This window comes from Stegostoma tigrinum, chromosome 18 (assembly GCF_030684315.1).
Source record: "Stegostoma tigrinum isolate sSteTig4 chromosome 18, sSteTig4.hap1, whole genome shotgun sequence".
Classification (NCBI taxonomy): Eukaryota; Metazoa; Chordata; class Chondrichthyes; order Orectolobiformes; family Stegostomatidae; genus Stegostoma; species Stegostoma tigrinum.
The window spans coordinates 31,592,207-31,664,295 of NC_081371.1; the positions used below are offsets into that span (position 1 = coordinate 31,592,207).

The following is a 72,089-nucleotide window of genomic DNA, read 5'->3' on the forward strand; positions in this document are numbered from 1 at the left end:
ACCTCCACTCCATTCAGAGGTGTAACCCTGTAACCCTGACCTTCCACTTTCCTGCTACTTCAATAAAATACCTTGGTCTCACATTAAAATTTCTGTTCTGGGCCCAGTGCAGTGTTTCAAGGAAGCATAATACAAGCTCAAGGAACAATGTCTCATTTTCCATTAGGCACTTCAAAGCCTTTAGGACTCAATATTAAATTCCACTCTTCAGAGCTTTCTGTTCTCCATTTTCCTTACATTCTCTCCCTCCACCCATCCCACACCTTGTCTTGTTCATGTCTTATTTACTTTGCTCGTAGTAGAGAGATCACATTCTCTCCCTTTCAAATGAATTAACATCCATTTAAAATTTCTTCTTCTCTTTCATCAGCATAAATAACCCCTTTGGTTTTTGCACTGGACCACCCCATCTCCTGCCCCCTTCGCCCCTCCTCAAACTCAATCCAGAATACTGAAAAAATTCCAACCCCTTTCAGTTCTGAAGAAGTGTCATAATGAACTTAAAACATTAACCTTGTTTCTCTCGCCACAGGGCTGTCAGATCAGTTAAGTTTCTCAAACATTTTCTGTGCTTATTTCAGATTTCCAGCATCCACTTTTGCCTTTATTTGAGTCTTCATAGTTTGTTAAAACTGTACAACCAATGCCACTGACAATGACACCAAAAATGATGACAGTCCTAAAAGAATAAGTGTCATAATAGAAGATTTTCTCTTGAATCTACCATGTAATAAAAGTCAGAAAGAGATGATCAACTCCATCACATACTTTGAGCGTATTAAAGATCCTCTAGACAGGATGACAGCCATGAGCAATATTATCATCAATGCAATTTTTCACCGAAAGAACATTCAAGAAATAAAACGCTTTCCAATGACACAGAATGACAAAAAGCAACGACAGATCATCCTTAAGCAAGTGAACACCTTCAAGTGAAGCAGAGTTTGTAAAGTCAGAGATTTGGTGGGGCACAGGGAGTTGGGAGCTTGTTGGGAAATAGAAAAGTGGTAAATGTGATACTGCAAAGAAGGTTCATAATTTGTTAATTTTAATTAAGACCTCGGATTCTAAACTGGAGGAGAAATTAATTTTAGTTTTCAGTTCTAAGTGTGTCTGACTGTTTTTAAAGCAGCAAAAAATTAATTTGGAAAGGTGGACTCAAAACAGCAATTATAGGTAGCCATGTGATTTTAGCAAAATGAATATGAAAATACCTGGGGAGATAAATGTTAAGTTTGGCAACTTGAGTTTTTGAGCTGTGAGAGAATGAGAAGATGCCAAAAACAGTTTCATGCAGGGTAAGAGGCCTAATAGGAGAAGTTTTGTTAGTGACAGTCACTAGGTAGTCAGGACCGCAGCTCCCAGTTTAGGAACTAAAGGTTAGAAGTTAGTGAGAAGAAAATGCCAGAAGCAGAAGGGTATCAGAGGTGTCGACATCCTACAAGGCTGTTGAAGACATGAGTGATGGGAACCTATGTTAAGTTATATCGAACTGAGTGAACAGTTTGCTTTATGTGTCTCAGGGAGTGACATCAACCAAAGAAAATAGCGTCGAGTGAATATGCAGAAATGTGCTGAAAGGAACCTGATTACAGTCAAGCCAGCTGCCCATGAAGCACAAACTGAGGTCTTTCTGAAAGGTATTACTGGGCTAAAAGGGGTGAAACTTTCTGTCTGATATCTGTAATGAGATTGTTCTAGTAGTTCTTTTCTAGTGCGATGTAGTTTGTGTCTTACTTTGCATAATAGCCTTTTTTTTGTTAAAATACATAGGCAGGCTCTTGTGAATATGTTCAATAATTGAACTTCATGTTAAAAAGAAAAGTTTTAAAAAGAAAAGCATGGTGGATTTCATTCTGGGCTCTGAACATTCCAATTGACAGTCTCTGGAAGGAGAATAGCCTGTTGCTGATTTGTTAGTCCTCAGCTACAGTGAGAGTGGGCAGGGCAGCAGACAACATTTCTATTGTTACCACTCAAGTTGCACAGCTGAAACAGTTTCCCTTAGACTTTGTATCTACATACATGTAGAATTTGTTGTGCCATTTAGTTAATCTCAAATTTTGCTGGGAAGCTTTGTCATCCAATATTGTCAGCTTATCAGCTCCATCAGTTTATACCTCAATGTAGTTGTCTTGCAATGTTGGACCACTTTATCCATCACCTGGTTATTCAGATCAAACAAGTCATAAACTGGACGACAACTTCCCCCCCTTTCTGCTTCATCTGACTGAAGTTATGGCTTTGGAATGTTGCATTTGATGTCACCACACAATGGTCCCATAAAGCTTTCGCTGCATGTCCATAATCTACTTTCTCTTGTAAGTCAGGAATGGTCTTGAAAGTCTTCCTCACTGAAGCACTCGCATTGAAGAACAATTGGCGCTTTGCCCTGCTTTCTGTGCCACTGATATCCAGTCCAAATACAAGCCTCAACTGTTAGCACATATCACACTTTCCATTTCTCACTGACAGTACTGACAGAACCAATCATATCAAATGGCTGAATACCGTCAATTTCAGACACAGCAATTCTAACAAATTTCATGATCCAACCCTGAATTTCTCTATATTTTCTCCTCATTGTTAATGTCACATCTGAGGCTGAAAAAACATACTTGACGTCACCCATTCAACAAACATTAACTGATTTTACTGGAAACTACTTCTTACTCCTCTTACATACATATCTTAAATTTCTGCTATGCCCAGTATAGTGTCTTTTTTAACTCAAGTACAATATAATATCTAATACTAAACATATCACTTTGACACTATCCGCATTCTACCCCAACTTTAGCACGGCCTGAAAATCCTACCCTGTGTCACATGAAAATCTACATGCGAGTTACCTGATAGCAAGCCACACATGTCAACTCTGCTCCTCAGTTTTATATCTTACCATAATACTGACACATGACAGGAAGGTTCAGGGTAGCTCACGTGTGAAGCAGCTACATTATTTGAGCATTCAAGTCAGGAAGTATTTTTTTTAAACTTTAAACAGCCATTAATCATTCAAGATTACAACATTAAACTGGAATTCTCACATTGACATAAGAAAATGATGTTGTTGCTCACAGGAAGACATTAGTCATCTGAACACTGGTGCAGGCGAGGAGATATCTGTTGCTAAACGAATATTACAGAAGACAATTTTCAAAAATAAGACAAAATAACAATTTGTTCCTTAATATATCAAATAATGTGTATTTATTGACTACATAAATAATGCTTTGATCTAGTGTTTCAAACTGGTGTGCAATAGAGACTCTCCCATTTAAAAAAGTAGTCATTTTTTTTGTTTCCCATTCAAAGCATCCTTTATCACTAATGCTAAGCATTCACAATAAGGGAAGTGAACTCCAAAAATCATAGGCCACAACCTAGTTTTACATTAATATGTGAGAGATGCTGCAACTAGCATGAATATCATGAAAGTTCTTCTTGATAACGTTTGTCTAGTTTTCATAGTAGTTATAATTCAAAAATATTTAACATGAAAGGTTCTCTGTTAAGCTTTCAACTTTTAACCTATTACTTCGCAACAATGTTGAAATATATGGTAAAATGCAGATTATGGCATGTCAGTGTGTGAAGGGTGAATACTGTCATTGTAATATCCAGAACTGTGTAAACTGTCACTATGTGGGTGGCACGGTGGCTCAGTGGTTAACTCTGCTGCCTCACAGCACCAGGGACCCAGGTTCAATTCCACCCCTTGGAAACTGCATGTGTGAAGTTTGCACAATCTCCCCGTGCCTGCATGGGTTTCCCCTAGGTGCTCTGGTTTCCCACAATCCAAAGATGTGCAGGGTAGGTGGATTTGCCATGCTAAATTGCCCATAGTGTTCAGGGATGCTTAGGTTAGGCGGGTTAGTCATGGGAAATTAGGGGATAGGTCTGGGTGGAGGGGCGGTGTGGACTTGTGAGGCCAAATGACCCGTTTCCACACTGTAGGGATTGCATAATAAATTAACAACATCACACTATCAGTATGATCTTACAGTAAGACTTCTCGCAATTTAGTCTTTATCAGCAGTCAACCTATTCTATCCTTCATGCTGGAGTTTGAACACTTGTGTAACAAAAGATTTTGCAAATACTTGTTGGCAGTATGTAACTTGAGTATTGCTGAAAAACAAATATTTTGTGGAAGCTTTTTGCTTGCACTTACCAGGATAATTCACAAGAATACAATTGCAAGGGGAAAACACCATTTACACAGCACGAGCATACAGTGCTGATTGATTGATCAGTGGAGTCTGATTGGTAGAAGTGTTGCCATGGAGAATGCACAAATTTAATGATGACTGATAATAAACTGCCAAATTTCATTCAAGTTTTAAACCAAGCAGCGATTCTGATTGGTCAATGAATTCTCCTGAGACTCAAAACAGGGCATGATTGTTTCTTATTTTGATGAATTGAAATTGGAGCAGAGTATATATATTTCTACTTGCTAATTTGTCAGTATTTTCCTCTCATATAATAAAAATACTGTCTCCTTTTCGTTGCTATTCCTGTGAATTGTCCTAGTGATCCCAAAATTAGAGGGCATAGGTTTAAGGTGAGATGGGAAAGATTTAAAAGGGACCTGAGGGGCAGCCCTTTCATGCAGAGTGTGGTGTCGGAATGGAACAAGTTGCCAGAGGAAGTGATGGTCACGGGTACAATTGCAACATTTAAAAGTCATCTGGGTGGGTACATGAATAGGAAGGGTTCATAGAGGTTTGGGCTGAATGGTGGCAAATGGGATTAAATCAGTTTAAGCTATCTGGTCAGTGCCAATGAATTGGACTGAGGGGTCTGTTTCCATGCTGTATAACTCTCTGACTTTCCGAGTGTAACATACGAAGTTTCAACATAATATGTCTTTTTTCAGCAATACAGAAGTTTATCATAGAATCCCTACAGTGTGGAAACAGGCCATTTAGCTCAACAAGTCCACATTGACCATCCAGTCCAGACCCATCTCCCCTATCTTTTCCCTGTAATTCCCATGGCTAATCAACCTAATTTACACATCCCTGTATGGCCAATCCACTTAGCCTGCACATCTTTGGACTGTGGGAGGAATCTGGAGCACCCGGAGGAAACCCACGCAGATACAAGAAGAATGTGCAAACTTCACAGACAATTGCCCAAGGGTGGAATTGAACCCAAGTCCCTGGCACAGTCAGACAGTGTTGCTAACCACTGAGCCACCGTGCTGCTTTCAGGAAGTGAAATTCCTGATGATATAAGCTTATTAAGTATATAGTCAAAAGAACATATTAATCAGGAGCAAGCGTAGGCCAATTAGCCTCTAAAGCCTGCTCTACTATTCACAAAGATCATGGTTGATCTGAATGCGAACTCAACTGTATTTTTCTGGCTATTGCCAATACCCTTTTGATTTCTTTGTTAGTCAAGAAATACATATATTGATCATTTTCCAAGACACACAATCTTACAATCGGCACTTTTGTTTTTGCATTGTCTATATATGGATTTGGTTATTACATGTACTTATAAACCTTACAAATGGCTCAATTTTGCAGACTGACACATTTGTTTCTGACAATTGCTTGTAATTCTCAGACAGCACATGAATATTTCAATGTGGTTGCCTGATTATCCTGTTTGCTGACCTCATCATGCTGACTACCTGAAACTGTCATAGACTATGCTTCAGATTTAGGGAAAATAGGAAATCTACACCATAGAAATCATTAGATTTTTGAGAATCTTTTCATTTATAAGCAGCATTGCTTTGCACTGAGTACAAAATCCAACTATCTTTCTCTGTTTTGGATGAATCGTTAAGAGCTTTATATCTTTAAAAGATGATGACTCATCACCAAAGACATATGGGAAATCCAAATAGTCAACATTGAGGGTTTTCATAAAATTAAAATATCTCTTGTAGTAAACACAGTAGAAAGCTTAAGCTGTTTTCCTCATCTTTAATTCCAGAGAAATTGAGGGCAATGGAAACTGATACTATTCTGTTAATTTCGGTTAACACAACACAAATCATGAATTAGACATAACACATTCTGATGTTTTCACCGACTCATTCTCAGAGAAAAATGTGAGAACACTTCTGGATATCACAAATAAAAAGAAAAAAAATTAGAGCAATTGAATGTAGCTAAATCTGCTTGTTCACGATGTATTTCTAAACAAATATAGCCGTATCTTGCAAATGAGATAATTATATGTTTCCGTCAGTTATCAAGATAAATTGCTCAAAAATATTGACTGTTTTTATCCAGGTTGGCAGATTACATGCAATACATTAAAATGCAGCGTGTCAAGGGTTTTTGCATCTTTTCTGGTAAACAGAGGAAATATTAGATCACATTTACTGACAGAAAATGTCCTTTAAATACTGTAAAATGATACATTAAGGCGACTCCATACTGTCATGTAATTAGTTAATATGGTATAGTTCAGTAATTTCTAAAAAAAAACTTTGCTGGCTGGCATTCCCAATGCCAAAGATGGTCCTTCTACCTGTGAATGCACAGATGGCCCTGTTTGGTAGTTTCAACAAAATGCCAGTTGCCAGCTGCCAGTTGGATGAAGGCAGCGCCCATACATGTATGGATGTGATTTGTGAGTGCACGAGTGCAAATGAACACCCAATGTATAAGGATGATAATGTCACTCGGAATTTTTCATTTGTTCTTGTTTTCAACTGCAAGCTGCATTTATTACAGAACTGATCTTATAAATACTCAAGTCCAGTCTTGAAGCATACAAACAATATTTTATCTGAAATTTTGATATCAACGTCTTCCTGCCTGATGAAATTTAAGTCAATGTTAGATTGCAAACACTTGCAAATCTTCTCAATGCAAATGAAAGAAAAACATTGGTTGTTTTTAACGCCTGATAAAATTCAATCTCTTTTTCCTCTCTTTGTACATTGCCCTACACATTCATGGCATTCAACAGATCTTGGCCTTTATTTATGGCTTCTAACAAGGAACTGAATCTCATGTATCTTTTTCTGTCATATTCAGTGAACATTTAGAGAGCACCATCTTTCTGACGGTTCCACAGATTCACTCCATCTATTGTCAATGGACACGAGAAAGGCTTATGTCCCATCTCCAAGACATCCTGGTCAATATTCCTTACAATGATGTCTTAGGCTCAACTGTCTACAGCTGCTTCATCCTAGATCAGAAAGTCAGAAAATATGATCTTCACTGACAATTGCACAGTGTTTAATTCCATTTGCAACACTTTGGATAATAAGCAATCCATGCCTGCATACAACAAGACCTGGACACTTTTCCAGTTTAGGCTGTGAAGTGGCAGCTAAAATAATATGCCACACCCTTTGTCAAGGCCTCCTGAGGATGAGATTATGATCTCCAGCAACTAATAACCATCTTCCTTGACGCATATATGACCACGCCTTGTCAGGCAGATATCAGTGTTGTAATTATGCTGGAACAGCTTCAGTACGGTACAGTTAACTTCAGCACACAAGTCTTAATTGGGAACAGCGAAATGTTATTGAGGCCCATTGCCCTTGTTGTGTCCAGTGCAGTCAGCCAGACAATGAGCATTTTGAAATAAAAAAGTCTAAATACCATCACCGCCCATCTTCAAAACCACTACCACAACAACAACTGCTTACCTTGCCAAAATTTATCATCACAGCCATCAGCTCTTTGGGGAGCTCAAACAACACTCAAGAAGCTCAATATCATCCACAACAAAACAACCTACTTGATTGATCACCAATAGTACACATCTGCCAGATGTAGTGCAGGAACTTGGCAAGACTGCACCATCCAAACTATGACCTCAATGCTCAAAAGTAGCTGATATATGGAAACTCCACTACCTGCCAGATTCACCTCCAAGACACACACATCTTAGAAATATCGGTATTCAGTCAAAATCCTGGAAGGAACTCCTTAATCGTATTATTGGGAATAAACACACCACATGAACTATAACAGTTCAAGAAGGATCTCTACTACCACATTCATATGGATAACAAATGCTGAACTTGCCAGTAAACACTCCAATCATGTGAAATGAATTTTTAAGAGGTTATATATATTGAAGTTGTTGGCATGTTAGGAAGGTAAGATCTAGTTAGAGGACAATGTTGACACTCCTTCTGTAAATTTGTCTGTAATTTTGTTATCCCTTATTTTTGGAAGAATCCAGCAACAAGACAAAACAAAACATTAATGGCCAATAATTTCTCTCCAAATTCTGAGAATCAAAATTAACTTTTTCTGCAATGTTGTTTCTTAATGATAGTTGAAATCATCAACTACAGAATGATAATAAATCTAAGTGGAATGGTTTTCTATTTGAATTAAAGGTGAATATAATTAAACCTTAAGTTCACTAATTTCAACCAAAGGTTATCAAAGAATTTTGAATGAATGAACTTTGATGAATGAAACATTTGCAAATCATGCTCTTTTACACATTTTTGAAGATATTTCATCCATTTTTTTTGCTTAAGGGACAACCTCAGTAATATCAGACACGGGAAAATCTATACCAACTACATACAGTGCTGTGGAATCAATAACAGGACTTGTGAGCTGAATCATTATCATATCAGCAATGCACATTACATCAAAGCAAAACAGAGATTTATTTCAACTAAAGTCAAAATTACATGAGACATGCAGTATTGACCTGGAGAAATCAAGCGGAGCCCATGTCACTTTTGTAGCTGGCTTAATTTGAACCACACCACCACATTTCATGAATTTCCTCTCCCTTAAAACAGTTTGCTGACTGTGGAAAGTGGAAAGTTTGGCAGAGCAACTGTTACCTTTTTTATTCATTCACAGGATGTGGGCATCACTGGTTGGATGTAGCTGCCCTTGAGAAAGTGATGGTGAACTGCCTTCTTGAACTATTGCAGTCCAAGTGCAGTAGGTAGACCCACAATGTCATTAGGATTAGAATTTCAGGATTTTGGTCAAGTGGCACTGAAGAAATGGTGATACATTTCCAAGTCAGGAATGTAAATGGCTTGGAGGGAGCCTTGCAGGTGGTGGTGCTCCTATGTACCTGCTGCCCTTGTCCTTCTATATAATAGCAGTTGTGGGTTTAGATGGTCCTGTTTACCTAGTGAATTTCTGTATTGCATCTGATAGATAGTTCACACTTCAACTACAGAATGTTAGTGTTGGCGGGGTTGAATGTTTGTAGATGTGGTGCGAATCAAGCGGGCTGTTTTATCCTGAACAGTGTCAAGCTTTTTGCATATTGGTGGAACCACACCTAACCAGGAAAGTGGAGAGTATCCCATTATACTCCTGATAGACCTTGTGGACAAACTGGGGAGTCAGAAGGTGAGTTACTCACTGTATGTTTCCTAGCTTCTGACCTGCGCTTGTAGCCACAGTTCTTATGTGACCAGTCCAGTTCAAAATATAATCAATGGTAACATCCAGGATGTTGATTGTGGAGGGTTTCAACAAGGCAATACCATTGAATATCAAGGGGCTTGGTTAGATTGTCTCTTACTGGAGATGGACATTGCCCAGCATTTGTACAACCAATAACACCACCTGAGGAATTTCAGCAGAGATGTCCTGAAGCTGAGATGGCTGACATCCAATCACCAGAATCATCTTCGCGATGTCAGGTATGAATCAATCAGCAGAGTTTGTCCTGAATTCCCATTGATTCCAGTTTAACTGAAGCTTCTTGAGGCCACAAGTCAGTCAAATATGACTTTGACATCAAGGTCAATTATTCTCTGATGATGAAGGGTCTTGGCCCGAAACATCAGCTTTTGTGCTCCTGAGATGCTGCTTGGCCTGCTGTGTTCATCCAGCTTCACACTTTGTTATCATCAATTATTCTCACTTCCTTTCTGCATCACTGGTCCTGAAACATTAACTCTATTTTCTCTCCACAGACGATGCCAGATCTGCTGAGTTGCTCCAGTATTTTCTATGTTTGTTTAGTTCTATTGTGTTGTCTGTGATGTGGGGAATGATGATTCACTGTGCATTATTTGAATTGTGAGATTAATGCTGTTGTCTGAACTGTGTGGATATTACTGCTGTGCATTGTCTGAACTAAAGGCATACTTAACAATGTGTATTGTCCAAACAGGAGTGTGTTGGGTGGAAGTTGAATGCTGCATATTCTCCATGCTTTAGCCTGAATGTCAGTGACCGGAACACACTCCACATTCCAGTTACAATGCTGGGTGTAGGCACACAACTATGCCTTCCAATTCCCCAACGTCTACATACTTGGACATTTTCCACACGTTCAAGGTACTAAGGTAGTTAGTCCAGTGTTGAGAAGTCTGTTTCTATTCCTATCACAAGGCAGCATACGTGAAAAAATCCAGAAGGTTCCCAGAAACAGGCACTCACTCTCCTTAGTGTAGTACTCTTGACTTCAATTTGTATCCAATTAGCAAATAAAATTTGACATTCAAACTCACTGCTATACTACTATCATAATACTCTACAATCAGCATTTTCTTGTACATTTATGAGGGCAAATTAAAGCAAGTGTAAGGACTGTCTTTATTTTGCTTTTTCTTTAACTGTGAACTGAAATCGGAAGAGCTGTTTCAATCAAGGGTGACTATTTGTTTCGAAAGCAAGAAATCTGACACTCTTGTTAAGCATTTTGTAAACATGCTTGAATTAGCAGTAATTGAAATTTGAGGTGCAGATAATCTGGAACTGAGAGGGTATATGGATGCAGTATTGTTGGCAACAAAAAATTGATTAGTCTATGGGCTAGTCAGCATTTATCGATTGCATATACACTTTTGTCTGCTAACAACTGTGCAATTGGTTATCAGGTAACTGAACAGCTTGGAGCTATGAACAAGTTACAAACAGACAGAAGCATTCAGCTCTTTCCCAGATCAGGAACAATCTCTCTGTTCTTTGGAATCAAAATGACATTAATCCTGAAGAAAACCAGTTTACTTTTCCTGCAAAAGTTGTTGCAAACTATTTTTAACCAATAACTCAGAGACTTGTTATTATAGAACCAACCATTTGTGTCTCTTACCAAATAATGGAAGCATCCAAGGAATGATGACTGAAGAAATATGCTGACAGTAGAAGAGTTGGCATAATGACTCAATAATAAAACCTGGGAACAAAGACTACTGAACTGTGTTCCCAGCTTTCCCCATTACCTAATAACATATTTTACCCTGTTTGCTGGAGTGTTTGTATGCATGCGCATAAGGGGAGTTTTCCAAGGGGATTAGAGTTTTAACTAGTAGTGTCATATTCTAATGGTTTACAAGGTGATATCCATGTGTAAAAACAGGCCTAGATATAAAAATACAAAATTTGACTCTGCAACTTCTTTATAGTTATAGAAGATGAAATTTAGTTGGGAACTATTTCCTCCAGAGTTCAAAAGGCAAACATTATAAAGTACATTTTTAATATAATCAAATCAAAAGTTTGTTGTACAAAAGTATATTGGCTGCTTAAGAATATAGGTTATACTTATTTAAATTAATTTTGTGCAGAAGAATTATCTGAGATGAACAGAAATCTGGATTGCATGGTTCTATAAAGATGTCCGCTTTTAATGTGTTAGTGTGAACGTAGCACATAAACTGAACTATAATTTTCTTTGCACAATGGATAAAACTGACCTCCATATTATTTACGAATTCATATTATAATATTTTCAGAGATTATTAGTGCCTCATTTAAAGTATAATTAACTATTTTAATTTCTTTGTTTAAAATACAGAGGTTAATCAAATAGCTTTGCTAACTGATTAACCCTGGCTAATCCTCAATGTCATCAATGTGAAATGTTATTTCTATTTCTCTCCCCACAAATAATGACAGACTTGCTGAATATTCCCATTATTTTCTTCATTTCAGATTTCCAGAAACAGTAGTATTTTGCTTTTGTAATCCTGGATGTCTGTTTTGGGACACTAGGTACATTTATGAACAGGGGTGGAAATCTGTAATTGGATAGCTTTCAATGACCAGCATGGGATAAAAATCCTGAAACTCCCTCTCTAATGGCATTGTGGGTCTACCTACAGCATATGGACTGCAGCGGTTCAAAAAAGCAGCTCATCACCACCTTCTCAAGAGCAACTAGAGGGGGACAACAAATACCAGTCTGGCCAGACGCACCCACTCCCACAAGTGAATAAAAAAAAAAGTCTCCTGGTTATTGACCTAAGGGCAAATGTTTATCTCCCATCTACCCTTTATTGGGCTTCAAACTATATAGTTGTAGTATGGTGTTCCATCAAAGGGAAGTATAAAAAGTCAAAACCTCATCCAGAACTTTAGCAAGTGCCTCACTTGCAAATTTCAACATTTGGCTACTTTTGCTTTCTGCTCCACTATGGGCAGCTAAAATGTTGCTGAGGGTTTTGAAATTAAAAAAGATGATGCTGGAAGTATTCAGAGTGCTGATGAAAAGTCATTGACCAAAAAGTTAATTGTTTCACCCATCACAGAGGCAACTTAACCAGCTAAGTAATTCCAGTGTTTTGTTTCTATTTATGAGCAGTTATTTGTTCAGTCACAATACTCCTGTGCTCTGGAAATCTTTGCCATTCCGTTCTATTGTCTCCCTCTTGTTTCCAAAAATCATTTTCATGAACAATCACTTTAGCATCCTAACAATTCTTCCACCTAGTCAGCATTTCGGATGCCTCTTAATTCAGACCCAAGAGTAAAGGATTGTGGGTTTATGCTCATTAACATCCAAGTGTTGAGTCAACAGAACTGTTACAATTAAATATTTCCTTCCAGAAAAATATAATTGACATATTAATCCAAGTGACTAACACATGGTCAAAATATCTGGAGATTGTTTCCTCTGATTACATACAATGTGGAAATGTGAACAGATTTTTACCAAAACAAAAACTAAATCTATGGTAGAGTAAGGAAATGGTACTGCTTCACTTTGTCTCTGTGGGTTTTGGAAGAATGGCAGTCAGAACATGACTGTAAATTGAATCAGTTTATGATCTTGTGACCCCTGCAGTTCAGATGTACACTGGCAATTACAGCATCAATTTCAAGAAAGAACTGATGGGGGAAAAAAGTTAATTAGCAGTTTTACAACAGCCCATCGTGCCTCGTGCATGTGATTTGACAAAAATTGACAAATTCAATTACCCACACAGAAGAGAATGAACATTATTAAAATCTTAAAAATAATTGTTGTCATTTAAAATACGACACAATGAAATAAACAACTTCATTGTTCAGATGTTACATTCCATTCCTTTTCTCTGGATCTAATCCTTTGGTACTGCAAAGCAAGCTCTAAATTAGTGCATTAAAGCAAAACTGTAATCACAGATCATGTATAGTAGTTTAAGGAGCTATAAGCAGATCCATAAATAAAATGGATAACTTAAAGTTATTGGATCTTTACAGCAAAAGTGAAGCAAATATGGTGTTTATTGATTGATTTTATACGGAATTATAGAACAAAACATTAAAATATGATAACAAAACCGCATCTACATAACAAAAATAAATTCTTAAACCATAAAATAATGTGCATGCGAACAAGGAAAATGTCAAAATAATATAGGATGAGATAGAACCAAAATCAATTCATCACAACAGAAAATATATAATGCAAAGATGCATCGTTTTGACTTATTACATGCAAATAAGTGCAATTAGAAAGATTTTAGAAAATTACTAGAAATAAAATTTATTTTGACAGTTTGTACAAACGATACACACAGCAGGTGGCTTTAAATGAATGCCTCCATTTTCATTTGCAATCCATGTGATGCGCAACAAAACGTTCTCATATCGAACTCAGTAACAACCATGTATCATTGCATATGAATTATGAAACCTTCACAATTACGATTGTGGCAGATGAGGAAATTCTGGCAACTGGTGGGATTTTCTTCAATTCCTTAGTTAAAAGCCTAAGTTTAGCATAGATCTCCTTAAACTGAATAGTAACAATTTAACTTGGCTCACAACTACTAAATGGATTGCTTTGTTGAACAGCATAATTTGGCAGAAACAAAATCCACCCTCATCTTAAACAAAAGGCCAATATCATTGGTGAAGAATGTATCTAAGTATTAAAGTAGCAAAGTTTTAGAATATCAACAAACCTTTCAACAGATGAACCAAAGGTTGAAGTAATTTTCACTGGGGCAATTAAGGTTGATGATATGTCATAGCTTGCTTTGATCTTGTATAAACACTACTACAATCCTCAAGTTTGTCTTAGGTGTGATGATACTGTATAAAGAAAGTCAATTAAGAGCAAGTAACAATATTAAATTGGACTATCAAATTTAAGGAATATTCTGCAGTCTAGGCTTTTGAACATTTATTTTAAAAATAAAACTTTCAAAAAGTATGTTTTCTGAAAACAAAGCTCCATTGTTTAGTATGCTCAACATTTGGTTGCCACATTCCCTTTCTCTGCTCTGGTGGTAATATTTTAACTAATATGCATTATTTTCCATTTTAATTTGCGTCAAAATATTTGTTACACTTGTCAGTTTGAACTCTGTGCACTAGAGAGCTGTACTGGTCACCATCTCATTGCAGTAATTGCCTGTGTATACTTTGTGAAACCACATAAGAAATATTGCAGTATGTAACAACACATATATACAGCTTAAAAAAAATGGTATTAAGCCCTGACGAACCCTGAAATCTGTTGAGTTTAAGAAATGCAAGCTTGGGATAAATCAGTAACTTTTCAGCAACTGTAGCCCATTAACCTTCATACAGATAGTTACACCAAAATCTTTGGAAGGATTCCTGTAAGTGCAATACAATGTCCTAAGTATTTGACATGTAAAGACATTGTCATGACTTCACAAGTTTGAACCCTTGTCCCGTATCCAGGACTGTGGGTGGGAACCACCTCATCTTCAACCTTTTGAAACATCTAAAGCAAACATTACACATCCAGAACAGGTTCAACCTCCCACACCAGTCTGCCAAGTGAATCAGAGGGTAAGTAATACGAGGGAAGTAAATCATCCAATGCTTGGCAACATCATTTCCTGTTGGTAAGTGAAGGGTGTAATCACTCCATGATTTTGATATACCATAATGAGCCATTATTGTTCTTCCTTTATCTGACCAGCTAATGTTGTTGTCTAGGTTGCAGTTATATTCCACCCAGTCTTTAGTAAAGTCACCTAGTTGAGGAGGATCTGCCTCTTCAATATTGACTTCTTTGGCCAGTTTTGCACCTTGCACAGCAATGTAAGTTTCACTGAGTCTTCTTACATCTTTTATCCATGGAAGTGCATTCTCAGAGTCTAAAACAATTATCAGGCGAGAGCAGAAGTCAGCATTCTTCTCTTTCCACCACTCCACAATTGTCTCCAATCTCAAAGTTTCTCCTCCTGAGAAAAACAATCAGAATTGTAAGTTACCTATTCCGAAACATCAGGTTCAACTATTCCTGCTTATTTGGATACGTTATTTAATGTAACACAAGGTATGATATTTTACACGCAAACAGTAATTCAAATAGAAGGTCAAAATCAGAAGTCACTTCACCTGACAAAGCAGCAGCACTGGCATCACGGTCCAACACCAGCATCGCCACATAAACGGAAAGTATAATTCTTCGCTAACAGGCTACAGCTGTTTCATTTATTGTTACAGGTATCCATGGGACATGCTTCACTTAATAATGAATTTCAATCACTGAATTTTATCCTGTGATTTTATACCTGACATCAGGTTGTAGGGAGTAGGCCCTAATGTTTGACATAAATAACATATCTAAAATATATCAGAGTTGCAGTAAAGTTTTGGGAGGCTAACAATACAAGTCTGCAATAGTCATGTGGTGAACTTCAGGTAGATATTCATTTGCAGATATCCGTAATACTTTTTAGACTCAGATTTTACTAAAACACGAGCAGATCTATCAGTGAACAGATGTATATGTGTGACAAGTTGACGACTTATTTGCAATAATGCACCAATATTTTACTTATTTTTGAGGAAATGTCTTAAAATTCCAGCTTTGTGGCAACATATTCTGGTTAAGTCAGCAGTTCACAGTCTGTTCATGTAAAATGCAGCCCAAAAATTTAAACTTCTCTGATATGTGGGGTCTAGAACTCAGTGAAAAAGTTCAGCATTTCAGAAAGAGAAAGAAATTGATGCTTTTGGTAAAACAAATCCTCCCTATCACCTAAAAAAAAGTCCCAGACTTCTTAGAGATCTTTGCATTCATCAGTTTAGTTGAGGAATTAACATCACTTATTAATCAAGCTTACACACGAATCACACATTTCAAGATAACAAAGTGTGGGGCTGGATGAACATAGCAGGCCAAGCAGCATCTTATGAGCACAAAAGCTGATGTCTTGGGCCTAGACCCTTCATCAGTTGTTGAAGGGTCTAGGCCCAAAACATCAGCTTTTGTGGTCCAAAGATGCTGCTTCGCCTGCGATGTTCACCCAGCCCCACACTTTGTTATCTTGGATTCTCCAGCATCTGCTGTTCCCATCCTCTCTGCAAATACATTTCATAGCTTTTTTGAACCTGGGAACCAGAACAAAGTATTGCTTTCCAAACTGAGGCACAAAGGATTTGATAAAGTATACCATGGTCAGGGATAGTATGTGTGTTGTGCCTGAAGACAGGTTCGTAGCTCATTGTCTGCTGAGGTTTCATCCTCAGCCATTTTTTGATAGTCTTGTGTCAATTGTGGTTTATTACTGTGTCCCACACTCAGGGAGGCAAACCCAAAATAAAGTCCAAGCTGTATTTGTTTCAGATTATAAGAAGTCATTGATATGTTTCATACACACACTGATTCACAAGACAGATTAACTGGAAAGTCAACAGGAAAGGTGATGCATGGGAGAGTATAAGTTGATAGCTAGCACAGCCTGTGGATTGATTTTGGTGCCATTTTATTTTACAAACATTTATAAATAACTTGGAAGTTAAAAATATCATTGTCATAATGAACATGCTTATTGACATAGCTTTTACAATGTTTTCTTTACAATATTCTTCTGGCCCAGGACAAGTTTGACTAAACAAAATAAATATTTATTTTGTCCTTCTCTTCAACAGCCTTTCATCTGGTGGATATCAATTTTGTGATAAACAATACGTGATATGATTCAGAAGCTGCAATTTAGCATAGCAATATCTACTAGATTGACTGCACCGAGAAGGCTCAATATTCATTGGGAGATGATAAGAAGTGCCAATGCTGATGTCAGAGATAACTCAGCGTGGAGGTGGAAGAACACAGCAGGCCAGGCAGCATCAGAGGAACAGGAAAGCTGACGTTTCGGGTAGGGACCGTTCTTCAGAAATGTTTTCTGAAACATTTGCAAAAGGATGTTGGTGCCAATAACACAACCCTGTCTGACCCCACTGCAAATCTAATCGGTCCGGCCTCATTCTTCACTTCAACACTTCTATCATTCCATTTCTGATGTTGCACCATCAGAGCTGGCCTTGTACACACTTTGTCCTTGAAAGAAGGAATCACATAGCATAGACTTGTATCACAGTCAATTTTCTTCAGCAGTTTAAATGGACTACTCCTACTCATATTTTCTAATGCCTTGGTGAGGTTAATGAAGGCAAAATCTTGCTTCCTAAGCTTTATATCTTGCACTCATCAGGACAAGAATGACAAATTTTTTAAAAACGGCAGCATTTCATCCCACTGGAGAAAAGGGTCTGACTGGTCTGTAAGCTGACTTGCATTTGGTTGGGGCGTTAGCATTGTGCTGATACTGCAGCTTTAAGAGGTGCATTTTGTCCTGGTTTTTCTTTTATGAAGCTTGAGACAGAGATGTGAATGGTCTGCTCAAAGCCAATAAAGTAAACAGCTTGTCAAGGCCGTGGATTTTTATAAAGTTGGAACAATAAAAGCACACTGAATGTTTGGGGTCAAAACCCCACAAAAGCAGGATTTTTAAGCTTTAGCTTTCTGCAGTTGCTGGGGTCTTGAAGCTGGAATGTGGAAGATCTTTCTCTCTCTGTTACAGCTAACATCTAGAGGTCTCTTCTTCCTGCTGGAATTGCATGTGAGACAACCTATTTTACTGAACTTGCCTTTGCTAAGCGTATGTTTATGGAATGTCACTACATTGGAACAGTTAATCAGTTGTGTGTATAAATATATACACACACACACACACACACACACACACACACACTTTTATTTATATAGTTAAGCATTTCGATAAGAATTACAGTTAAACCAATTCTTTTATTTTGTCTGGATTTTAACTATTGTGAAAAAATAAAATTTGTTTTCCTTAAAATTGATAGTTTGACCAACTGAATTGCATCTGGAACGTAATGCCTTATACTTACCTTTAAGATAAGAAAACGTTAGGGTCTTAGGCTACTTTCTTCATATATTTTGAGGGTGTTTGGTTTGGTCCATAACACACTGAGCAAGGTAGCTCTGCTTGTACCACAATAATCTAAAAGAATCTGGACAAAAGTTCAACGGGCAGAGAGGAAGTAATCAGAATTTAAACTGAATAATTGCAGACATGGGATTAGTTGGACAAATCAAATGTGGAGTAGCGATGGTTGCCATGCAAGATTAACAATTCCTATAGTACCGAGCCAAATTCAAGTTATCCACAACTTTTAACAAGTTCTATTGCAAAACAAAATGCTTGTATACCATAAGTAAACCTCAGATGAAGACAGAAAAAAATAGTGGCATCATGTGATTTTCCTTCTCTCAAGGGTGCCACAAATATGAAATTTCTTTCAGTCAGGGAGGAAAGTTGGTCATCACCCAGAAACTCTCAATAATCATTAATCCCTGTCAAGAGCAACTCCCAGGAATAAGTATTTGACACAGTTATTTGCAGAACTAGTGATTTTACATTTGAGACAGAAAATACACTATGAATTCAGCATTTTGTTTGTGAACCTATGCTGTTAGGTTGCAGCTTCACCTTCAGGATAAAGAACCTACAACAGTGGTACAGATACAGAAGCTGCATTTTAAAGGAACTGATCGTTCAAATTCACATTTCAACATGTTGTAGCAGAGGGTGGCTGAGAGTCATCACGGCACAATTCTGGGAGAAACTGCCACAGTCATCACAACTGTATAGCAGGTCACAGAGAACCTGGCGTCAAGGTTGGTTAAACGTGAAACACTATGTTGGTGTTTTCCACCCTCCCTCCTCCTCTAACCAAAGAAAAGGGACTCTGTGAGGTGTACAAGGGAGCAGCATTAAGAGGGTGGGCCAGTGTTAGATTGGAAGTGCTGAGGCTTCTGCGCGAGAGGCTTAGGAGTGAGTAGTCTGTGCAGGGGAGCAGGTAAGGGCTCTTTCACTCGACTTTCTGGACTGAAGGCAGTGGGGTTGGCAGTTAGGGCAGTGGCATGCTCCTCTTGCAGGATGTGGGAGATTAGGGAGACTTCCAGTATCCCTGCTGGCTCCAGCTGAGAGAAGTGCATCTGGCTGCAGCTCCTGACAGACTGTGTTAGGGAACTGGAGCTGGATGCACTCAGGATCATCTGGGGTGCAGAGAAGATCACTGATAAGAGCTACAGTGAAGTGGTCACTTCTAATTTGCAGGCTGCAGGTTGCTGAGTGATCACCAGAAGACTCAAAGGAGGAAGGCAGATAGTGTAGAGTTTCCAAGTAGCCCTTCTCCTCAATAACAGGGATAGAGCTTTGGGTCCTGTTATGGGGGATGACCTTTCAGGGGCTAGCAGCAGCAGTCAGGTCAGTGGCACTGTTACCGGCTCAGAGGGAAGGAGTACAGTCAGACAAAGTGATACTCATAGCAGACTCAGTTGAGAGGGGGACCGACAGGTGGTTCTATGGCCTGGGTGCCAGGTCAAAGATGTCTCTGAGCTGTTACAGAACATTCTGCCGGGGGGGGTGGTCACTGTGTACATCAGTACAAATGACATCTGTAGACAAAGGGATTGGGTACTGCAAAATAAATATAGGGAGTTAAGAAGTTTAATAAGTTTTAAAAAAAAGGACTTCAAGGGTAGGCTCTTCGGATTACACTCAGTGCCACATGCCAGTGAGGAGAGAAGTAGTAAGATAGGCCAAACAAATACATGGCTGAGGAGCTGGTGTAGGGGGCAGGGTTTTCGGTTCTTGGATCATTCGGATTGCTTCTGGGGTAGAGGTGGTCTGCAAAAGTCGGACAGGTTGCACTTGCCGAGGGAGTCTGATATCCTCGTGGGGAGATTTGCGAAGGGTACCCAGGAAGGTTTAAACTCATTCAGCAGGGGTCGGGGGGGGGGGGGGGGGGGGGGGCGGGGGGGGGGCGGTGGGGAAGAGACTCTGAATAAGAGAGGAGCCATTGAGAAGTCAAGGAAAAACACATTAGCCATCCAGAGGAAGTTTACTATTCAGGATAGTCAGAGGCACTGTAAAGAGAGGGAAAAGACTTTTGGTTTAAAGTGCATTAATTTCAACGCATGAGGCCTGGCTGGTAAGGCAGATGAGCTCAGAGCATGGATTGGGTCTGGGGAATGGGATATTATTGCCACAACAGCAATATGGCTAAGAGAAGGGCAGGTCAGATAGCTCAATGTTCCAAAACACAGAAGCTATAGGCACAACAGAAGTACAAGTAAGCAAGGAAGAGGAGTTGCCCTTATGATAAGGGAAGGCCATAACAAAACAGTGCTCAGACAGGCTATTCTTAAGGGGTCATCAAATGAGGTGATATGGTTAGAACTTAAAAACCAGAAGGGGTAGTGACTCTATTGGGGCTGTATTATTGACCCCCAAATAGCCAATGGGTACTACAGGAGCAGAGGTATAGAAAGATTGCACATACCTGTAGGAATAATGGAGGAGTTTTGGTTGGAGATTTTAATTTTCCCTATATTGACTGGGCCACCCAGAGTGTAAAAGGCCAGGACAGGGTAGAATTTGTCAAATGTGTCCAAGAAAGTTTTCTAAATCAATAATGTAGAGGGCCTTATTCAGGAAGGTGCAAAACTGGACCTCCTCTTAGGAAACGAGGTCAGGCAAATGACTGAAGTGTCAGACAGAGAGCACTTTGGATCCAGTGACCATAACTCTCTCAGTTTTATCATAATTATGGAGAAAGATGGGACAGTTCCACAGGTTAAGGTGCTAAACTGAAGCACAGCCAATTTTGGAGCCAATAAGCAGGATTTAACAGAGGTCGAATTGATGTTGCAGAGGTTGATTGGGTGAATTTATTTGAAGGAAAAGGAATGACTGGCAAATGGAAGGCTTTTTAAAGTGTGATATCAAGAGTCCAGGGGCAATATGTCCCTGTTAGGGTGAAGGGAAAAGTTGGCAGGTTTAAGGATTCCTGGCTGATGATGGATGTTGAGGCCCTGGTGAGGAAAAAAGAAGGCGGCACAAAGGGTTTAAGCTATCGGGCTCAAGTGATTCCCTAAATGATTACAAAAAGTGTAGGAACACAGTTAAGACGGAAGTCAGAAGAGAAAAAAAGAGGGTCTGAGATTGACCTGGCAGATAAGGTTAAAGATAATTCCAAGAGGTTTTACAGCTATATTAAGAGTAAAAGGGTGGCTAGGGAAAAAATAAGCCCCCTTAAAGATCAGCACGGCCATCTATGTGTGCAGCCACAGGAGATGGGGGTAGACTTTTAATGAATATTTCTCCTCAGTGTTTACATTATCAGAGAAGAGGTGTTTGCAGCCTTAAAGTGCATTAAGGTGGATAAATCCCCTGAGGCTGACCAAGTCCATCTTCGAATGTTGTCACTGGTGAGGGAAGAAATTGCAGAGGCCCTTGCAGAGATTTTTGCTTCATCTTTAGCAATGAAGTAGTTCCAGAAGACTGGAAGTTGGCTAATGGTGTCCCATTAGCAGGGACAAAGGGGATATGCAAGGTTAGGACATTTGGATAGTCAAGCTCTGATCAGGGATAGTCAGCATGGATTTGTGCACAGGAAGTCAAGTCTGACAAATCTTTTAGAGTTTTCCGAAGGGATAACCAAGAAATGAATGACGGTAGGATAGTGGATGCTGTCTTGTATGGGCTTTAGTAAGGCCTTTGACAAGGACGCGTACAACAAACCAGTCATGAAAGTTGTGTCGCACGGTAGGAAGCAGACGGTGATGGTTTGAAGGCTGTTCCTCAAACTGGAGGCCTCTGACTAGTGTGTGCTACAGGGATCGGTGTTGAGACCGTTGTTATTTGTTACTTACATAAATGATCTGGATGTGAATGCACAAGGCATGATTAGTAAGTTTGTGGATGATACGTGATTAATAGGTATCGTCGATAGCGAAGAAAGCTATCAAAAATTAGAAGAAACTTGATCAGATGGGGAAGTGGGCTGAGGATTGGCAAATGCAATTCCATATAGATCAGTGTGAGGTGTTGCATTTTGGAAAGTCAAACCATGGTAGGGCTTATACAGTAAATGATAAGGTCCTGAGGAGTGCTGTGGAACAGAGGGCCCCAGGAATATAAGTACATCGTTCATTGAAAGCGGCATCACAGCCGGACAGGGTGGTGAAGAAGGGTTTAAGCATGCTGGCCTTCATCAGTCGAGGTAGTGAGTGTGGGAGCAGGGATATTATGTTACAGTAGTATAAGTCATTAGTGAGGCCGCACTTGGAGTATTGTGCATAGTTTTTGGTCGCCATGTTACAAGAAAGACATGGTAAAACTAGAGAGTGTGCAATGACGATTTTCAAGGGTGTTGCCAGGATTAGTAGGCCTGACTTATAGGAAGAGGTTTGCCAGGGTAAGACTTTATTCCTTAGAATATAAGAGAATGAGGGGTAACCTTATTGAGGTATATAAAATCATGACAGGTACAGATAGGATGAATGCATATAAACCTTTTTGCTAGGAATGAGGAATTGAAAACTAGAAGGCATAGGTTTAAGGTGAAAGAGGATAGATTTAAAAAGGAACTGAGGGACAACTTCTTCATGCAGAGAGTGGTGTGCATATGAAATGGGGTGCTGGAGAAAGTGGTTGAGGCAGGTACAATAGCAACATTTAAAAAAAAATTGGATAGGTACATGGATGAGAAAGATTTAGAGGGATAATGTACCAAATACAGGCAATTGGAACTAGGTGCGTGGGCACCATGGTCAGCATGGGCTAGTTTAGGCCAAAGGTTCTGCTTTGATGCTATATTACTCTAGGAATGTATGTCAGCATGATAGATAACAAGATGGAACAGCCACGCTTAAAAACATTATGTCTTGCAGAAGCATTATGTGATACAAAGGAACGTTATACAACTGTAAAATATCCCAGCCACACATGTATACAATTAGAAATTGGGTTTTGCTTTCTTTTTACCTAGAATATATTGTAGATTTGTTCCTCAGTTGAAAATAATGAAATTGTTAAATTTGCTCTTTGCTGGGATCTGATTTAACTGATTATGCTGCTTTGCTTCTAAAGTGCAGGATGAAGGTTGAAAGATATTTTATTTGTCTTTGTTGACTTTCTTGTCACCACACTGAGAGATTAGACAAGTAATTCAATCTTGTGAAAGGAAGTGGTACAAGAAGTTGGAATCTGAAGGTCTCTAAGTACCCTTATTTCTTGGGTAACCATAATATTTATTGTGAATCATCAAAATTATGTATGTTGCACATAAAGCCCTATTTGACAACTTGTAGAACTCGGATCAAAAGGGTTGACGTAAGTTAATTTTCTAGCAACAGATTAATTAAAAATTACATTTTTTTCTCTGTACAATCCAATGCTTAAAGTCGTTGCTTATGTCTGGGCTTAGTCAGATACAATAGAAGAATTACATTGTAACCATTTTTTGGTTTATCAGATTGGAAATGTCCTACAACATTTCTGAAGCAAGTTACTTCAGGCATTGCTTAGCTCTGGAAATTAAATGACAAGCCAAAGCTTAAGATACAGAAAGGTTTGTCTGACATCATTCTTAACTCCCTGCTGAATCAACTAACATGTTCCCTCACTGTCTGGGGCCAAAAGATATAACGCATCAAGCAAAGAAATGCATCAGTATTAATGGATACCTTTACATCATCCTGGCAGTTTGTCAATACTGTCAGTTTTATTTACTCCAAATTTAAGTTCATGCTATTGAATAGACCAAAGTAATCTTTCACTGTTTATCTGTAAACATTACGATAAACTTTGATGAATACTGTTATAAAATATTAAAATTTCCTTACATATATTAAGGTTACTGCTGATGCTATGAGAAACAATAAATATAATGTTTAAACAAAGCTTCAAGAAAACACATTTTCCCCAGGTACTATAAACAATACACTAGCTGTCATTCAGTCTTGACAAAAAATGGAATCAATTACAGTAATAAATTTCAATTCATTTTTCAAAAAGATTCAAAATGCGAACAAACCTGTTGAGACTGAGAAAAATATGGTTACAATTTAGAATCAACCATAATTTTGTTAAATTCTTATTATTTATGTATGAGTTTGGTCTCATCTTTCATATACTCTAGGAATTTAATGTTCTAAGCACATCTGGGAAGCTAATATTATGTACAAAGATGGCAACTGTTACATTACAGTAAGGCGAACTCCCTAAGTATTTAATTACTTCAGATAAAAGCTGCAGTTGAGCAACTCTGTCGAGCCCACTTTACTAAAACTGGGATAATGCCCCAAGGCTATAAAATGGAAAGGACTGCAGAAACTATTTGTGTGTGGTACAACATCTTTTATAATTATCTCTGTATTCTTAAAATGTTCCATCACACATTAACTAGATCAACCAAGTAATCGCAACAAATTATGAATTATACTGTTTAGAGGTATGTCATTCATTCGGTATCATAAAACAACTCTACCATGGAATGGCATGACAGAAAAGCTTATCCAGCACTCTACAGATGATTTCAGCTGGGCTATTAACCAAAGGTGCTCAACTGGAAGATGATACTGCTACAAGGGGAGCAAGAGAAAAATCCGAGGCCAAGACATGGCTATCTAATGAACAGGTGGATTCAACAGTACTGAGGCACACGAGTAGTTTTCAGCACAAGTGAAATAAACTCTCACAAATGCTTTTGTTAAAACAATTGCTGTTTTGCTTAATTTGGGCTACACCACAGGCATAATAGCTCTTTTACGATTGTTGGGTCAAAGCTGAGGAATTCTCTCCCCAACAGCTCTTTGGGTGTAGCTACCCAACCATAAACTGCAGTGGTTTAAATGCAGTTTACCACCTTCTCAAAGGCAATTAGGGATGGAAGTAAGATTAGAACTAGAACTAGATTTTATTGTCACGTGGACTTAAGCACAAATGTAAAGGAATACAGTGTCAAGTGTAAATAAAGGGATGCCAGAGGAAGTGGTGGAGAATGGTACAATTACAACATTTAAAAGGTATCTGGATGGGTGCAGGAACAGAAAGGGTTTAGAAGGATATGGGCCGAATGCTGGCAAATGGGACTAGATTAATTCAGGATGTGTGTGTGGTTATACACTTTGGTGATAAGAACAGGAAGGCAGATTACTATCTCAATGGAGTCAAGTCAGGTAAAGGGGAAGCACAGCCAGATCTAGGTGTTCTTGTACATCAGTCAATGAAAGCAAGCATGCAGATACTGCAGGTAGTGAAGAAAGCTAATGGCATGCTGGCCTTCATCACAAGAGGAATTGAGTATAGGAGCAAAGAGGTCCTTCTGCAGCTGTACAGGGCCCTGGTGAGACCGCACCTGGAGTATTGTGTGCAGTTTTGGTCTCCCAATTTGAGGAAGCACATTCTTGCTATTGAGGGAGTGCAGCGTAGGTTCACAAGGTCAATTCCTGGAATGGCGGGACTATCATATGTTGAAAGATTGGAGCGACTGGGCTTGTATACAGAGATAATGGGAACTGCAGACGCTGGAGAATCCAAGATAATAAAGTGTGAAGCTGGATGAACACAGCAGGCCAAACAGCATCTTAGGAGCACAAAAGCTGACGTTTCGGGCCTAGACGCTTCATCAGGGAGGGGGATGGGATGAGGGTTCTGGACTAAATAGGGAGAGAGGGGGAAGCGGACCAAAGATGGAGAGAAAAGAAGATACGTGGAGAGTATAGGTGGGGAGGTAGGGAGGGGATAGGTCAGTCCAGGGAAGATGGACAGGTCAAGGAGGTGGGATGAGGTTAGTAGGTAGGAAATGGAGGTGCGACTTGGGGTGGGAGGAAGGGGATGGGTGAGAGGAAGAACAGGTTAGGGAGGAAGAGACAGGCTGGGCTGGTTTTGGGATGCAGTGGGGGGAGGGGATGAGCTGAGCTGGTTGTGTGATGTTGTGGGGGGACAGGACGAACTGGGCTGGTTTTGGGATGCGGTGGTGGAAGGGGAGATTTTGAAGCTGGTGAAGTCCACATTGGTACCATTGGGCTGCAGGGTTCCCAAGCGGAATATGAGTTGCTGTTCCTGCAGCCTTCAGGTGGCATCATTGTGGCACTGCAGGAGGCCCATGATGGACATGTTATCTAAAGAATGGGAGGGGGAGTGGAAATGGTTTGCGACTGGGAGGTGCAGTTGTTTATTGCGAACCGAGCGGAGATGTTCTGCAAAGCAGTCCCCAAACCTCCGCTTGGTTACCCCAATGTAGAGAAAGCCACACTGGGTACAATGGATACAGTATACCACTTTGGCAGATGTGCAGGTGAACCTCTGCTTAATATGGAAAGTCATCTTGGGGCCTGGGATAGGGGTGAGGGAGGTGGTGTGGGGGCAAGTATAGCACTTCCTTCGGTTGCAGGGTAAGGTGCCGAGTGTGGTGGGGTTGGAGGGCAGTGTGGAGCGAACAAGGGAGTCACGGAGAGAGCGGTCACTCCGGAAAGCAGACAAGGGTGGGGATGGAAAAATGTCTTGGGTGGTGGGGTCGGACTGTAGATGGTGGAAGTGTCGGAGGATGATGTGTTGTATCCGGAGTTTGGTGGGGTGGTGTGTGTGAGGACGAGCGGGATCCTCTTTGGACGTTTGTGGCGGGGGCGGGGTGGGAGGGATGTGTTGCGGGAAATGCGGGAGATGCAGTCAAGGGCGTTCTCGACCACTGTGGGGGGCAAGTTGCAGTCCTTGAAGAACTTGGACATCTGGGATGTGCGGGAGTGGAATGCCTCATCCTGGGAGCAGATGCGGCAGAGGTGGAGGAATTGGGAATAGGGGATGGAATTTTTGCAGGAGGGTGGGTGGGAGGAGGTGTATTCTCGGTAGCTGTGGGAGTTGGTGGGCTTGAAGTGGACATGTTACAAGCTGGTTGCCTGAGATGGAGACTGAGGGGTCCAGGAAGGTGAGGGATGTGTTGGAGATGGCCCAGGTGAACTTGAGGTTGGGGTGGAAGGTGTTGGTGAAGTGCATGAACTGCTTCTGAAATCTCCCCTTCCCCCCACCGCATCCCAAAACCAGCCCAGTTCGTCCCCTCCCCCCACAGCATCAAACAACCAGCCCAGCTCATCCCCTCCACCCACTGCATCCCAAAACCAGCCCAGCCTGTCTCTGCCTCCATAACCTGTTCTTCCTCTCACCGATCCCTTCCTCCCACCCCAAGCCGCACCTCCATTTCCTACCTACTAACCTCATCCCACCTCCTTGACCTGTCCGTCTTCCCTGGACTGACCTATTCCCTCCCTACCTCCCCACCTATACTCTGCTCTCCACCTATCTTCTTTTCTCTCCATCTTCGGTCCGCCTCCCCCTCTCTCCCTATTTAGTCCAGAATCCTCACTCCATCCCCCTCTCTGCCGAAGGGTCTAGGCCCGAAACGTCAGCTTTTGTGCTCCTGAGATGCTGCTTGGTCTGCTGTGTTCATCCAGCTTCACACTTTATTTTCCTGGGCTTGTATACACTTGAGTTTAGAAGGATGAGAGGGGATCTGATTGAGACATATAAGATTATTAAGGGATTGGACACTGTGGAGGCAGGAAGCATGTTTCCGCTGATGGGTGAGTCCAGGACCAGAGGACACAGTTTAAAAATAAGGGGTAGGCCATTTATAACAGAGTTGAGGAGAAACTTCTTCACCCAGAGAGTGGTGGATAGATGGAATGCTCTGCCCCAGAAGGCATTGGAGGCCAACTCTCTGGATACTTTCAAGAAAGAGATAGATAGAGCTCTTAACAATAGTGGAATCAAGGGTTATGGGGATAAGGCAGGAACAGGATACTGACTGTGGATGATCAGCCATGATCATAATGAATGGTGGTGCTGGCTCAAAGGGCCAAATGGTCTACTCCAGCACCTATTGTCTATTGTCAATTGATATCTCGTCAGCATGGGCAAGTTGGGCTGAAGTGCTGGTCTCGATGCCAACTGTATGACTGTAAATGCTGGCCAGGCCAGTGATAGCATAACCCAAGAACAAATAAAAAAAAATGTTTAGTTACACCGAGATAACAAGGTGTAGAGCTGGATGAACGCAGCAGGCCCAGCAGCATCAGAGGAGCGGAAAGGCTGACATTTTGGGCCCAGACCTTTCCTCAGAAAAATAAGGGAGGGGTCTAGGCCCGAAATGTCAGCCTTCCTGCTCCTCTGATGCTGCTTGGCCTGCAGTGTTCATCCATCTCTACACCTTTTTATCTCAGATTCCTGCAGTTCCTGCTATCTCTGCTTAGATACACCCTCCACTGACAAGAACAGAAAAAGCAAATTCATTTTTAAGGTTAGGTTTTACCACCACCATTACGTTCAAGGCTTATTACATGTGGCAGAACTGGTTTACTGGCACTTCGTTTTCATTTTGTTAGCAGATTTAGCATTCTGTCAATATTGAACTGTGCAACCTATAGCCAAAATATATTTACAAGGAAACTTACTTTGGGAAGTGATCTGCAGTTTTAAACAAATGAAGCTTTCCTTAAGCCAGACAAGCATTAATTACTTTTCCATTTACTGCAATTAATGACATTCAGTTCTATGCGTGACCTCCTTAAAATGGTGTTCTTGTATCTTTGTGCAACTACAATTCCAGTTAACAAGCTCAAAAAACAGAAATTTCTGGAAAAACACAGCGGGTCTTGCAGTATCTGTGGACAGAAAGCAGAGTCAATTTTTCAGGCCCAGTGACCCTTCTTCAGAACTGGAGAAAACTATATTTTCTTACCCACTGATGCTGTCAGATTTCATGTTTCTCAAGCAATTTCTATTTTTGTTTCTGATTTATAGCATCGGCAGTTCTTTGGTTTTTTTTGTTCATCAGTTAACAGGTTGGCTGGTTCTATGTTTAGTAACTATACTTGAAGTATAGTACTTTGGCTAGCACGGTGGCTCAGTGATTAGCACTTGTGCCTCACAGCACCACGGACCCAGGTTCAATTCTACCCTCGGGTGACTATCTGTGTGGAGTTTGCATATTCTCCCCGTGTCTGCATGAATTTCATCCAGGTGCTCTGGTTTCCTCCCACAGTCCAAAGATGTGCAGGGTAGGTGGACTGTCAGGCTAAATTTCCCAATGTGTCCAGGGGTGTTTAGGTCAGGTGGGTTAGACATAAGGAAATGAATCAGGGTGGGATGCTCTATGGAGGGGCAGTGTGGACTTGTTGGGCTGAAGGGCCTGTTTCCACACTGTGGGAATTCTATGATACTTTGGAAAATTTACAATTTCTTTTTTGTTAAAAATCTATTTGTTCATGTGAGAAGGACAAGGCCAGCATTTATAGCCTATTCCTAATTTAACTCGTGAGTCAGGGTGACTTGTTCAGCCATTTCAGAAGGTAAAATACAGTCAACAACATTGTTTGGGGCTCCAAAATCATATATAGGCTGACCAGGAGGAAAACAGGATTCCTCCCCTAATAGACATTGTTTGTTTTAACAATCCAGTGATTTTCACAGACAACATTGCAGGCAGTTATTCCACATTTTATCTAATTAATTAAGCTTGAATTCCTTATCTAACATGTTTGGATTTGGAGTCATTTTTCTGTATGATTAAATCAAGCCGCTGGATTATTCAGCCTGTAAAATAATCACTACACGACCATACTTCCAAATGCAAACCATTCCTAGTTCTTATTATTTTCTTCAACACCATTTTTTGCCCTTTTAAATTAGCAAACCAAATGTCATTAATTTGGTTTTAGGTTCCTTCATATCACTAATATTTTGTTCTCTTTCCTTTGGTATATCATCCGAGTTGATATTTCAGCCCAGTAGTGTATTGTTCTTTTGGGCAAGAGATTAAACCAAGTTCAGATTGATTTTATTTGAAGGGATGTTTAAGTTTATGGAGCAGTATGAAGAATAATAGCGTTGTCAGCCTGCTCACCATTTATTGTTTGTTTCAACACCCAAAAAACTGATCAATGGATCTTTGCTGTTTGTGGGATTTTCCTGTCCATAAATTAGCAACTTTAATCCCTTATACAACTAAACTAACTCACTTAGTTATTCACTCATTGACTGTGAAGCACTTGGGGATGCCCCAAGGATAACTCATCTGGTTTATAAACACAGGATATTTTATTACTTTAAATTTAGATGATTATTCAGAACTTTTAGTGATTATTTCTACTTGTATTACTTAAATTGCTAAGTGCAATTTACTGAATGGTTTTATTTTGTAGTGCAGAAAACTATGGTATTTAGTTCCTAATGGCTAAAAATGACTGCCGTAAAAAATGTTGCTTTTTGTACTAAACACCAAGATATTGCTGAAAATCTTTTGGCAACATCTCTATCTTATCAACTTGAAATATCAGGAGGTCAAAAGTACCAGAGGTTTTTGTTTTGGCTCTGGCAAGCTGTTCAGGAAAATGACAGACACCACACCAGGCCAGGTCCGTGCTAGTTCTGGAAGATTCATCCATCCTCTACAATAGATGGATTTTCTACCAATCCATATAAAGAAATTGACATTAGAGGAAGAGGAGAGTTACAGCAGGTACTTCTTTAGATGGCAATTCTCCCTCCACGTGCTCCACGTGCCCTCATATCATATTAACAGCAGTTAAATTGTTAGTGAAGCAGCACAAAACCATATTTGGGACCCCATTATAGATTGCCAGTTTAAGCAGCCTGGGCTCCAGAAGAATTTAACTGTCCTTACAAAAATAGCAAACCGGTAGTCTCGTTCAGAAACAATCATAGGCAGGGGCAAAGAGGCAATTAGAGATGTGCAACAAATTTGAATCTTGCCAGTGTTGCTCACATTCCACTTGAGAGATTAAGAAAAGTAACAGCCTAGGAACCTCAACCTCTCAGAGACTAGAGAGGCAAACATCTTACTAATACAAATGAGTTGCCCTCCCATTAACTCTGTGCGTTAGGCAGGGATGTGCTAGTGGACGATAAAGGTCAAGATCACAAACTCAAAAAAATTCACTCAGCCCCAACTGACACTTCCTCATTGGTTGGACACTAGGCAGATTTTATTGGCAAGTTTAAATAGCTGCAATTTTATTTATTTTATGCAACATGCACTCTTTCATCATTGAAGTTAGAAACAATTGATCTTACGTTGAGAAAATAAACTTTAAATTTCAATATGAAACAATGAACTGGTCTGATTTTTTCTAGCATAGATGACAAACAGGCATCTGAAACATAGTCTAACATTGGCTGTAAAATATTATGACTGTCATTTGACTCAATTGTGTGACAGTCTCCCAAATTTGACTCAAGCTTCTCAGATGTCAGGAGAACTTTACAGAGTTACTAGGGCATCGAATACAGTTTGTGCTTTCAGCGCACAGGCTAATGCCAAGTCCTCTGTTCAATTTTATTCTTTGTTTTTTTCCAACTGAGTGTTTTGCTCAGCCTTTTCAAAGGCCAGTTAGAAGTTCAGATCCAGAATCACCTGCAAGCCAATCCAAATAAAGATGTCATATTTCTTTTCCTAAAAGGACTTTGAATTAAAGGAATTTTTCCAACAATCTGATATTGTATTTTCCTAAATGGATTTTCTTCATATTTTGAATTATTTTAATTTTACTGTACAATATAAACACCAATACTACATCAGTATGAAAAGATATCCAATAGGATTTTCACTGAAAAAATGAGAAGATTCAGAAAAAAGTCTTGGTGAGGGTGTCTGTATAGGAATGGGTTAAAACAGGCCACGTTCTTTCATATTGAGATTCAAATTTCAATAGAAAGCATACTGGCTACTAAGGTTTCGTTGTGATAACACAGCAGGCCAGGCAGCATCAGAGGAGCAGGAAAGTTGACGTTTCGGGTCAGGACACTTCTTCAGAAAAATAGCTGCCTGGCCTGATGCGTTCCTCCAGCTCGACACTGTTATCTCTGACTCCAGCATCTGCAGTTCTTGCTATCTCAAGGTTTCTAATGTGTTTGGGCACAAGCTAGCCAGCTCCTTGCAAAGGAAGTTACTCTAATTCAGAGAGATTCGGTGAGTTATTGAAAGTGTTGACAGTTTGTTTGCATCTGCTTAGGTTGGAACAGAGACATGTAAGTATGAGAACAGTGAGAGAGGTTTCACTCCTTGATTAACTGTAGTGTAATGATCTAGAAGAACTTTGTGCTGATGAGGTGCCAGGAACTAGGAATTTTAATATTTAAGTTACAAGTTGCCTTTATGAAAATAAATCAGAATAAAGGGGATAATCATTGAGGTTATTACTGATAGAAATTCATGAGTCACTTTGTTGGGGCCCTTTCTCTCTACTATACAACCAAAAATCGAGCTCTCCCACTATGTTGTCAAGGTTTTAATTTGTAAATTTGCCTTTACCAGGCCGGAACTGACAAAATATGATTGAGAAGGTGTTGGCAGCTATGATAGTGGAAGTCATAAAGTGAAATCAGAACGATAGCATCTGTGATCTAAAACATTTTAGTCTTTCCTGTAAATTTAAAAGGAATTGACATCAAAACTAAATCGACCTGTTAAGGAACTATAGTTCTTCTAAGTATGTTGGTTTAAATTTACTTGTATTTAATGAATTCATATGCTATACCACCTGTGACATATTTAATCCTATGTATATACCAATTAAATTCAGCACTGAACAGTACACAGTATCAGTGCAAGCAGATGGTGTGTAATAGTAAAGCCTATTAGCTCCTGGCAGGACAAGGCGTGGTCAAATCAGCCAATCTGAACTCTGCAGGTGAGGCCCTTGTAAGCCAGCACAAGGCCTCTGTGGCTGCTCCACATGTACAAGAGCAGCTTTCCAGCATTTTAAAATTGATTTGGGGTCTTACTCACCTGGCTAGCTGCCTGAAGGCCACGTGGAATGCAAATCTACTCCAAACGTGGCCCATATAGTTTTGTGGCATGTACTAATCAGGCTCATGAAAGCAAAGGTGAATACCTTTATTGTAGACCAAAGTTGTCAATTGTGGTATGGAACGCATCAAGTTAGATGACCCATTACATTAAATATAGATGTTTATGCATTATTGATTTCCAAAGATGTTGCATCCTCAATTAAAAAAAGGGTCCATCTAAGGATGATCAAGCCCATTAATTTGATTTACTGTTACATTTGTATGTTCAATTATTGTAGCATCTGGTCAGTTCAAAAAAGATGCCAGCAACTCAGAACTCAGGAAAGTTATGCAGGACTGGAAAAGACCATAATATTCATGTAGTTAATCCCAGTGATTATAATTGTTTCAAGATAATAAAATGTGAGGCTGGATGAACACAGCAGGCCAAGCAGCATCTCAGGAGCACAAAAGCTGACGTTTCGGGCCTAGACCCTTCTCCAGCATCTGCAGTTCCCATTATCTCTGATATTATAATTGTTTCTGCTATTTTGCAACTGAACTTTGTATTTTCATTTTATGTAGACACTTTCCCCAGTCATTGATAATACAAAGTGTAAAACTGGAAGCATATTCACCGTATAGTTTGCAATGCAGGGATGTCCAAATTATAGACATCCAACTAACAAACACAATCCTATATAGGGGCATATTTATATCAAAAGATCCAACAATGAAGTGTTTACTTGTACTTAAGACTGGCTACTTTGCACGGTCATGTTCTGACTTGCGTATAAACCAACTTGCGAACAGACTCAAAAACAACCGTTCGAAACATGGACCGTACATAAAAGCAAATATTCTTACAAGTTTTGAATCAAAGATGTATTGAGAGACTTACAAACATTTGGCGTGAGACCACTATCATTTACAAATTCCCCTTCAAACTGCCATTCGGACTTTCCTCCGTAAGGGCATTATGAGTCTACCTATAGCACGTGGACTGCAATGGTTCAAGGCAGCAGCTCACCACCACCTTCAAGGGCAAGCAGGGTTGTGGAATAAAGGCCTGCTCAGATCATGACATCTAAATTTCCATGAATGAATAACAAAAACTCTAAAAAAAAATTATTTGACTATTTTCTTAAAACATGCAAGCAAGTCTTTTATACAGTTAGGATTAAACCAACAGACTACAGAATGGTAAATATTACAGCCTTGTTCAAGAAAGGTTGCAAGGATAATCCCAACAATTACAGACCAGTCAGGTTAACTTTGGTGGAGGAAAAAGCTTCTAGAAACAACTATTTGGGATTAGTAGTCACATGGAAATAGCAGGGTTGATTAGGAAGAATCAGCATGGATTTCTAAAGCGGAAGTTGTGTTCAATTTATGTTGGAGTGTTTTTTATAAATGTAACAGAAGGGCTGAATGGGGTAACACTATAGATATGATATACATAGACTTCCAGAAGGCATTTGAGACAGTACCACACAAAAGACTTGAGGAAAATTATAGGTTATGGTATAAAAGGACAACATGGATTAAAAGAAACTGCTCGAGTGATAGGAAGTTGAGGGTAATGGATATATATGTTATGTGGATCTTGGTGTATCGGGGACAATTCCAAAGCTTGCAGATGATAAGAAGATAGTACAATTGTAAACTGAGGAGAATGACAGTGTGGAACTCGAAAAGGACATTGACAAATTGGTGGAGTCGGCGGATTGCAATGATACTCATTTGTAACCAAAGAATCTGTGAGGTGATGTACTTTAGCAGGAAAAGCACTGAAAGACAACGTAAAAGGTACAATTCTAAAGGGGCTATAGGAGCTGTGAGACTTAAGAGCATGTACACACAGATCATTGAAGGTGGCAAGACAGGTGGACAGCAGTTAATACGGCATACAATGTCCACTGTTTTATTAATAGGAGCATAGACAATAAGAGCAAGGAGGTGATGCTGTTGCTGTATAAAATAGTTGTTAGGCCTCAGGTGGAATTTTGTGTTCAGTTGTGGGTGTCACATTATAGGAAAAAAATGACTGCACTGGAACATGCAGAAGCAATTTTTAAGAGCAGTTCCAGGAACAACAAATATCACTGTTAGGACTGATTGAAGGATTGTTGTACTTAGAGAGAGGTGTTAAAGAGGAGATTTGAGATCAGGGTGGATTGGATAGTATAGATAGGGAGAAGATGTTCTCGTTCATAAAAGGAACAAGAACAAGAACAAGAAGGCATAGATTAAAAGTAATGTCCAAAAGAAGCAAGGGTGGTGTGTGAAAAAAACTTTTCACATTATAAGTAGTTAGGGTATGGAATACACTGCTCAGAAATGTGGAGGAGTCAGGTTCAATTGAGGCATTCAAGAGAGCTTTGCTAATTATTTGGATTGAAATAGTGTTAAAGGGTATAGAAAAACAGCACGAGATTGCAACGAGATAATGATGCTCATTTGAATAGCCAGTGCAAACATGATGGGTGAAATGGCCTTCTTCTATAAATATTTTTAACTTTAGAACACTGTAAATTACATTGGAAGACATTAAAATCTCAAATCCATGCACTGCACCAGAGAAAATCATTATCAGATTGTAGATGCCTTGTTTACTTATTGTGGAGAATGAGCGTATTGAGAGAGTTTCTGTGCTTGAACTTATTGGAATTGAAATATTATAACTAAGAAATATGAATTTATATCATTAACACAAACATTTGTTTAAAAGTGTAATAAACTCAGCATCAGAGGCTAAAGAACATTTTAGACAAGGAGAGATTTAAAAAAAAATATTGATAGGAAGATCATTTAAAAATATCCACAACAATCGACACACCATACCTGCTAACGCCCATTCGCCAGAGCTGTGAGAATGCCCACTATAATACAATATGTAGGTGTCGTGTCTGGGTCCATCTGAAGTACGCAAGTCAAGAAATGCCTTTACTTTGGATTGAACAGTGTCAAAAGAAAAGCCGCTGGTGGAATAGTCACAACCGTAAGTCTCGATCATGTGATAGGCAAAAAATCGTTGGATGGAGCTTAATATGGCTGTAGACCTTAAGTTTAGTTCTTGCACATGCTCAGGAGGGAGGAGTGTTGGCTGACCATCAGGACTACGAGTAAAAAACATAAAAACAATTACATTGAACCCTAAGTTACAGAAACAAATATTTAGTTGCTGCTTTAGTCCATTTTCTTCATTTTTTTCAAAATTTGATTAGGTTACTGAATTTATTTAAATAATTTCATATGATACTTTACATAATAATTAAATTTTAAAATTCTGCTACACGTGGTAATGTATCATCTTAATGGCATATCCATTTAGAGCAACTTTGGTGGCTCAACCATATTCGCTGGATGAAAGATGATTGCATAACTCAATTTTCTGCGAGTCAAGATAACTCGAGGCAAAGAACCAGCAAGTATTGAAAGTTCTACCTCAAAAGGTGACTGCAAGCAAGGCATGAAATGCTGAAACACAGATTATCACATATGGGAGACACCAGCTAGTGACAAAGAAAAACCGGCCAACACAATCCATCATGACGATTAGTGGCACTGCAGATTGTCAACATGTGACAACACTGAAAACCAATTCATACAAGGTAATGCCTTTCTCAGATTTGTCTCTTCAGCCAATAGTGCAGTGGGGCACAGTAGATTATTGCACATTTGGTGAGTAATGGAGTTCAGTGAGGATGCAAGGGGGGTAAATTTTTCTTTCCATCCTTATCAGTCTCCAGAAGGCCAAAAGCTGTAAAGCTGCATGAGTACGAAAAAGTGACATCACAGGAGATGTAAATTCATTAATTTCTCATCTTCAATTTATATGTAAATATTTTTTAAAAAGTTTAAATTATGGCAGGCCATGGGGAATGCCTATTCTGTGGGGCATGGAGTTTTGCAGACAACTGATGTGACCTGGAAGAATATATATGCAATCACTGTGGTGCATCAGCAAACTTGGACAGCACATTCAGTGGGGTGGTCTCACCACAGAATAAGGGCATGTGTGCAGATAAGGAAGGGATGACACCCAGCCAGTCAGTACAGGAGCCCTGAGATCCTCCTCAAGAATCATTTTTCATTTGGGAGACTGATGAGGGCAATGATTCTTCAGAACAGTGCAGTCAGCAACAGTCTAAGGCATCTCAGGTACACCAGACATATGAGGCAAGAAGAGTAAAAAAGTAGTTGCAGTGGAGGGTTCATTAATTAGTGGTAAGTAGAGGTGTTGCCACAGCCATAGAAATGACTGCTGGGTAGTAGGTTGTCTCTCTGTGCTCAGTTCAAAAATATGACAGGACATTCTGTGGTTGCAGAACATTCTGTGGAGATTGGTGATTAATCTGAAGTCATGTTTCACAGTGGTAGGAAAGGGGCTCCTGCAGACAGAATTTAGGAGCTAGAAAGGAAATAGCAAGCAGGACCTTAAAATTAATAATTTCTAATAGCTCGCAGTACCATGCACAAGTGAGTGTAGAAACAGAAGGATAAGACAGATGGTTGCTTGACTGCACAGATTTAATTTTCAGGTAGGCTGTGAGGGAGATGGTACATGAACAATCCAAAACTGAAAACCAATTCATACAAGGCAATGCACCTGAGCAGAGCTGGAACTGAGTTCCTTGCGAGATATTTTGGTAGTGTTAGTTGCTTTAAAACTAAAACTACAACAGTGTGGGAACCCAGAGAGAATATTTGAGAATAATGCCACAAAATATTGAGGGAAAGAAATAGCATGTGAACAGAGAATAAAAAGTTAATACGTTGAATCAAAGCGAAATTAGAACATTCTAAATCACTGTTACACAGTATGTACATAAAGTACAGTAAACTTGATTGGGGAGTCACAGTCACTGACTGTCATGTAGAATAATGATGTTGTAGTGAAAACAGAAACCTGGCTGAATGAAAGACCAGAATCCTGATCAAAGGATGTTTAGAAAACAAAGGAAAGAAAGAGGGTGGCAGTCTTGGTTAAGGAGAACACCACAGTGCTCGAGAAAGGACATGCCTTAGAGGGTTGAAGGACAGAATTGGTTTGGTTAGAGGTAAGGAACAAGAGGGTACAATTCCATTGCAGATCCTAGTCTACAGGTCAACTACCTGTGGAATTACAGAGGAACAATCTGCAGAGAAATTACAGAAAGATGCAAACATTATACAGTAGTTAAATTGAGGGACTTTAGTTAGATGGAGGTACTGAACATTTTGAAGGAAAAGTGGACTAAATAGAAAGTTTGTTTCTCCTTGTGGGAGAGGACCAGAGGCATAACCTCAGAATATGGGGTTGCCTATTTCAAGAAAAGATGAGAAGGAATTTTCTGTGAGGGTAGTGATTCGTTGGAATTCTTTAATCACACAGGGATGAGAAGACTGGACCATCAAGTATATTCAAGGCTGAGCTAATGATTTTGTTTGCATCAGGAGCGGAAACTAGGCTTATGGGGAAAAGGCAGGACACAGGAGTTCAGGACTGTCAAGGCCATGATCTCATTGAACTGCAGAACAGATCTGATGGATTGAAGGGCCGCCTTCTGCTCCTAAGCCTTGAGGGCATAAGTCATATTAGATTATAGTCAGTAGAATTTCCTATAACCGTACGTGTCGTGGCCAACAGGAAAGGAAGCACTGCTACCCAAATCGTCGACTTAACTGCTCTTCAGTTGCTACCTGACCTGCAGTGCTTTTCCTCCCCATACCCAGAGATGCAGATAGTGCTGCTAGATTGGTTCGTGGAAATGAGGTGGACTGGGGGATTACTTAGGGGTCATTGATCATTGTATGGTAAGGTTTAAGATGACAGTAATGAAGGACTATTCAAAGAGGAATTAACTGACTAAACTGATCTCAATGAGGCAAGAACAAAGCCAGGCCAGATAGACCAGAGCTAAAGGGGGGTGGGAAAAACTGTAACAGAGACAGTAGGAACTGCCGATGCTGAAGAATCCGAGATAACAAGGTGTAGAACTGGATGAACACAGCAGGCCAAACAACATCAGAGGAGCAGGAAAGCTGACGTAGGGCCTCGACCTGAAATGTCAGTTTTCCTGCTCCTCTGATGCTGCTTGACCTGCTGTGTTCATCCAGCTGTACACCTTGACATCTGGGAAAAACTGTAGTTGAACAATGTGCTACCTTCAAAGAAGAGGTGGTTTAGATACAATCAAGGTGCATTTCCTCAAAAGGGAAAGATGAGGCTAACAAATCCAGAGTTAAATGATAAAAGAAGAGATCGAAATTGAGATAAAGAAGAAAAAGTGTGCTCATGACAGATGGTAGGTACAGATACAACTGAAAGCCAAAATGAATACAAACTGTTCAGAAGGTGTGAAAGTAAGAGAAGCAAAGGAAGATTATGAAAAAGGCTAGCAATTGATGAAGGAAAAGTTCAAAGTCTTCAATACGCACATCAATAGTAAAAAGGGGTTAAGACGGATATTGCAATTAGTCACCAAGGAGGAGATTTACACAAGGGGGAAGGAGCGTAGCTGTCTTACGAAGCAAATATTTTGCATCTATCTTCACCAAAGGAAGCAAGTGTTACACCCAGGCCATCCTGACACAGCAGTAAACCAAGTCACTAGAGAGAGGTTCAATAATGAGAAGGGACACTAGATAAAGTGCTGGCATTTAAGAATTGACAAGGATCAGGACCAGATGAGATGTATACATGTAAACTGAAGGATGCGACAATGGAAACTGCAAAGGCACTGGCTATAATTTTTCAGTCACCCACCATTCAGTGACAAAGGATGGAGAATTGTAAACATTACTGCCCTGTTCATAGAGTTTGCAAAGGTAAGCTAATCAATTACTGACTGATCAGTTTAACTTTAGTAGGGGGGAAATTTCTAAAACCAATAATTCAGATTGGGATTAATAGCCACATGGATTAATGTGGAATACGTGCAGCAGCCAGCATGGATGTCATCGTCATCATAGATCCCTACAGCGTGGAAACCAGAGGACCCAGAGGAAACCCAGGCAGACACAGGGAGAGTGTGCAAACTCCACAAAGACAGATGCCCGAGGGTGGAATCAAACCCGGGACGCTGGCACTGTGAGGCCACAGTACATCATATTTCACTAACTTGCAATTGTTTGAAGTAACGGAGAGGGTTGATGATGTTAAGGGCATTGATAAAATCTACATAGACTTTTAAAAGGCATTCCATACACAGCCACACAACAAATCTGAAGTAAAAGCTGCAGGTCATGGAATAAAAGGGATAGTTCAAACACAGATACAAAATTGGCTGAGTGACAGTTATGGATATTTTTGAGTCTGAACATAGGTATGTGGTCCAGTTCTCCTGTGGTCAGTATTAGAATCCTTGCTTTTCCTAATTTTTATTAATGCTCCAGATCTCAGAGTGCAGGAGAAAATTTTGAATGATGATGCAAATCTTGGAAGCATTGTGAACTGTGAGGAGGCCAATGAAGAACTTCACAGAATAGCAGAGGTCTAGTAGCAGATGCTGAAACTGTATAGAATATTGGTTGGGCCACAGCTGGGGTATGGTGTACAATTCTGGAATCCTCACCATAGGAGAGATGTGACAGCACTGGGGTAGTGCAGAGAAGATTTACCAAGATGGTGCCTGGGCTGGAGAGTTTCAGTACAGAGCAGACATTGAACAGACTGTGATTGTTTTCTTTAGATCAGATGAAATTAAGAGGGGACTTGATTGAGGGGCACAGATAAAGGTAGCCAGGAAGAAAATGTTCTCCTTGGTGGAGGGCTCATTGATTTGGGGGGGGGGGGGGGGGAGAAGATAGATTCAAAATGTATGGGGTAGGAGACTTAGAGGGGATGAGAGGAAAAACTTTTTTACCCAGAGGGTGGTGGGAATCTGAAACTCACTGCCTTGAAGGATAAGAGAGGCAGAATCCCTCAAAACAATTAAGAAATATTCAGATGTGCACTTGCAATGCCAACGCATGCGAAGCCAAAGGCCACGCATTGGAAACCCATCTGGGATTCTCCAGCATCTGCAGTTCCTACTATCTCTGTTAGAATAGTTAGATAGTTGTTTTTCACCAGTGCGGTTGTGACTAGCCGCAACAGTGTACATGCATTCCAAGATCCTCTTCAAAGGATATTGATGTTAGTGAAGTTTAATGTGGACACGTGTAAGGCCGTCCATTCTGTTCAAAAGAACACAGCAAGTCAGTATAAAATAAAAATTATTACTCTAAAGGCTGTGCAGGAACTGGGAGACTTTGGTGCACTGGTCATAAGTCATTAAAAGGTGGCTAAGTAGATTGAGAAAGCAGTTAATAAAGCTTAAAGTATCTGAGACTTTCCAAATTGGGGCACGGAGTAAAAAAACAGTAAAGTTATGCAGAGTCTGTTACATCTTAGCTGGAATATTATGTTCATTTATACGTGTCACATTTCAGGAAAAATGTGAATGCATTAGAGGGGTTTAGGAAAATGGCGCCAGGATGAGAAATTTCAGTTATTAAGATGGATTTGGGAAGTTGGGACTATTTTACTTGGAAAGGAGAAGGCAATGGGGAGATCTGATTGAAGATTCCACACGAAGGCTCTGGTCAGAGTAGACAGAGAACAGACAGTTATTCCTGCTTGTCAAAGGATCGAGAACAAGAGGGCACAGATTTAAAGTAATTTGCTAATGAAGTAACCATGAGTTGAGGGAAAAAAATTTTCAGACAGTGACTGGATCAGATCTGGAATGCACTGCTTGGACATGTATCGGGTAGTTTTAATTGAGGTATTCAAGAGGGTGGAGTTGTTGGTTGGTTTGCTGAGCTAACTGGTTTTCATGTAAACGTTTCATCTCTTTTCTAGGTGACATAATCAGTACTGTGTAGCCTCCGTTGATGTGCTGTTGTTTCGTCCCGCTCTGAATTTGGTGTGTCATTGGGGGCAGTCTCGTTTTTGGTTTCGTACCATAGTGGTATGTGGATATGAGCTATTTCAAAATGTTTGTAATTGCGTCAGCGGTTGAAAACCAGGCGTCCAGGAATTCTCATGCTTGTCTTTGTCTCGCTTGTCCTAGTACTGTAACTTAGTCCCGGTCAAACTGATGTCCTTTACGTCAGAGTGTATTAAAACGAGGGACAGTTGGTCAGCTTGACAAACCAACCAACAATTCCAACCACAACCTAAGCGATAGATATTCGTTAAAATATTAATTCAGAGGGTATTAGATGATCATTCAACCAAAAATAGTATGCAGAATCGCACAAAAAGGATGGAAGAACGGCACCACATCAACGATTTTCATTCAAAGATGGGCTGCAGATTAGATCAGCTGAATGGTTTTCATTTGCACAACAATTCTGTAATTAGCAAAAGAGTACTCTATCACTAATGGATTTGATCTGATATGCAATATCTGATGTAGACAGAAAAATATTGTTGAACACTCATTTCAACTCAACTAATGCCAGATGTCTCACTTCAGTTTAAACCACTTTCTTACCCAGTTGGCTATTACTATTTTCTATTTCCACTGTTACTTAAATATAGCAACATACGGCACGGAAACATACTCTTCAGTCCAGCTCATCCATGCCAATCAAGTTTCCCAAACTAAACTATTCTCACTTGCCTGCATTTGGCTGGTATCTGTTTAAATGTTTCCTATTCTAGTACCTTTCTAAATGTCTTTTAAATGTTGGGAACCGTACCTGTATCTACCACTTCCTCTGGCAGTTAATTCCACACATGAACTGTGCGGAAAAGTTGCCCCTCAGGTCCATTTTACACCTTTCTCCTCTCATCTTAAAAATACGTCCCCGAGTTTTGCACTCCCTATCCCTGGAAAAAAGACCTTTGCTATTTGTCTTATCTGTGCCCCTCATGATTTTATAAAACTCTCTAAGATTACTCCATAGCTTCTGATGCTCCAGTGAAAAAGAGTCCCAACCTATCCTTATAACTCAAACCCTCAATTCCTGGCAACATCTCCAATTTAATAACATCCTTCCTATAGCACAATATCGAGGGCCGAAGGGCCTGTACTGTGCTGTAATGTTCTATGAATACACTGCACACGGTACTCCAGAAGAGGCCTCATCAACACACTGTACAACCTCTATTTGATGTCCCAACTGGAATACTCAATGTTCTGAGTAATGAGGCAAGCGTGCTAAATGCTTTCTTAACTAGTCTGCCTGTGATCCAACTTGCAAAGAACAGTGTACTAGAACCCGTAAGTCTCTGTTGGACAACACAATCCAGGGCCACATCACTAACTGCACAAATCCTGTCCTTGTTTGTTTCATACCAAAATGCAACACCTCATATTTATCCACATTAAACTCCATCTCCCACTCCTCAGCTCATTGGCCCAACTGATCAAAATCCCTTTGTAATCTTAATCACTGTCCACTACACCACCAATTTTGCTATGAGTTAGAAATTTACTAACCATGCCTCCTAAATTCTCATCCAAATCAGTTATATAAGTGACAAACAACGGTGGGCCCGATCCCTGTGAAACACAGAGGGTGGTGGCACAGTATTGTTTTTCAGACTGGATGCTTATGACCAACAGTCTCCTACCATCAAGCCAATTTTGTGTCCAATTGGCAAGCTCTCCCTGAATCCCATGAGATCTAACTTTATTAATCAAGCTACCATGTGAAACCTTGACAAAGGCTTTACGAAAGAAATGTAGGCAACATCTACCTCAGTCTGAGATAATGGGTACTACAGATGCTGGTATCAATGTGGACTTCACCAGTTTCAAAATCTCCCCTTCCCCAACTGCATCCCTAAACCAGCCCAGTTTGTCCCCTCCCCCCACTGCACCACACAACCAGCCCAGCTCTTCCCCTCCACCCACTGCATCCCAAAACCAGTCCAACCTGTCTCTGCCTCCCTAACCTGTTCTTCCTCCCACCCCAAGCCGCACCCCCATCCACCTACTAACCTCATCCCACCTCCTTGACCTGTCCGTCTTCCCTACCTCCCCACCTATACTCTCTCCACCTATCCTCTTTCCTCTCCATCTTCGGTCCGCCTCCCCCTCTCTCCCTATTTATTCCAGAACCCTCACCCCATCCCCCTCTCTGATGAAGGGTCTAGGCACGAAACGTCAGCTTTTGTGCTCCTGAGATGCTGCTTGGCCTGCTGTGTTCATCCAGCCTCACATTGTATCATCTACCTCAGTCTTTTTGGTTACATCTAGTCAGTAGAATGGACATTTGGATTTTTCTGGGGGGTAAGCGACATAGCAACAGATGAAAGTTTGACAGTTATATTAATTAAGCAGGAATGGGAGGCTCATAAGTATAAACAGAAAATAATGGAAATACTCAACAGATCAGTTCTGTGCAGAGAAAGAGTTATCTCTTCGGCTTAATTACTTTTCATCAGTGTTTCAAAGGTGGGAACAAAATGCTCGATCCATGAGATGTTAACTTGCTTGAGCTTTGTAGTCAGTTTATACACTACCACATGAAGTCCTTAATGTACCACGACATTGTAATACATTTCTAACAATGGCATTACCACATGCACAGATATATAACAGCAAGTCTGCTTTCTAAAGCAATCCATTAGTTTTTGATCAATTTTGATAAACTGTTAAGAAAACAATATGGATGTTTAAATGTTACATACTATTATAAAGTAACAGCTAACTGGCAAAGTAGTGTAGAGAGACAAGCATTATGATTACAAGTTTACAAACAGCAAATGCACTGACCCTGTTAGAATAATATGCCTGCCGCAATTGCAGTTCTTAATACAGAAAGATACCTGCAGTAATTTGTAGGAATTACAATGGCATATCCGACGCACGTTCCTCCTAAACAGTTACCCAATTCATGGAAAAGACCATGAGCTAAGGATTCCAACGGTAAAACAATGAGGAACACACTCATGAATGACCCATTCGTTGGCTGTAGAAAATAGAAAATAAATATTTCATTTTATGTGTCAGCACATTTGCAATGAACAAGGTTAAAAGGGTTAACCATTTATATCATAAATCACAAGATATTAAACAAAAATAAATTATGTTTCACTATAAATCAGTACTTATTCTCTCACCTTTGCAGCAGTAATACAAATGCTACAGGAAATCTTAAAAAACGTCCATTATCCTCCCAGAAATGCCCTAGCCACCACTAAAAAAAACAGCATCTGACTCTGGTATCCCAAGTTATGTTCTTTCCATCTGTCATTGCAAGGCCATTGTTACAATTCTTCCTTGACTGCAGGAAGGTAGGCTGTTACAGCAATAAAACTGTGGCATTATTGGAGAATAATTATATGAAAGCCACATGTTATTTTAGCTTTCTTTAAGAGACATGAGCAATAGCTTGGTAGCTGTCATGTTCATCACCACCAATATTTTTTTTTAAGTGGTTTCCCTTTCTTTAAACTTTTGATTCCTGTTACCATGTGACTTGTTGATCGATTCTTTTTCTCAATCTTTCCCAACAGCCTGCAATTTTGCAATTTTGCTTCTAGGATTTCAAAAAGGATGCTTCAACACACCCTTTGGTTCTTCACCCAAGTGAACAGGTAAATAACTTTCAGGCATTTATGACATTTGTCAAAAATTAATTGATAAAACAAATTGATTTATTTAGGTACGAGAGTGACTAATAACACACTTTAAACTTCCAGTTCCTAAAGAGGTCTTATGCAGTGCATATTTAAAACAAAATTAAGACAAAAGATCTTAAAACATTCAAGTGTGCTCATTACCACAATGAGGCCTGCAAATAAGTAAACAACTTTTCAAAACACTATGCTCTGCCTCCTTGCATGCTAACTATTACAGGCTCTTGGTTTTAACCACAACATTTCCTTAAAAAATGACTAAGTGATTATGAAGCTACCTTGCCTTTATAGACGTGTACACATTCACATAAAAATACATCAATAGATCAAACTCTTAAAAGTTTATGAAAAGTACCTAGTAAACATTTGTAAATTGACTTGGTAAATCAATGCACATGGACAAACTAATGGTAATTTCAAATATTATAACACATACCTGCCAAGAGACTGCACCCAGCACTGCCGTGGAAAATAGGCTGAAAAAGACCAACCGCTCAGAAATCAAGCAAAAATGACGCATTCCTTTGGATGCCATAACACAGTCCAGACTCTTATTATCTATTCTATGAGTATAGTAGATTTTTTGACAGTCATTGAGCTTAGTATGAAAACCCCAGAAAGTTATGAGAAAAATTATATGGCAGATCAACCAGAAGATCCCAAAGATAGAAAATCCTGGTATCGTAAAATACCAGCGGTCTAAGTTATTTAACTTTAATGCAGCAAGAATGAAGAATATCAGCTCAATAGCTGCTACAGGAAGAATTGAAATTCGTCTACATAGTGTCCGGCCATAGAGGTAAGGTTTCCAACGTTCAGTAACAGATAAACCACTAAAGTAAAGATCCAGTAATGGGTCACAAATCAGACGGCTGAAATAACAAGCCAAGGCAAAGGGATTAGTGCTAATTTTCAAAGATGGAAAAAACAACAGGGACGTAATCACTGCAAAGATTATCAAGTTTGGAACTGCCAGGAAGGACTTCATCCGTAAATCAACAATCAACATTGACAAAGCAAAAACAAGTAAAATAACACTCAAGCAGTTGGGCATCAACATGGCAGTGCTGGCTATAGCAAATCCAACCAGCTCCAGACATTCTGCAGATGTTAAAAGGGCAGGTTGGTGTCGGACACATCCACACACTCGCTCCACTACTGACCACAAAATTCTAATCAAAATGCTGGTCAATAGTAAATATTTGGTGGCTTCTTCTTTTGCATCAGTTTTAAATTTAGAGTTATCTATAAAACAGAGAAGACCAAGTAAAAATCCAAACCAGAGATGCGACAAACTCAAACTTGCTGCTTCCATGGAGAAGTAATAGTACAATATACTAGCAATGCCAAGCACAAAAAGTCCCAGGATGAATATCACAAGCAATAGTATATTTTCCGTTTTCTCCCATCGGACGTACAGGCCCATACAAATTGCCACTAGCAAACTTATATTTGCCAGGTAGCCAAGATATCGAATTGAGGAATGCATATTTGCTTCTCTGTTCAGCTCCTCCAGTTTAGTCATTACTGCATAAAGACAGTGGCTCACACAATAACGCAGTGATTTACACATGTAATTTGCTTGAAAAGGCTTTGACAGCACTTCTGGTGATTCTGCACAGTGCAGATGCCGATGATCTTCTAAGGTGCCATTTGTTTCTGTAGGACCAGGCTCACACAAGTGGGAGGTCCTATGAAAAAAAACAACAAAACTGTTTAAATGATTATATGAAGAGAGTGGATATGTGTACATCAAAATGTTGAAGCATAACTCGCATCGTTAACTGACAACTGAACTCCATATCTATTTTTAAATCTTCTATGATCACTTTCCGATATCCATTGTTAATTTACTAGGAGCGAATCCTTTCAGTTTGGAGATGAAATGGTGATTTGGCATTCTGTATTTTGTGCAATTATATATTTTGCAGAAAACTGTTCCTCAAGTTTATTTTGTCATGTGATAGGATATAGCAGCACCCTTCCTATTTGCTCAATTCATATTTCAACTTGACAGATGTAAAGTTAGGAATTGTAACAATGAATATGGAGAGAAGGGTGACAACATAAAAACTTACTAAGTTGGAGTCAATGACACTGCAATATTAAGCTTCTTAAAAACCCAGCAATTTTCATAAATATTTAAATTCTCTTGATAAGGACAACAAATAGATGACAACGTATTTGGTCCAAATGAACTAATGGAGAGAAATTTATGATTTATATACCAATATAACAACCAACTGTCAAAATAATGTAGATAGTGAGAAGAAATTTAATGATTTGAGAGTACAAATGATGACAGAATACTGTTGATTAAAAAACAGGTGATGTATCTAACAGAAAGGATATTAACAAAGATAATTAAGAATGCCTATCCATGAATTTGATTTCAATAACTATACGGATGTCCCATAACATTTAATAATAGCACAAAAGACAATTATTTGACATTAAAAACAAATTCCATTTGGACTGAACAAAAGCAGAAATTGCTTGAAAAACTCAGGTGTGGCAGAACTGAACTGAACCCAAAACGTCAACTCTGATCTTTCTCTTCACTTATGCTGCCAGACCTGCTGAGCTTTTCCAGCAACTTCTGTTTTTGTTCCTGATTTACAGCGTTCACAGTTCTTTCGGTTTCTATTTTGACTGATGTATTCTAATGTCTGTTAACTCAAATATAAAAGTATTTTGCAGGAGATTATTCACCGCATATAATTTGAAATGTAAGCTTAACACTTCAGATGCTGTACTACTTTAACTTTCAGTATACTTTGATATATCTTAAAAAAAGAGTATCAACACATTTCTGATCTGAACTTTTCCAATACCAGAACTTAAGGAGCTGCACCTAAAAAAATGTACAAAAGACATCCAACTTTTTTCAATTTGAGCAAACATTCTAATAAGTAACTGAGTAAGAGGCATACATAAACATAAACTAATTGATAAAGGATCTAGAGGAGCAAGGACGGAACAATGTGCTTCAGTTTAATATTCCCCACACAAGATGACAGTTAAATGATAACAATTGAGGTAACCAGATAGTTTACACATAACCAAAATACTATGACTGTTTGTTTCTATTATATGGCGTTCATCTCAGGCGTATGAAATAAAATAAGCTAATGCATTGAATTAAGGTTTACACTTTTGCTCAGCAAACACCAGCTGTAATTATAGCAATTCTCCCTTTCTTCAGTTCCCTTCCCATGAATGACAAAAGTGTAGATCTGTAGTATGCACAGCAACTTTCTTTACAAAAGGAAACCATAAGACCATAAGACATAGGAGTGGAGGTAAGGCCATTCGGCTCATCGAGTCCACTCCGCCATTTAAAGCATGGCTGATGGGCATTTCAACTCCACTTCCCTGCACTCTCCCCATAGCCCTTAATTCCTTGTGAGATCAAGAATTTATCGATCTCTGCCTTGAAGGCATTTAACGTCCAGGCCTCACTGCACTCCGTGGCAATGAATTCCATAGGCCCACCACTCTCTGCCTGAAAAATGTTTCCTCATTTCCGTTTTAAATTTACCCCCTCTAATTCTAAGGCTGTGCCCACGGGTCCTAATCTCCCTGCCTAACGGAAACAACTTCCCAGCGTCCACCCCTTCTAAGCCATACATTATCTTGTAAGTTTCTATTAGATCTCCCCTCAACCTTCTAAACTTTAATGAATACAATCCCAGGATCCTTAGCCATTCATCGTATGTTAAACCTACCATTCCAGGGATCATCTGTGTGAATCTCTGCTGGACACGCACCAGTGCCAGTATGTCCTTCCCGAGGTGTGGGGCCCAAAATTGGACACAGTATTCTAAATGGGGCCTAACTAGATCTTTATAAAGTCTCAGAAGCACATCACTGCTGTTATATTCCAACCCTCTTGAGATAAGTGACAACATTACATTCGCTTTCTTAATCACGGACTCTACCTGCAAGTTAACTTTTAGAGAATCCTGGACCAACACTCCCAGATCCCTTTGAACTTCTGCTTTACGAATTTTCTCAACGTTCAGAAAATAGTCCATGCCTGTACTCTTTTTCCAAAGTGCAAAATCTCACATTTGCTCACGTTGAATTTCATCAGCCATTTCCTGGATCACTCTCCTGAACTGTCTAAATCTTTCTGCAGCGTCCCCACCTCCTCAGTACTACCTGCCTGTCCACCTATCTTCGTATCATCGGCAAACTTCGCCAGAATGTCCCCAGTCCCTTCATCCAGATCATTAATATATAAAGTGAACAGCTGCGGCCCCAACACTGAACTCTGCAGGACACCACTTGTCACCGGTTGCCATTCCGAAAAAGAACCTTTTATCCCAACTCTCTGCCTTCTGTCAGACAGCCAATACTCAATCCAAGCCAGTCGCTCACCTCGAACACCATGGGCCCTCACCTTGCTCAGCAGCCTCCCATGAGGCACCTTATCAAAAGGTATTTTGCAAGTCTAGATAGATAACATCCACTGGGTTTCCCTGGTCTAACCTACTTGTTACCTCTTCAAACGAATTCTCTACAGGTTTGTCAGGCACGACCTCGCCTTACCAAATCCATGCTGACTTGTTCTAACCCGACCCTGCACTTCCAAGAATTTAGAAATCTCATCCTTAACAATGGATTCTAGATTTTACCAACAACCGAGGTTAGGCTAATCGGCCTATAATTTTCCATCTTTTGCCTTGATCCTTTCTTAAACAAGGGGGTTACAACAGCAATTTTCCAATCATCTGAGACTTTCCCAGACTCCAGTGACTTTTGAAAGATCACAACCAAAGCCTCTTCTATTTCCTCAGCCACCTCCCTCAGAACTCTAGGATGTAGCCCATTGGGGCCAGGAGATTTATCAATTTTTAGCCCTTTTAGCTTTCCTAGCACTTACTCTTTTGTAATGCCTACCATACCCAACTCTGCCCCCAGACTCTCCTTTATTGAAACCTCTGCACCATTGTCTCAGCGTGCCTGAATCTCACATTTGCCTTACGTAGATGTTGTATTGTACAGGAAATAAGTGACTGAAGAAATTTTGGAAGGTAAACTTTGTAACTCACTGTAAATTTACTGTTCAACTTATTTGTTTATATAACAAAATAGTTGTGAAGCAAGTTGGAATATCCCAAAGACTAGGAAGGCATTGTCTAAATACAAGGGAACTCCCTCAAGTGATACTGTCAGGATCTCCATGCTATCGATAGGGTCAACCGTGGTGGCAAGATAGGGGTGTTGTGCCAAGCAAAATGTAAAGCCTCAATGGCAAAACAGGTGAAGGGAGGCTGTGCATCTCACCAGCTATGAAGAAAGTAGATATGAGTTGGTGTCAATCATCGTGACTGACACATCACTGCAATCAGACTGCCAATCCATCAAGATTATGTGAACAATGACAGCATTTCAAGATCTCCATTTCAAACACGTTCACACACAGTTTGGCCAGTGTCCATTTTCCATGTATTCTAGTGATGGACCCAGGACTACAAACATTGGGAGGCCACAGTAAAAAACCTGCATAGGCAGCAGATGCATGATTGTTGTTGGACTGCTGTGCTGGGATTGAAATGTCCTTTGCTCACTCCAAACAGGGAACAGGCTACAGAAGGTGCCCTAAAAATTGTCAGTCCCACATTTTCCTGGCTGGGAAACCACAGCCTGCAGATCACCACTTTTCTGATCAAGGAAAGAAGACTCTTTAAATTTTGCAACTTGAAACGTTAGAATACTTATGGATAATCTCGAGAATGATCAAAAGGAGAGAAGAACTGAAAGTGTAATCACAACTATTAATACACCAAATTAACATTGTTGCCCTCAGTGAGATCCAGCTTCTGGAAGAAGGGTAGCTGAAGCTACACCTGGTGGAAGGCCAGGATTTGCTAACGACCCTTCTAAAATAGACCCCCATTCAAAATAGTTCTGGGATGTACTACCACAGCCCCATAATTTTACAAGTGAAAGGCCCATCACATAATACCCAGATCTTAGCTGTAGCCAACTTGCCACAGTCCTCAGAATTTATTCCCACTCATGACTACAAGTACCAGAAAATTGTTATGATGCAAAGAAGGCTATTCAGTCAATGATGATGACAACCGATGAAAATGTTAAGGGAAGGTTTTATTACTCTGACCTCTATGAAGTTCTCATTGCCATCCGAAAAGGAAGAAAAGGTCATCCATCTAGGGGACTTGAATGCCAGGGCTGTCCTTGTGCTGCTGTCTGGAGAAGAACCATGAGAGAAATGTTATGGGTAAAGCCAGCCCAAATAGTGTTCTTCTGCTGACAGAAGTGCACTCAGCATGGTCTCATTATACAAACACCATGTTCTGCCAGTACAACAAATGTAGAAATGTATGGGGGCATCCTAGATTGAAGTACTGGCACCCATAATGCCGATGTTCAAGTCAAAGATCTAAGTGATCTGTATCACATGATCCACGTGGGGGACAGATGTTTACTGAACAGATTATCAATTTGTTTGATCAGTAATGATGTCCAAATGAATGTCCAAGGGGAAAAATATCAACATTTCAGCCAGAAAGCAGCCTAACCAAAGAGGAACACCAAAAGTAGCTCATAACTAACACAAAGTTTTCACACACCCAAGTCAGTTTTACAACAAAGAAGTAAAATAAGGTCAGCTGCACCTAGACACCTTTCCATATCTAATCTGTCAAGCTCCCAAAGTATCTTACATGTTTCAAAAAGGTCTTCTCTCACTCTTCTAAATTCTATTGGGCTATAACACTAAACTATTCAACATCTCCTCATAAAAGATGGCTCAGGTTTTGTAGTTAACAGATTAATGTACAACCTGAAACATAAACAATTTCTCAAACATAAAAAATAGTTTTCATTTTAAAAAGCATGTTTTTTTTTAGGGAAAGTGACTTCCATCCCTGGCTCGTAAAATTAGTTTTTCAGGAGTCAGAGGTTGTGACAGAGGGGTTTGGCTGTGATTTTGAACTAGTATATCATTAGAAGTCAGGAACAGTCATTCAACAAGGTGCAACTTTTGAATAGCTTTAACACTGAGAACAGCGTGGAAATAGGTGAAATACATATCAAATCACTGAATTACATGTTGCTTGCATTTTGCAAAATTGGCGACGGCTGACCCCATGAAACAGCAGGATATTTTCGACAGCAATTTCTGGATTTCTGAGTTTGACAGTGTGCATGTCAATAATAGACACAGTTTCAGAGTGATGACGACAAACACTCTTGTTTACAGCAAGCTGGCCTGGGTTTTGAGTGATAAATTTAATAGTGTAAAATTATTGGAAGTTAATTTACCAAGCGTATTTTTGATACCAGAGTATGGGTTAAAAACTGCAAATTTTAGACTTTAATGCATTTTCATTCCTAAATTTGTTAGGCATTTTGTACGCTAAAAAATAGTGCAATGTAAATACATAAATTAACAAGCTGTCTCTTAATGCAGCCTTCTCTGTAGATGTCTATTATCTCCTTTCATCTTCTTATACTGTTATCACAAACATCAAATCTCTTTACAAATCGTATAACGCAAACTAGGCTCAACTTTACAACTATATCAAAAACCATGAGGTGCTCCATGTGGGAAGATACTTTTCACTTAATTGTAGGCTTTTACTAGTCCATCCCTTTATTTCAATTAACTTTTCTTCAAAGTTCCAAGTATTTTGAGCACTTTTCAGTTTAAAGATTGTATCATGCATTCAAAAAAATCATTGCTATCCATAATATGAAAAACAATGTTTCAGTAGTCCAAAACGTTCATGTCGTTTTCGGTTTTTGAATGTAACACGATCATCTGAGAGTTATTTAAATGAGCAATTATTAAAATAATAAGAACCCATCAGGTTGATAATGGAAAGTTTTTTCCAATGTTGGTAACTTCAAAGGGACCATGAGACCATATTTTTCAGTTTGTTTTACAAAACGGATGCAAGCCGTTCTCACGCACACATGGATGATGCTATTCTTTTGCAAAAAAAATTCTTAATTTGTTAACTTCAGTTTGAAAGTCACATGGGTTCAGCACAAACATAATTCATTAAATTTGGAAATGATTATATCTACAAAACCCAGATGTCTCGATGGGAAAACAGTTGTGTAACATTTGATTTGTTCTAGTGGAGCCAGTCTCAACCAAAACAATAGGGGCACTACTTCTGGGACGTATATCAAATTTACAATTATAAATGATATTGAAGTGTATAACTGCTTGATGGGTGATTATTGGAATTAAGAGAAACAATGTCCTCTTTGACTGAATGAGCTTGGAGTATAACCAAAACAGGATTTTAATGATTAAGCTTTCTCTAACTATACTTTTCCCATTTCAATCCATTTTGCTGTATGGTCTTGTCTGAGACCATGTCTTGATTTGTCATTTGACTTGTAAATCAATCATTTCATATGGCTCCCATCAATAAAACTAGTAGCCAACAAGTGTGCTCTGAATATATTTTGAAATGCTATTGAAAAATCTGAAGTGAAACTGCAGTGTGAACTCATGCACCATAGAACATTCTAGAACCTAAACAATAACACCTTTCATGCTTTCCATTGCTCAGCTATATGATAACACTAATTACATGATTTTCGTGGCATTGTTGTGAAGCCCTAAATGACATTGTAGTAGCAGCTTTTCGTAAAGTAATCCCATACTGTTGAACAGGTGACTTTTCATTAACAATCTCTCAGCAATCATTTATTCTGTTCAGTGAAAGTGAAACAAAACCTCCACGGAATCACTATACATTTCTCCACACTCATGCAGCAATTAAACCTTCTGGTATTTAATTTTATTCCTCATTTTATACAATTTTAAAGAAATATTTGCTGTTTATAAACACCTACATCTGATGTCTGCAGGATCTCCACACGTTCCTTCACAACCAGAGACGACGAGATTTCAACAAGCCATCTTTATATTAGCACTGGCTGAGAAAAGATATGTAGCTAGTATTACAAGCAGGTACACGGAATTAGTAATCTACAACATGAACTACATAATGTAGTAAAACATCCCAAGACACATCACACGAGCATAATTAAACCAAAAGAAAGACACATGTCAAAGGAAACACTGAACAGGTGGCCAAAAACTTAAAAGCTGTAGGTTTTAAGCAGTGTCTTAAAGAGCAAAGTCAAATGAGGTAGTAGATAGGTTTACGTTTGAGAAGGGGATTCCGGAGCGTGAGATCTACTATGTTGAAGACAGAATCAACAATGGTAGGGTGAAGGTGGGAAATGTACAAAAGGCCAGAGTTACAAGAAGGTAGAGTTAGTGGGGAGTTGCTACTCTAAAGGTTACAAAGATTAGGAACTGGCAAGACTGCAGAAGAATCAGAATGAGGATAAAATTTTTTAAAATGTTGTGTTAATGTATTAGAAGTCAGCAAACGAGATTTGGTGCAGGCTAGAATATCAGCAGCACAGATTTGATCGAATTTAAATTTATTCAGGGAGGAAGATGGGAGATGAAAAAGAACAGTAAAGAAATATGAAAGTTGGGAGATAACAAAGCATTGATTGGGATGTTAGTAACAAACAGACAGAGAGAAAGTCAAATGATGTCACGGAGGTGGAAATTGGTGGATTTTTGTGCTGTAGACAAAATGGCTTTGCAAGCTCGGCTCCAAGTAATACTGAATGTAGAGGGGGCATTCAATCTATTTGAACCTGACATTGTGGCCAGGGAGGAATTGACGCTATGGACTAGGAAGTTAGGGGTTTCTGGAGTAGGACAAAGACAGTGGCAAAGTTCTCAATTTCACAACAGTAAATAACTGATTCCAGCTATTCATTATACTTGAACTGTCCCAGAAAATGTTCACAGAATTTTACACAGTGCCCTTTACAAATGATCAAGCACATGTCTGACTAGGCCCAAGCTGATATGTACAAAATAATTATTTTGGTTGAAGAATTGTCTTGAAGAATTTGTAAGTGAGTTAGTTTCAATGTCAAATCAAGTAGAAAAAGCAAAATAAAGAGACGAAAGATGGGATTGAAAGTGAGTGAGTGAGTGAGAGGGAGAAAGAGTTAGAAAGGAAAGGTTTAAAACACTATATCTTTTAAAATGTCTGATAACAATTAAATATTAAGTGAACAGATGCTATACTTGCTAAAGATCCCTTTCAGTGCCAAAAAATTACAAGGAAGTAATTAAAGACTTGGTTACATCAACAAGTAATTTACACAGGAGCTAACTGATTCATATACTGATATCCATAAAGTTATTTGCTGTCCAAATAAGTGAATGGTTACAAAGACAAAATGGTTTTATGGTAAATCTCTTTTTTAGCACAATTATCTGTTTCCAACTTTCCCTTTCCAGAAACTAAGCCTCTCTGGGGTGAATACAGCATATTTTTTAAAAAGAGGTGTCTTTTTGCTGGAATGGCTATTACACATTTTTTGCTTTGAAATCACCATTCAGGCATTTTATGACATACCCCAGGAGTAGGTGGGATTTGTACCTGGGCCTTCCGGCCAAAACACAGCCCTTGATACTTTCTAAAGCAATCTGCTCATAACTTTTATTAAACATGCATGGAACAAATGGGACTTGAATCTCAGCCTCTTGGCCAAGAGATAGAGATACTACCACAATGCCATAAGCACACCCAGAACACAGCACTTGTCGACATTTCTGATCACCCTGTTGAGATATACACACACCTCTAGCAAGTGGGCCTTGAACCTAGACCTCCAGGATCAGAGGCAGAGACAGTACCACTGCACCACAAGTACCTCAGAGAGAACAATGGAGTTCAAGTCGCACATGTGCTGAATATGGTGTTTACAAAATATTTAAGAACTCAGCTCTTTCAGTTTAAATTGGTATTTGTCTATATCAAATTACAATTCAGAACCGGAGCTTCTGAAAGAACCATTCAGTCCTTTCTGCCCTGTACCTTTTGTCAAACTTTATTCTGGCTTCATGCCTGAATGTTGGATCCGTGAAAACATTTTTTATTCACAATGGCTTTATCCAAGGGAATGCCTGCAAAGTATTGCATTAGCATCAGGGGTTATGGTTGCACACTTTCACAAAGGATTTGATTTTGGACCTCTTGGCCACCTTCTTGCTAACTTTGGAAATGATAACATGGGTAACAATCCATACCAGCTATAAGAGCACGTCTGCAAGGTTTGTTAGAACATCGATGTTCTTTACAATGACATCTGTGCATCCAGTGTAGTATCCACCAGCACAAGAACCTCGTTCCAGCTTTCATAAACACAATCATTTTTGGCTCGGAGTATCACCTGCTCTTCAGTTACACTGGAGCTGTCCTGTTTGATTGTTTAAAGGACCTAAGTTTCTAACTCTAACACACAAAAGCAGCAACTCGGACATCAAATTCTTAATTTCCACATTTAACCACGACCTGCAGCCGTAAGGCTTTTCTGTTCAATTTACAATTTAATAACAGTGAGTGATAATAACAGTCTGTAAATGAAGAAACTTTATTTTCTACTCACAGCATGGATGACTTGCCTTAAAAACAGCATTTCACATTCAGCCAAAATCAATGCTGATGATACATCTTTAATTAGTCTTTCGAGAGTTCAGAACTTGAATATTACTGAGAAGAAATTTTTGTTGCTTTTTATCATGCACTCCAACTTTCAAGAATGCTAATTCAAGGGGAAAAGCAAGATTTGTACTATACAAGAAGAGAGTGTGCATTATTTGGCAAGTGGACTCTGACTGGCCAAGGTGCTTTCAAGGAAAATGCACTAAATATAGGTTGCCACTTGCCCACCAGAGTCTACTTGCCAACCAATAAGCATTCGCCATTCATAAGTATATATACTGTCTTTTCCCTTGAATTGTTATTTTAGCAAATTATCCTGACAAGTGCAAGACAAAAAGCTTTAGAAAAAAATGTATCTCCTTTAAACTTACATCTTCAATTCAGTTGATAGCTGTGAATGTATAAAATCTGGCTCTCAAATCGAGCATTCATGATAGGCATACTCCCACAGATAGAGAGGCATGTATAGTTTAGTTTACTTTGATGAGTTTACTGAAGCTTCTCCCCATTTTGGAGGGACCACACACAAGTAAAGTGATAGCCTTAATAAATCCAATGCAGTCACTGAAAGTTGCACATGGAAATTTATAAGTAACAATCTAATTATGTTATTCAGGACCAATAATTTATTAATTACTGCAACAAATTACAGAAAGAGTCAAAACATTAAGTTAACTGTTTCACATATATGTGTTATTAAAAAGCAAACACTCAGAATAATTATTTTGGTTCCAGTGAAGGAAGGGTCAATGGAATCGAAATACTAACTCTGTTTTCTCTCCACAGATGCTGTCAGACCTGTTGAGTTTCTCCAGTTTCTGTTTTTGTTTCAGATTTCTAGCATCTGCAGTTCTTTGTTTTATTACAGAAAAGAAGGATAACTTTTTTTAGTGATGTCGCTTCAGCGAACGCACTCTGCACACCTCTGAATGGTATAGCAGAATCTTTATTATCCGTGAATACGTACACAGAACCTCAACTGAACATCCAATAATGCAGCACTCCTTCAGTAATGCACGAAAGAGTTTAGATGATGTTCAAATACTACAGTAAGCCTTAAATGTAAAAGTATTCTGATCTGGTGAAAAGGGTTATCACCAAACCACAATGCTAAGTACGTACTTATGAAAACAGTGCCAGATTTCCACAAACAAAAGTGAAAACTTCCACAAATGTAAATAGATTCCTGAATCTCAAAGTCTTGGTAGATGTGTAGCCACTCTGACAGGAAATCTGTACAATTAATCACCCATTACACAACATAACCTCTACAGTTCAGAAGGGCCTGATACAAATAGAAAGTATCCTTAATATGAGGCAACAGAAACAGAAAATGTTACAAATACGTAGCAGTCAGGAATCATCAGGAGAGAAACAAAATTAATGCATGATGAGAGTCGGAACTTCAAAAAATCAGAGATAACATATTTTAAGCAAAGAGAGAGAGGAGGAAATATGGGACAATGGGGAAGAACAAAAGGGACGATCTGCAATGAGGTTAATTGCAAGAGACAATTAATGAATAAAGGGATGATGGCTGAAGGGAACAACTGACGTCTAAAAAAAAATTGGCAAAGATTTTGATTTGACATTGATGAATTTTATGTTGAATTCAGAAGACAGTAAATTGCATAACTGACATATTATGCTTCAAATTTACATCAAGCATCCCTAGAACACATTGGGAGCAGTAGTCATGACCAAAAGAGCTGGAGTTGGAATGGGATGGAGAATAAAAGGTAGCCAGATGATTCTTGTGGATAACAATTCAAAGTGGTTGTCAACTGTCAACACCATAGAAAACCTTTCATTTATTTGAAACACCGGAAGTCAAGTTTGAATTAGCCTGTAAGAGGTAATATTGCTTCAGGACAACCAGCTGCTCCCTGACAACGCTGCTGGACTCAGAGCAGAGATGGCAAGGTACAATCTAAACACTCAACATAGGGCTGCACAGTTATAGCACTTTTTTTGCAGACATGGATTTTTTTTTTCAAAAAAGACGTTAAACAAAATTCCCAGTCGCCCCCTGAAATCTACCTGACAGTGATGAAGCAGAGGAGGGTTCTCCCTGATAAGCAGGTCGATATTTAACCCTACTGTAACATCATAACAAACAGTTTACGAGCTATTTCGGGGAACTCGTGGTCTTTTGGTACTTTCCACATGACAACAGTGGCTGGACTCCGACTGGTACCGTCAAACACTTTGGGAGAGGAGAAGCGCTTCCTGACTACAAGTTTTATTTTCCAGTCTGACAGCCAGGGTTGGAATCACATTTCCTGTATCCACTTTAAAAAATTAAATCCCGGGGATGGCGGCTGGAGGGGTAGGAAGGTACCTGAACATACAGAGAGTAGGTGGGAGGCCTGCAGGCAAGAGGGACAGCCCGAGGGGCACACTGGGCCCAGCCCAACCGGCCGCTCGGGTAAATATTACCCACCGGGACGAGGAAACCGAGCCGGCCCAGGCCCAGCGCTACATCCCGCCTCCCCGCCGCGGTTACCTGCCGGGGCTGAGCAGCTCTCTCTCTCTCTGTCAAAGAATGGTTGTCGGATACCCCCTACCCAGAACAACCGGAGACTCAGGGGGAATGGACTAGCGAGGGACCGCCCCCTAGACGGATCCCGCTTCAGGACAACAGGCGGCAGCGACGCGAGGACACGTTGACAGCCTCATCCACGCCCCCATCCCAAAACACACACACACAGCCTCACCCTGTACCCCCCCCAAAAACACACACACAGCCTCACCCAGTACCCCCAGCGAAACACACACACAGCCTCACCCTGTACCCCCCCAAAAACACACACACAGCCTCACCCTGTACCCCCCCCAAAAACACACACACAGCCTCACCCTGTACCCCCCCAAAAACACACACACACAGCCTCACCCTGTACCCCCCCCAAAAAACACAGACACAGCCTCACCCGGTACCCCCGCACAAAAACACACACACAGCCTCACCCAGTACCCCCACCGAAACACACACACAGCCTCACCCTGTACCCCCCCAAAAACACACACACAGCCTCACCCTGTACCCCCCCCAAAAACACACACACAGCCTCACCCTGTACCCCCCCAAAAACACACACAGCCTCACCCAGTACCCCCCCCACAAAAACACACACACAGCCTCACCCTATACCCCCACCGAAACACACACACAGCCTCACCCTGTACCCCGCCAAAAACACACACAGCCTCACCCTGTACCCCGCCAAAAACACACACACACACAGCCTCACCCTGTACCCCCCCAAAAACACACACAGCCTCACCCTGCACTCCTCTAAAACACACACAACCTCACTCTGTTACCCCTCCAAAACACACACACACAGCCTCACCTTGTAACCCCCAAAACACACACACACAGCCTCACCTTGTACCCCCCCAAAAACACACACACACAGCCTCACCCTGTACCCCCCCAAAAACACACACACACAGCCTCACCCTGTACCCCGCCAAAAACACACACACACACACACACAGCCTCACCCTGGACCCCCCCAAAAACACACACAGCCTCACCCTGTACCCCGCCAAAAACACACACACACACAGCCTCACCCTGTACCCCACCAAAAAAACACACACACGCAGCCTCACCCTGTACCCCCCCAAAAACACACACAGCCTCACCCTGTACCCCCCCAATACACACACAGCCTCACCCTGTATCCCCACCAAAACACACACACAGCCTCAGTCTGTACCCCCACCAAAACACACACACAGCCTCACTCTGTACCCCCACCAAAACACACACACAGCCTCACCCTGTACCCCCCCAAAAAAACACACACAGCCTCACCCTGTACCCCCCCAAAAACACACACACCGCCTCACCCTGCACTCCTCTAAAACACACACAACCTCACTCTGTTACCCCTCCAAAACACACACACACAGCCTCACCTTGTACCCCCCAAAACACACACACACAGCCTCACCTTGTACCCCCCCAAAAACACACACACACAGCCTCACCCTGTACCCCGCCAAAAACACACACACACACACAGCCTCACCCTGTACCCCCCCAAAAACACACACAGCCTCACCCTGTACCCCCCCAAAACACACACACAGCCTCACCCTGTACCCCCCCCAAAAACACACACACAGCCTCACCCTGTACCCCCCCAAAAACACACACAGCCTCACCCAGTACCCCCCCCACAAAAACACACACACAGCCTCACCCTATACCCCCACCGAAACACACACACAGCCTCACCCTGTACCCCGCCAAAAACACACACAGCCTCACCCTGTACCCCGCCAAAAACACACACACACACAGCCTCACCCTGTACCCCCCCAAAAACACACACAGCCTCACCCTGCACTCCTCTAAAACACACACAACCTCACTCTGTTACCCCTCCAAAACACACACACACAGCCTCACCTTGTAACCCCCAAAACACACACACACAGCCTCACCTTGTACCCCCCCAAAAACACACACACACAGCCTCACCCTGTACCCCCCCAAAAACACACACACACAGCCTCACCCTGTACCCCGCCAAAAACACACACACACACAGCCTCACCCTGGACCCCCCCAAAAACACACACAGCCTCACCCTGTACCCCGCCAAAAACACACACACACACAGCCTCACCCTGTACCCCACCAAAAAAACACACACACGCAGCCTCACCCTGTACCCCCCCAAAAACACACACAGCCTCACCCTGTACCCCCCCAATACACACACAGCCTCACCCTGTATCCCCACCAAAACACACACACAGCCTCAGTCTGTACCCCCACCAAAACACACACACAGCCTCACTCTGTACCCCCACCAAAACACACACACAGCCTCACCCTGTACCCCCCCAAAAAAACACACACAGCCTCACCCTGTACCCCCCCAAAAACACACACACCGCCTCACCCTGCACTCCTCTAAAACACACACAATCTCACTCTGTTACCCCTCCAAAACACACACACACAGCCTCACCTTGTACCCCCCAAAACACACACACACAGCCTCACCTTGTACCCCCCCAAAAACACACACACACAGCCTCACCCTGTACCCCGCCAAAAACACACACACACACACAGCCTCACCCTGTACCCCCCCAAAAACACACACAGCCTCACCCTGTACCCCCCCAAAACACACACACAGCCTCACCCTGTATCCCCACCAACACACACACACAGCCTCACCCTGCACTCCCCTAAAACACACACAACCTCACTCTGTTACCCCACCAAAACACACACACAGCCTCACTCTGTACCCCCACCAAAACACACACACACAGCCTCACCTTGTACCCCCCAAAAACACACACACACAGCCTCACCCGGTACCCCGCCAAAAACACACACACACAGCCTCACCCTGTACCCCCCCAAAAACACACACAGCCTCACCCTGTACCCCCCCCAAAACACACACACAGCCTCTCTCTGTATCCCCACCAAAACACACACACAGCCTCACTCTGTACCCCCACCAAAACACACACACAGCCTCACCCTGTACCCCCCCAAAAAAAACACACACAGCCTCACCCTGTACCCCCCCCAAAAACACACACACAGCCTCACCCTGTACCCCCCCAAAAAAAACACACAGCCTCACCCTGTACCCCCCCAAAAACACACACACAGCCTCACCCTGCACTCCCCTAAAACACACACAACCTCACTCTGTTACCCCCCCAAAACACACACACACAGCCTCACCTTGTACCCCACCAAAAACACACACACACAGCCCTCACCCTGCACCCCCCCCAAAAACACACACAGCCTCACCCTGCACCCCCCCCAAAAACACACACAGCCTCACCCTGCACTCCCCTAAAACACACACATCCTCACTCTGTTACCCCTCCAAAACACACACACACAGCCTCACCTTGTACCCCCCAAAACACACACACACAGCCTCACCTTGTACCCCCCAAAACACACACACACAGCCTCACCTTGTACCCCACCAAAAACACACACACACAGCCCTCACCCTGCACCCACCCAAAAACATACACACAGCCTCACCCTGTACCCCCCCAAAAAACACACACACAGCCTCACCCTGCACCCGCCAAAACACACACACACAGCCTCACCCTGCACCCCCAAAACACACACACACACAGCCCTTACCCTGCATCCCCTGAAAACACACACACACAGCCCTTACCCTGCATCCCCTGAAAACACACACACACACACACACACAAACTCACCCTGCACTCCCCCATAACACACACAGCCTCACCCTGTTACCCCCCCCAAAAAACACACACACACAGCCTCACCTTGTACCCCACAAAAACACACAAACATCCCTCACCCTGCACCACCCCAAAAACACACGCACACAGCCTGCCCGAAGCCCCCAAAAACCCATACCTATACACACACACACACACAGCCCGAAAACCTGCACAACACACGCACACTCAGCCTGAACACCCCCAAAACACACGCACACTCAGCCCGAACATCCCCACAACACATGCACACTCAGCCCGAACACCCGCACAACACACGCACACACAGCCCGAACACCCCCACAACACACGCACACACAGCCCGAACACCCCAACAACACACGCACACTCAGCCCGAACATCCCCACAACACACACACACACACTCAGCCCGAACATCCCCACAACACACACACACACACTCAGCCCGAACACCCCCACAACACACACACACACTCAGCCCAAACACCCCCACAACACACACACACTCAGCCCAAACACCTGCACAACACACGCACACACACACACTCAGCCCAAACACCCATACACACACACACTCAGCCCAAACACCCATACACACACACACACACACACACACTCAGCCCGAACACCCGCACAACACACACACACTCAGCCCGAACACCTGCACAACACACGCACACTCAGCCCGAACACCCGCACACTCAGCCCGAACACCCCCACAACACACGCACACTCAGCCCGAACATCCCCACAACACACACACACTCAGCCCGAACACCCCCACAACACACACACACACTCAGCCCGAACACCCCCACAACACACACACACACTCAGCCCAAACACCCCCACAACACACACACACACTGAGCCCAAACACCCCCACAACACACACACTCAGCCCAAACACCTGCACAACACACGCACTCACACTCTGCCCGAACACCCGCACAACACAGGCACACTCAGCCCGAACACCCCCACAACACACGCACACTCAGCCCGAACACACACGCACTCAGCCCGAACATCCCCACAACACACACACACTCAGCCCAAACACCTGCACAACATACGCATACATTGAGCCCGAACACCCGCACAACACACGCATACACACACACTCAGCTCGAACACCCGCACAACACACACACTCAGCCCCAACACACACACACGCACACACACACAGCCCGAATACCCCCACAACACACACACTCAGCCCGAACACCCCCACAACACACACACTCTGCCCGAACACCTGCACAACACACGCACACACACACACTCAGCCCGAACACCCCCACAACACACACACACTCAGCCCGAACACCGCCACAACACACACACAACACACACACTCAGCCCGAACACCCCCACAACACCACACAACACACACACTCAGCCCGAACACCCCCACAACACACACACTCAGCCCGAACACCTGCACAACACACGCACACACACACACACACTCTGCCCGAACACCTGCACAACACACACACACACACTCTGCCTGAACAGCCGCACAACACACACACACTCAGCCCGAACATCCCCACGACACACACATACTCAGCCCGAACACACACGCACTCAGCCCGAACACCCCCACAACACACACACACTCAGCCGGAACACCCCCACAACACACACACACTCAGCCCGAACACCCCCACAACACACACACACTCAGCCTAAACACCTGCACAACATACGCATACATTGAGCCCGAACACCCGCACAACACATGCATACACACACACTCAGCCCGAACACCTGCACAACACCCGCACAACACACACACTCAGCCCGAACACCCGCACAACACACACACACTCAGCCCCAACACCCGCACAACACACACACACACTCAGCCCCAACACACGCACACGCGCACACACACACACAGCCCGAACACCCCCACAACACACACACTCAGCCCGAACACCCCCACAACACACACACTCTGCCCGAACACCTGCACAACACACGCACACACACACACTCAGCCCGAACACCCCCACAACACACACACAACACACACACTCAGCCCAAACACCCCCACAACACCACACAACACACACACTCAGCCCGAACACCCCCACAACACACACACTCAGCCCGAACATCTGCACAACACACGCATACACTCACACACTCAGCCCAAACACCCCACAACACACACACTCAGCCCGAACATCTGCACAATACACGCACACACTCACACACTCAGCCCAAACACCCCCACAACAACGCGCACACACACACTCAGCCCGAACACCTGCACAACACCCGCACAACACACACACTCAACCCGAACACTCGCACAACACACACACTCAACCCGAACACTCGCACAACACACACACACTCAGCCTGAACACCCCCACAACACACACACTCTGCCCGAACACCTGCACAACACACGCACACACACACACACTCAGCCCGAACACCCCCACAACACACACACAACACACACACTCAGCCCGAACACCCCCACAACACACACACAACACACACACTCAGCCCGAACACCCCCACAACACACACGCACTCAGCCCGAACACCCCCACAACACACACACAACACACACACTCATCCCGAACACCCCCACAACACACACTCAGCCCAAACACCCCCACAACACACACACAACACACACACTCAGCCCGAACACCCCCACAACACACACACTCAGCCCGAACACCCCCACAACACACACACTCAGCCCGAACACCCCCAGAACACCCCCACAACACACACACTCAGCCCGAACACCCCCACAACACACACACTCAGCCCGAACACCCCCACAACACACACACTCAGCCCGAACACCCCCACAACACACACACTCAGCCCGAACACCCCCACAACACACACACAACACACACACTCATCCCGAACACCCCCACAACACACACTCAGCCCAAACACCCCCACAACACACACACTCAGCCCGAACACCCCCAGAACACACACACTCAGCCCGAACACCCCCACAACACACACACTCAGCCCGAACACCCCCACAACACACACACTCTGCCTGAACACCTGCACACAACACACACACTCAGCCCGAACACCCCCACAACACACACGCACACACACACTCAGCCCGAACACCCCCACAACACAGACACAACACACACACTCAGCCCGAACACCCCCACAACACAGACACAACACACACACTCAGCCCGAACACCCCCACAACACACACACAACACACACACTCAGCCCGAACACCCCCACAACACACACACAACACACACACTCAGCCCGAACACCCCCACAACACACACACAACACACACACTCAGCCTGAACACCCCCACAACACACACACTCAGTCTGAACACCCCCACAACACACACACTCAGCCCGAACACCCCCACAACACACACACTCTGCCTGAACACCTGCACACAACACGCACACTCAGCCCAAACACCCCCACAACGCACACACTCAGCCCGAACACCCCCACAACACACACACAACATACACACTCAGCCCGAACACCCCCACAACACACACACAACACACACACTCAGCCCGAACACCCCCACAACACACACACTCAGCCCGAACACCCCCACAACACACACACTCAGCCCGAACACCCCCACAACCCACACACTCTGCCTGAACACCTGCACACAACACACACACTCAGCCCGAACACCCCCACAACACACACACAACACAGACACTCAGCCCAAACACCCCCACAACACACACACTCAGCCCGAACACCCCCACAACACACACACTCTGCCCGAACACCTGCACAACACACGCACACACACACACTCAGCCCGAACACCCCCACAACACACACACTCTTCCCGAACACCTGCATAACACACGCACACATACACACTCAGCCCGAACACCCCCACAACACACACACTCTGCCTGAACACCTGCACAACACACGCACACACACACACACACTCAGCCCGAACACCCCCACAACACACGCGCACTCAACCCGAACAACCCCACAACACACGCGCACTCAGCCCGAACACCCCCACAACACACACACAACACACACACTCAGCCCGAACACTCCCACAAAACCACACAACACACACACTCAGCCCGAACACCCCCACAACACACACACAACACACACACTCATCCCGAACAGCCCCACAACACACACTGAGCCCAAACACCCCCACAACACACACACGCACACACACACTCAGCCCAAACACCCCCACAACACCCGCACAACACACACACACACTCAGCACGAACACCCCCACAACACACACACAACACACACACTCAGCCCGAACACCCCCACAACACACACAACACACACACTCAGCCAGAACACCCCCACAACACACACACAACACACACACTCAGCCCGAACACCCCCACAACACACACACAACACACACACTCAGCCCGAACACCCCCACAACACACACACTCAGCCCGAACACCCCAACAACACACACACACTCAGCCCGAACACCCCCACAACACACTCACTCAGCCCGAACACCCCCACAACACACACACTCAGCCCGAACACCCCCACAACACACACACAACACACACACTCAGCCCGAACACCCCCACAACACACACACAACACACACACTCAGCCCGAACACCCCCACAACACACACACAACACACTCACTCAGCCCGAACACCCCCACAACACACACACTCAGCCCGAACACCCCCACAACACACACACACAACACACACACTCAGCCCGAACACCCCCACAACACACACACAACACACACACTCAGCCCGAACACCCCCACAACACACACACAACACACACACTCAGCCCGAACACCCCCACAACACACACACAACACACACACTCAGCCCGAACACCCCCACAACACACACACTCAGCCCGAACACCCCCACAACACACACACTCAGCCCGAACACCCCCACAACCCACACACTCTGCCTGAACACCTGCACACAACACACACACTCAGCCCGAACACCCCCACAACACACACACTCAGCCCGAATACCCCCACAACACACACACAACACACAGACTCAGCCCGAACACCCCGACAACACACACACTCAGCCCGAACACCCCCACAACACACACACTCTGCCCGAACACCTGCACAACACACGCACACACACACACTCAGCCCGAACACCCCCACAACACACACACTCTGCCCGAACACCTGCACAACACACGCACACACACACACTCAGCCCGAACACCCCCACAACACACGCGCACTCAGCCCGAACACCCCCACAACACACACACTCAGCCCGAACACCCCCAGAACACCCCCACAACACACACACTCAGCCCGAACACCCCCACAACACACACACACTCAGCCCGAACACCCCCACAACACACTCACTCAGCCCGAACACCCCCACAACACACACACTCAGCCCGAACACCCCCACAACACACACACAACACACACACTCAGCCCGAACACCCCCACAACACACACACAACACACACACTCAGCCCGAACACCCCCACAACACACATACTCTGCCTGAACACCTGCACAACACCCGCATAACACACACACTCAGCCCGAACACCCCCACAACACACACACTCTGCCTGAACACCTGCACACAACACACCCACTCAGCCCGAACACCCCCACAACACACACGCACACACACACTCAGCCCGAACACCCCCACAACACACACACTCAGCCCGAACACCCCCACAACACACACACAACACACACACTCAGCCCGAACACCCCCACAACACACACACTCTGCCTGAACACCTGCACACAACACACACACTCAGCCCGAACACCCCCACAACACACACGCACACACACACTCAGCCCGAACACCCCCACAACACACACACTCAGCCCGAACACCCCCACAACACACACACTCAGCCCGAACACCCCCACAACACACACACAACACACACACTCAGCCCGAACACCCCCACAACACACACACAACACACACACTCAGCCCGAACACCCCCACAACACACACACAACACACACACTCAGCCCGAACACCCCCACAACACACACACAACACACACACTCAGCCCGAACACCCCCACAACACACACACTCAGCCCGAACACCCCCACAACACACACACTCAGCCCGAACACCCCCACAACCCACACACTCTGCCTGAACACCTGCACACAACACACACACTCAGCCCGAACACCCCCACAACACACACACTCAGCCCGAATACCCCCACAACACACACACAACACACAGACTCAGCCCGAACACCCCGACAACACACACACTCAGCCCGAACACCCCCACAACACACACACTCTGCCCGAACACCTGCACAACACACGCACACACACACACTCAGCCCGAACACCCCCACAACACACACACTCTGCCCGAACACCTGCACAACACACGCACACACACACACTCAGCCCGAACACCCCCACAACACACGCGCACTCAGCCCGAACACCCCCACAACACACACACAACACACACACTCAGCCCGAACACTCCCACAAAACCACACAACACACACACTCAGCCCAAACACCCACACAACACACACACTCATCCCGAACACCCCCACAACACACACTCAGCCCGAACACCCCCACAACACACACACAACACACACACTCAGCCCGAACACCCCCACAACACACACACGCACACACACACTCAGCCCAAACACCCCCACAACACCCGCACAACACACACACACTCAGCCCGAACACCTCCACAACACACACACAACACACACACTCAGCCCGAACACCCCCACAACACACACACTCAGCCAGAACACCCCCACAACACACACACACTCAGCCCGAACACCCCCACAACACACACACAACACACACACTCAGCCCGAACACCCCCACAACACACACACTCAGCCAGAACACCCCCACAACACACACACACTCAGCCCGAACACCCCCACAACACACACACTCAGCCCGAACACCCCCAAAACACACACACACACAGCCCTTACCCTGCATCCCCTGAAAACACACACACACAGCCCTTACCCTGCATCCCCTGAAAACACACACACACACACACACACACAAACTCACCCTGCACTCCCCCATAACACACACAGCCTCACCCTGTTACCCCCCCCAAAAAACACACACACACAGCCTCACCTTGTACCCCACAAAAACACACAAACATCCCTCACCCTGCACCACCCCAAAAACACACGCACACAGCCTGCCCGAAGCCCCCAAAAACCCATACCTATACACACACACACACACAGCCCGAAAACCTGCACAACACACGCACACTCAGCCCGAACACCCCCAAAACACACGCACACTCAGCCCGAACATCCCCACAACACACGCACACTCAGCCCGAACACCCGCACAACACACGCACACACAGCCCGAACACCCCCACAACACACGCACACACAGCCCGAACACCCCAACAACACACGCACACTCAGCCCGAACATCCCCACAACACACACACACACTCAGCCCGAACATCCCCACAACACACACACACACTCAGCCCGAACACCCCCACAACACACACACACACTCAGCCCAAACACCCCCACAACACACACACACTCAGCCCAAACACCTGCACAACACACGCACACACACACACTCAGCCCAAACACCCATACACACACACACTCAGCCCAAACACCCATACACACACACACACACACTCAGCCCGAACACCCGCACAACACACACACACTCAGCCCGAACACCTGCACAACACACGCACACTCAGCCCGAACACCCGCACACTCAGCCCGAACACCCCCACAACACACGCACACTCAGCCCGAACATCCCCACAACACACACACACTCAGCCCGAACACCCCCACAACACACACACACACTCAGCCCGAACACCCCCACAACACACACACACACTCAGCCCAAACACCCCCACAACACACACACACACTGAGCCCAAACACCCCCACAACACACACACTCAGCCCAAACACCTGCACAACACACGCACTCACACTCTGCCCGAACACCCGCACAACACAGGCACACTCAGCCCGAACACCCCCACAACACACGCACACTCAGCCCGAACACACACGCACTGAGCCCGAACATCCCCACAACACACACACACTCAGCCCAAACACCTGCACAACATACGCATACATTGAGCCCGAACACCCGCACAACACACGCATACACACACACTCAGCTCGAACACCCGCACAACACACACACTCAGCCCCAACACACACACACGCACACACACACAGCCCGAATACCCCCACAACACACACACTCAGCCCGAACACCCCCAAAACACACACACTCAGCCCGAACACCTGCACAACACCGGCACAACACACACACTCAGCTCGAACACCCGCACAACACACACACACTCAGCCCCAACACACACACACGCACACACACACAGCCCGAATACCCCCACAACACACACACTCAGCCCGAACACCCCCAAAACACACACACTCAGCCCGAACACCCCCACAACACACACACTCTGCCCGAACACCTGCACAACACACGCACACACACACACTCAGCCCGAACACCCCCACAACACACACACACTCAGCCCGAACACCGCCACAACACACACACAAC

The 72,089-nt window shown here is 42.5% G+C and overlaps 1 protein-coding gene across 3 annotated transcripts; it reads right to left on the minus strand.

Annotated features, from left to right (window-relative positions):
• Window positions 1-13,486: 13,486 nt before the first annotated feature.
• tmem168b (transmembrane protein 168b) lies at window positions 13,487-59,829 on the minus strand. Of its 3 annotated transcripts, XM_048549006.2 has the most exons (7): window positions 59,700-59,829; window positions 54,504-54,587; window positions 51,787-51,875; window positions 46,093-47,347; window positions 44,844-44,986; window positions 35,936-36,210; window positions 13,487-15,364 (listed from the first exon to the last, which is right to left on the minus strand). In XM_048549006.2, the coding sequence occupies exons 4-7, from the start codon at window positions 47,227-47,229 to the stop codon at window positions 14,817-14,819; spliced, it is 2,103 nt and encodes a 700-aa protein (XP_048404963.2). In that variant the 5' UTR covers window positions 47,230-47,347; window positions 51,787-51,875; window positions 54,504-54,587; window positions 59,700-59,829; the 3' UTR covers window positions 13,487-14,816. The 3 variants fall into 3 exon arrangements, with proteins under 3 accessions (XP_048404963.2, XP_048404964.2, XP_048404965.2); XM_048549007.2 differs by lacking the exon at window positions 54,504-54,587; XM_048549008.2 differs by lacking the exons at window positions 51,787-51,875; window positions 54,504-54,587 and having other exon boundaries at window positions 59,700-59,827.
• Window positions 59,830-72,089: the final 12,260 nt, after the last annotated feature.

Coding starts and splice junctions, on each gene's coding strand:
- tmem168b (XM_048549007.2), bottom strand. CDS start 47,229: ATGTGTAAATCACTGCGTTATTGTGTGAGCCACTGTCTTTATGCAGTA. Junction 36,211..44,843: donor ATTCCTACAAATTACTGCAG/GTATCTTTCTGT, acceptor TTTTACTCGTAG/TCCTGATGGTCAGCCAACAC. Junction 15,365..35,935: donor TGGCGAATGGGCGTTAGCAG/GTATGGTGTGTC, acceptor TGTTTTTCTCAG/GAGGAGAAACTTTGAGATTG.